We start from the raw sequence: 72,089 nt of genomic DNA, 5'->3' as shown, positions 1-72,089 counted from the left end.
TTGCTAGCGGCTAAGACCAGATGCCAATTAGCTTGAAAACCGATTTTATGCCATTTTCAACGGTAGGAAGGCTGTGTGCACCGCAAACAGGCCTCGTTTATTCTTTCAAATTTTCTATAAGAGCTTCAGTGTTTTGATGTGTTAACTATCTATGCTATGTTCAGGTGGCTCTTGAGGATTCTGTCAAAAGACGTGACGCGCGGAAAGATACGCCTGCTCTGGAAATGACCCAGCCATTTTTTCAAAAGGAGTGCCGGCGGCCAGCTCGCGAAGGGTTGCATTCGATGACGTACAGACACCTCGATCACGTATGCTGCCGAAAGCGTAGCCCTCAAGAGCAGCGCATATTGTTGAAAGTTTTGAAAATCTAATTCGATAAAGGACACTGGCCGATAACAAAACTTCCCGGCTTTGACAACGCTTCCCCAAAGGTTCGGGCAAAGACACGAGCGAAACCATTCAAATCGCAAGCTCCGAAATCAGTGCAATCGGCGAGCCCCCCCCCCCCCAAAAAAAAAAAAATATATATATAGGTAAAAAAAAAAATTGCGATAATTTAAGTTGGTGAGGCAAGATGGCTGCACACTGGTTCGCCATACTTGGCCCAGTCGGCCATCCTTCATCCATCCATCCATCCAACACAAGGCAGCGCGCCGCGCAGGCGCAGAGGTCGCGAGGAGGCGCAGCTGGCAGAGAGGAGCTGGCAAAGCGAGCTGTCGACGAAACGTCGCAACATCTGTCGATGAAACGAGCGGGTGCTCCTTTCCACGAAACGATCTGTCGATGAAACATCGCAGTGTCGACGAACTGATTTGTCCATGAAACGTCGTTCGACGAACTGATTGCCACCGCCGGGGCACCGCCATGTTTCCCCGCCGTCCTTACTCTGCCGGTCACGTGACCGAAAATTCCTGGAAATCCGGTTAACCGCGGTTAGTTAACAAGCTTCGAGCAAACGGGCCCAGGTCACTTTATTGAAGGCTAAACATAAAACAGCGCAAAACAACGAGGACTAGTTCCACAGGACTAGTGCAGCGCTCGTCCTGTGGTGTTTGTCCCTTTCCTTAGTCCTCTTCGTTTTGCGCTGTTGTACCTACATGACGTTTAACCAATCATAAACCTGAAATTTTTTTATCTACTGTAGTTGCCCTTACAATTGCTTGAGCTCCTGTACCATCTGCTCAGCCTGTGAGTTGCCGGTGATGAGGTGCGCTGGTGGCTCAGATGATATTCATGCAATAAATCATACCGTTGCCCAAACGAACCTTCATTAGCACTTCAATTGTGTCTGACAAAGACCATAGATACTTGATTACTACGCTCGACGACATGCTGCTAACCACTCACACCTCCAGCCACTTGGTGTAAAACAACCTGAAATGCTTTTCCTTCCACTGAACCAGCAAAGCCTAAGTGAATTTTATTCCAGGCTGTTGGCCATTCTCAATGTGTCAGTGCTTTTAGCTTGGTTTTCTGGTTGTTTGGCATTGAGTACGGGATCCAGACATTATGGTCCCAGACAATATGGTCCCGCGGACAAAATGATCCCGGACAATATGGTCCCGGACAAAATGGTCCCAAGTGCTAGGCTGGACAAAATGGTCCCATGTCATTTTCGCGGCAATTTTTTTTTTTTTTTCTTGCTTTTTTGCTTTTTTTTTGCTAAACATTTGTGACATGAGCCGTTGGTCATTTTGAAGTTACTTTTTTTATTGCTTGGTCTTCACAGGTTTATGTTATTAAGTGTGATTCGCAAAATACTTGTATATCGAGCCGTTTGTCAATCTAGAGTTTATATTTTTCACGCATAATTTTCGCCATTTGTACTACTTTTCGTGTGTTCAACTTGAGTTTCAACCAGTCTACTGAGAATTGCAACAGCAACTTCAAACAATCTGCACACAGTACGTACAAGGGAGCCGTATCATGAATGACCCTCTGAAGGGCGTGGGCCAATTAAGTGCCGTTTCAAGATCGTAGACCTTTTGAATTGGAAATTGTGTTTTTATGGCGTAAGGGCTGCTGAGGCCAAACAGCATCAAACAGGGGTAGACTTTTTGTGGGAACGTAATAAAATGCGTCATGTGTTCAAAAGCATGTTTATTATTTTCCATTCTTATTTTCTAACATTGCATCGAAACATGCGGTATCTGCACAATAAATTGCCTTTATTCCCCCTATGACGAATCGACATGTCACGAATGGACCGTACTTCATATCTATCACTCACCTTAAAAGTAATCGCTGCAGATATCAGCGACATTTCAGACAGTGCGTCAGAAGTGTCGGAAATTTTACTTGGGACCATTTTGTCCAGGTTTGCGCTCGGAACCATATTGTTCGGGATCACATTGTCCGGGATGATACTGTTCGGGAATATTTTGCCCGGAACCATTTTGTCTGGGACCATATTGTCCGGGATCATATTGTCCTACACTCTGCCATATATGCTATTTTCACCAATTCCTGGCCATCACATATATAGCTTCTGGCACAGGCTTTCATGGCAATGATTCTGCAGTATACGGAGCGCACCAGAGTCAGCGACCCAGAGCGTGGATCCATTGGTATCATAACACATGATCCCTGCCTTAAGCAACATCATGTCACCAACACACTGATCTCACCAGCTATTGTGCACATGCTTGGTGACGCCATAACTGCTCACAGGGGACAGACGGCCGTGCACAAGACAGGTGGTGTCGTTTCGTATGCTGCACGCACAGGCCCTCAGCGGGGTTATCGCGCGTGCACGGGACTGCAGTTCCCAGAATAAATAGCGGCAGCAGCAACGTAACAAAACTCTTGAATAGGTAAAAAATATCCTCTCTGGGGCCTCCGACATTTCTACTCCAAACTGCGTCGGAAACGTGCGAAAGAGTGAAATTTTATGTGGTCTTTTCTGCCAGCTTCTGGAACATAATTAGAGTCTGCTGCAGGTTAAGAATAGCTCAGGAGAAGTCTCTGTCCCTCTCTCCCGACATTGGCGGAGCGAGCACTGGAGAGGAGCAAACCACCTTTATCATGACAAGTAGAGGTGGTTTCCTCTTCTCCACTCTCATGCTATTCTTGACCTCCAACAGACTATAGCGCCCTTGTCAACACTTGCAACATGAGCAGAACTGTGGGAGGGTTGGGCTCTTCATTGCCCGCATGAAAGGCAGTCTGCTCAAAATGTCTGCGTTCAGATTCTTCGACGCACAGCTACAGGCAACACTGAATTTGATCAGTAACCTGCTGGCACCAGTCATCATCATGGATCGTCTTGATCAGCTTGAGGCAAGGATGCCGAAAACCTCGTCCTCGGAGTTTTCGTGCAGCGTGGACTCTGACGTACACTGATGCAAGAGCCCGCAAAGAAAAAAAAGTAATTAAAATAAGAACGCCGACTTGACATAACAGAAAAAACAACTTCATTAGACGTTTTTTTTCTGTTATGTCAAGTCGGCGTTCTTATTTTAATTATGACGTCTCCCGGCTCTTGGAGTATTTTTGAAAAAAAAAGTGAAAGCCCTTTACAACTCCCTGAAACGCTGAATTAGAGCGCAGCTCCTGAGGAGGAGGAGGGAAGGGTAGTGGGAGGGGTGAAGCGACCTGGGGGGGTCACGTGACCTTGGGGGTCGTGACCTTGAGGGGTCACGTGACGATGCCGATGATGTCATTAGTGACGTCACTGATGACGTCATCAGTGACGATGATGAGGCGGACTCTGATGACGTCATCAGCGATGATGGCGATGACGATGCGGATGTCGGTGACGTCATCAGTGACGTCACTGATGACGTCATCCGTGATTATGACAATGACGATGCGGATGCCGTTGACGTCATCAGTGACGTCACTGGTGACGTCATCGGTGATGATGACGATGGCGATGCGGATGCCGTGAGGTCATCAGTGACGTCACTGATAACGTCATCAGTGATGATGACGACGATGCGGATGCCGGTGACGACATCTGGGAGGTCACGTGACATCGGCGGGGGGGGGGGGGGGTCACGTGAGCCTGGGGTGGTCACGTGACCTCGGGGTCACGTGACCTCAGGGGGGTCACGTGATTTCAGGGGGTCACGTGACCTCAGGGGGTCACGTGACCCCCCTGAGGTCACGTGACGCCCCTGATGTCACGTGACCCTGGGGAGGGGTCACGTGACCTTGGGGAGGGTCACGTGACCTTGGGGGTCACGTGACCTTAGGATGACCTTGGGGGTCGCATGACCTTGGGGTGACCTTGGGGTGACCCTAATTACGCCGACGTCGACGCCGACGGCGACGCCAACGGCGACGGCGACGGCGACGCCGCTCAAGCCGGGAACGGGCCCCTAAGAGCTGCGCTCTAAAAAGGTCCAAGGCGCCTAGGAAGAAGGTTCCTGCTCAAGCTGAGTCAGCCGAAGACACTGCAGTCGCTGACCAACGTGACTGTCAGCTCGGTTTCTCAGCTGGGCACGGACATCATCGCCTGGTTTCACCAGAAAGATTTCTGGTTCCAGACGTTTGAAGTTGCACCAGGTGAGGCCATCCCATTGATTGTATCCAAGCTACCATCTAATTACATCATGTGGATTAGGTACCACCTCAAGACAGCCGAGCTAACAACGTAGGAGCAAATGAAGAAAGCTTTCCGTCGTCGTTACAACCTGGACAACGAAGCTGGGATGAAACAAAAGATGTTCAGCACAAGTCAGCACTCGGGAGAGTCCTGCACCGACTTCGCCTTCCGTAAACTGGAGCTCATCTACGAGTGCAGCTACCCAGAGACGAAGGCGGAGAAATGCAAGGTTATCCTGGCCACACTCTTTCACAAAGCACGAAAGCATGCTTCGACAGGCGCTTTGCTTCGTTAAATGAGCTGCTAGACTCTTTCCTTGGCTTTGACCAGGTTGTCTTCAGCCAACCACAGACACTGGTTTTGGCTTTCGCTGCAGAGCCAGTGCAAGCTGTGTAGCTAGGGGCAAAGAAAGTGCGCTCCTTGCTGCTCTCGAAGCAGGCCGGTCACCGCCTCATTGGAACGCTGATGACAGCAATCGTCACCAGCACCCTTTTGCAACAAAGACGCAAGAGAAGCAGCATGTGTCACTTCAGCATGCGTCAAAAACTTCGCGGGACTTTCGGTGTTCTTCGTCCCAATACCCTGAAGTTCGTCCGCTCTGTCTCATTTGTAAGACGAGCGGCCACTTTGGGGGGGGGGGGGGGGGGGGGGGGGGAGTCACACGATGCCGGCAAGAGCTGACCCCAAAATTTTTGGAATGGCAACGGCACCTTGAGTCTGTTGAATTAATTGTTGACGAAGGAAAGTGGAAACCTGATGCCCCTACCGCCTGGAAGGATTCATCAGTAGTTTGTCACATCACCTCTGCTGCTCCAGTGGGCATGAAGACAATTAAGCTTAGCAATGCGGACACTGAGCCAATTTTGCATTGATCAAGCCTTCTTTTGCCGGGGGACTTCTGTCTCAGAACCTTGGAAAGTTGTCAACCCTCAGCACCAACATTGGTGTCACATTCAACAGCGGTATGCAGCTCGGAAGTTGACCTCCAGAGAAATCAAGCTTGCTCGAGAAAAGCAAGAAAGCGACTTTGACAGTGGCACATGTATGTTCTTTTTAAGAAGGACTACCTCGTGTTGTGAGAGACCCCACTCATCAGAGTCAAGGCAACACTACGATTTACTGGCCCTCGCCAAATTGTGAGCCGGCTCTCTCCCGTGAACTGCGAGTTTGAACTCGTGGACAGCACTGGCCGCGATGTAGTGCACGTGGAGAAACTGAAGCCGGTCGTCAAATTTGTGCAGCCTCTACCTGGGGACTGAACTTTTGTAATGTGTAGCATGGAAACTTGTTTATACGGTTTCTTCTCATTTATCAAGTCGTATGTATATCATTATTGAATCATGTGTTTATTGCTCAATGCGGTATTTGTTTAGTGTTTGTCGCGTGGGAGAGTGATATATCAGGTTGACACTTAAAAACCTTGGCATGTGACGAGCTGCAAAAGAGACATTGCTCTGAAGCGGCTCGTGCGAGCGCTCATGATCGAAACAAAAGTAGTTTTGGCATGGCAGCTGATGACGTTGACATGTCTTTCCTGAGCACGGTGCCCATTTATCTTGATGACCGATCCAGATCATCACAATAACATTACGCAGGTAAATTTCCACGATTGGTTTTCCTGCTAGGACTGTCTCCTTGTAGAGCTGGAAAGTTGCCGCGGCAGCCGAAATTTTCAAGAACATCCTTTTCACTCTGTGTAGTCCTTTGATGGTGTTTATGGTGAGCACATCTGCTGTATCCACCGTCACACACAGCTAGTGGAATGCCTTGTGGCTGGGGCCTCTGCTGTGGTCTGCATGGGGGTGGGTTGGGGCACAGCGATTTTTCTTACCTTCCCCTCTGGGTTATGATTATTCGTTGTTTCCATGCGTGTATATGCATTATCTTGTATTTACGACTACTGTTTGTTTATGTTTACACCTACTCAGCAGCGGGCTAGCAGGTGAACATGCGTAAGGGTACTAACCTTTCTGTCTAGCCTTGCAAGCCGCTGAGTGGGCAAACTTTCTGGTGCAAATAAAATTATTATTATTATTATTACTAGTAAGGTGCCTCCAAGTGCCTCCAAGCACGCTCGCCACAAAATCAGTTACAGCCCGCATCCAATTTACCGCCAGTTGTTCAACCGCGTTCAGTGTTGCGTGTGCCTTGGCTTTGGAGCATCCGGAGTTCTGCCTCCACTGCGGTACACATTGCAAACGGAACAGGGCTAGCCTTCAAAACGCGCAGTGCTGCATCTTCTTTCAGATCCAGGTTCACCGAGGGTTCTTTGTGCCTGCTCATCCCTGGGTCAAGAACTACCTCATGTGTCAGCAACACGTCATCTAGGGTCTTGCCCTGGTCAAGGTGGAAAGCTACTGTGTCTACCTCAAACTCCATTGGTCTCCCTTCGACTTTGAGTACGACCAGATAATTCTTGACCAGTACATTATTCAGTGAAGAAAGGGAGAAAACACAGGCAAGCTGGTGAATGACAAACATAGTAAACCCGAGACTTAGGAAAATAAAAAAAAATGAAATGAACATTGAAGTATCGGACACAGGTTGAAGTTTATTCAACAAACACCGCCTTATATACACGTCCATACCTCCTTCACAATTCACCTTTTGGCGAATACGTGCTGCCACCTAGACACACGAATGGGTTTGAGAATAAATGGCTCGAAAACAACGCGCACGCAAGGCCTCTCTAACCTGTTCGACGCGTAAAACGTGAGCCACATCCTGTTTGCCCATTGAGCTGCTGTGACCTAGACACGGTTCCCCCAAACTTGCCTTTGTTCCCATTGTGGGTTATCTTCTGCCCCGAAGTCGACACGAAGAAACCATCTTCCCTCTCTGCTCGGCCAGCAGGAAAAGAAAGAAGGTACTAGAACCATTTACTCTCAAACCGATGTTTCTACAAAAGGTTCATTGCTCGGCCAGAAGAAAAAGAAAGAAGGTACTAGAACCATTTACTCTCAAACCAATGTTTCTACAAAAGATCCTACTACTAGGGGTAACATAACTTCCAACCATATCCAGCACACAAAACAAGAAACAAAAAAGAACATGAAACCCAGACACAAAAGAACAGGCCAAAACAAAGGACCTCGAAACCTCGAACTGCAAAGGCTGCGCAAGCACAAGATGGTATAGCCTCGACTGCCTTCACAGCGCTTGCAGTGAATGAGTACTCGTGCAACCGCCATGGTGTGATCTAAAGCAATTAGCTCAAACTTGTAGAATCTGGCTAACAACAGTCCATGCTAAGGGGAGATGAAGTGTAGAAAACTGCAGCTTTAGGCACAATTAAAAAAAGAAAAAAGAACCTGCCAGTAACATTAGAAGAATATAGGAACAGGGATGGGGGCAAGGAATTTGAATTATGTGGGGGATGGAGAGTATAGCACCCCTGCCCACCTGTTCCGACGCAACTTCGCATATAACCCGAGCCTATTTAAAGATCTTTATCACATTCCCACCCGATCTGATCAGCATTCCTAATCAGTTTTATTTTCATATGTTCAGCGACAACGCAAGCCAGTTTCAAATACTCTACTTTTATATTATTACTTTTCCGTACTTCTCACTGCAACATTTTCATGGCGAGCATACTGTTCCCCAGATCACGAGAGCCGCAAACACGTAGCGAGCCTCAGTTTGGGCATCTAGGACGTAGTACGTAGTTGTGAGTCTCGTACGCACTGCAAAATCTGCGTAAAACGATCCAAACTTCTTTCAGCAAGCGCTGTGACCCAAGGGGGTATCGGAGGTCGAGTGTGTTAGCGCACCGCAGCTCGTACGGCGAAAGGTCCCGCTGCCAGGGATCCCCACCCCTACCCGTTTCGATCTGTTGTGAGGCACAGACCCCAGGCTAGCAGTCGTACTGTAGTGGCTAAATTTTCTCATCTACAGCCTGAAACGGTATCGCCAGAACCTAGACAGGCCGATCGCACGCTATTTAAAATAGTGAACGTCTTATTTTCTTCCGCTGTGCCCAAAATGACGACAGTGGATGCGATTGAAAGACCAGCGGATAGGCGGGCTACCACTCTTGCCTTCGAATCGTTCGGGAGTCGGGCACCTGCATTTGCACCATGATTGAAGAAACAAAAAGAAGCGACGTCAAATCACATCGACACAGAATCACTCCAAGCTTCCTTGCTTGTGCCCTTCAGCTTTGTGCGCCGTCAGCCGTATCAACGCTAATCAAAATTAACAACGCCTGCCGCGCGCGAGTTGGTCGTGGCTCATACAAACAACAAACAATCAGAGTACTTTGCCGCAGAAAGTTACTTCCGCCAGTTTTAGCGGAATGCGGAGCTCAACCCCTGCTGAACCGACGTTATTCAAGGTATTGAATTTGGCGTAAGGGCAGTGTGTTTGGGGTATGCGAAAAAGACTACGGTATTGACTATGGCGTACGCCGAAATGACTACGGTATTGATTTTGGCGTACGCCATAACCACTACCGTAGTCGAAGCGGAGGGGTAGTGAGATCGGCGTCCTACACCGGGCGAGTCCCGCAATCCGGAGACAGCCATGGACAGCCATCCCCCAGTGTACGTGGCGCTGCTGGCACTGCTCCGGAACTTCGCTGTTTCTAGCGGCTTCGTTTGCTCGTTTGATAAAATTAGTGATAAAAATGTCAATGCAACCGAAATGTTCTGCACGTTAAGACTAGAAGACGGAATTACAGGCGGCCCTCGCTGCCGCTGAAGCTCAATCAACTCAACGGCTCTTTATTAAACAACGTGCGCGGCCTGCTCGAAAAACGAAACCGAAAGAAGATGAGTCGGGAGGGCGAAAGCTTTCTCCCGTCTGCCTGGAGAAGGAGAAAAACGCTTCGTTCCTCTCTTTCTCGTGTCCGCTTGGGGGCGCGTCACTAGAAGGGAGGAAGACGCTCCGTTGCTACTTTTTTCCTCCTTTTTTTCTTAGAGTGTATAGACCTATTGCACTGACAAGCTGAATAGGAAAGTGCATGGAGCGAATAATCTTAGCACGGTTGGAATGGTTTCTAGAATCAAATTCAATATACCCAGATACAATGACCGGCTTTAGACAGGGCCGAGGTTCCATTGACAATGTTATGAATCTAACTAGCCACGTTGAGGATCACAAACTACGTGGCAAACTGACCACAACCGTTTTTCTTGATGTAAGGGGAGCCTTCGATAACGTGAGTCATTCAGCAGTTTTGCAAGGTCTTCGATCAATTGGCGTAAAAGGACGTCTCTATAACTGGATTGCTAATTACCTACATAACAGAACGATTTTCATGCACACGAACGAAGGAGATACAAGCCAACGTTTTATAAAGAAGGGAGCACCGCAAGGTGGGGTCTTGAGTCCCGTTTTATTTAACATTTCCCTCATTGGTATTACTGAGGTTGTATCAATATCTATCCACATTACTTTATACGCCGATGATATATGCCTATGGACATCCGCAATTTCCCTTAAGTGTATACCGACTCGTCTGCTTCGTGCGCTCACAAGCGTGTCTGAGTTTCTAACAAAGAGTGGGCTTGAGCTGTCACCTGAAAAATCTGCCGCTCTTGCCTTTACGCGGATGAAGACAGACCGATACCCGTTAAAAATTAACGGTACTGCAATTCCCTATGTATCCTCCCACAAATTTCTTGGGATTTTTATCGATCGTGGGCTGACTTGGAACGCCCAGTTGGCTCATATTCACGTCAAATTGTCATCATTTGTTAACCTTGGACGGTTTTAAGAGGCACGACCTGGGAAGCTACAACAAGTGCACTTCTCTGCCTCTTTAGCAGCTTGTTTGTTGGCATTCTTCGTTACTGCCTTCCCGTACTACATGGCCTCAGTCCGACTAACATAAAAAAGCTCCAGTCACTTCAAGCACAGGCACTTAGAGTATGTATCGGCGTTCCAAAATGCACATCCATCAAAAAAAAAATAGCAGAATCCCACAGTTTTTCCATAATATCTCTTCGCACCCAGGAGACGCTCCGGAATCATATGCGACATCTGGCACGGCATAAGACCCACCATCTAGCGAACATCTCCGAAAGATGCGTCTACAACCGTATTGCCCAAGTGATCGTTGATCACAAGCACGTTCTCCCAACATCTTTTCAATGTCATAAGTTACTCGACATTCCCCCATGGACACTACCTCAAATCAAAATCTACGGTACTATTCCGGGAATCGACAAGAAATCTGTGCTCCCCGCTGTCGTCCTGCGGCAACTGTCCTTATCATACATACATTATGAGCACCGCTCTACGTGTCACATATACACCGACGCGTCCACAACATTTAACCAGTCCTCCATTGGTATTGTAATCCCCGCATTTTCACTTAAAATTGGTCGTAAACTTTCTCATAGGATGCCCTCGACAGCTGCTGAGCTAGTAGCTATTCGCGAGGCGTTAAGATACATTCAGGAAATTCCCCCTCGTTCCTCGACAATAGTCACTGACTCTAGATCATCCCTTCAATCCCTCCAGTTCCAAGGCGTGAAGAGCCCAAATAGGCAACTCTTATTGGACATCCTCAAATTGCACTGGGACGCAATACGCAACGGTCATTCAGTATGCCTCCAGTGCCAGATGTTGCATATGCCTTGGAGGCATTCAGTATGCCTCCAAGTCATTGCGGCGTCCCAGTAAAGAATCAGCCGACGCTGTAGCAGCAGATGCCCGTAACTCCGTCAATGAAGTACAAGCCCGATATACAAGATCAGATATAAAAGCAACAGTGAACATACTGGTGAAGAGCATAAACAAACGTCTGTGGGACGATCCCACCGATCAAGGAACACGGCTACGCACTATCGACCCGCGCCTAATGTTTGATGTACCTCGAGGTCTCACCCGACGGCGTCTAGCTGTGATACATCGAATACGCCTAAACGTTGCATACACAAATAAGTACTTGTTTATCACAGGACGACTTAATTCGCCAAACTGCGCGAACTGCAAAACTCCGGAAGATTTGATACACATTATGCTGGATTGTCCCGACTATGAAACTGAACGGACACAACTAAGAACATATATTAAGTTATCTCCTCAAGAAGACCTTACCCTCGACAAGATACTGGGACCGTGGAGAAACGAAGCCACCGCCACACTTGCGAGAAAGTCCCTTTTGCGATTCCTGAACACGACTGGCCTCATCAAGAAACTTTAATGTAAAATAAGTTTATGCTGCTTTTTTTTTTTTGCTTTTTGTGTGTATGTGTGCTTTTAGCTTTCTTCACATCTTTTTACCTCTCATCCCCACCCTTACCAGAGCCAGTCAGGAGATACCTCCCGGCTAATTTCTTTGGCTTCCTTTTACCCCATCAATGAAAAACCTACTGGCATGAATGAAAACTGCACCACCAGCACTACCTATGACCAAAATCAGTATCATCAGCACCACCCGAGCTTCGCCCCAAACCCCAATCAACATCATTCACCACGTGGAGATGCGCTAATTTCTTTTATTTCGTGTGTTTCTTCGCCCCGCTGAACTTTGTTTCTCGGGTGCGGTTTCGCTGAAAGTCTTCTTTTTTTTTAATGTTTCTTACTAACTGTTTGTTAGCATTGTTTACTTGTTGGGTTTACTTCGTCATGGCGTAGAGCCCGGACGGTGCTGTAGGGAGCGTGTTCGCACGCCTTTGGTTGTGTCCCGTTTAGGGAATGCCCAGAGGAGTTGTTCTTTGTTCTTGCCATGTGCGGCTGAGTTTTTGCGTCTTGATTTTTTTTTTTTTTACCTTTACGTGTCGTTGACTTCTTTGTCTGACTCTCCACCAGGCGTTGACCATAGGCGTGGACCTACCGCCTTGCCACCGCTGGAACCTAAATCTTTTATATTTTTTTAACGCAATTTTCGTTAAAATCGGAGTTGGGCAATTTTATTCTTATTTATTTATTCTTATTTCCTACCCCTCTCCGTTACAATCTCTCCGTGTGTTCCGGACCGTTTCTGTGTCTTCACTTTTGTGTATTACGCAGGTGAAAGGTCTGGTGATCGATCTCATAGAGTTATTACAATAAATGCTAAAGGCTCAGCTGGCGCTAGTGTGCTGTTGCATTTTAAAGCAGACAGCAAGCAGTCAGAAATTGGCTTCCGGTAATGCATTTCTATGGGAAAAAGCGAGTGCATTTTCTCTCTGCGCTCGATTATGAGAGCAAATATCACGAATAATTTGTACGAGCTAGGCACGTGCACATTGTAACATTTCTCAGTCACGCAGACGAAATAATCGGTCAGTTACAGCATTTGTATTTGAAATTCGTGGCATGAAAAACGGTGTTAAAACCGCTTCGTACGTGTATTTATGTGCACTGTCGGACACTCTTAGCGCGAACATTTGGAAAACAAAGGGAGACGGCAAGAACTACGCAGTAACACTGGATAAGTAACTCCTTGTGCACGCAGACGATGAAAATAAATTTAAAGCCACATAATATAGTCAGATTTGCAATAAATAAGTCCTGCTTTATTCTTTCTGCGAAGATGCTTGCTCTGGGTTCAAATCATCACCCGCACGCTCCAAATCTTTGCAAATAGGGGGAGCCAGACAGCAGGTGCCCGATAAAAACTGCCCGACATAGGAAATAATAAAAAGACACACCTTTCGTAACTCACATGTTTTATTTATTTTTTTTTTTTTTGCGTTGGAATGTTTTTTTATTTTATCGTAATAGTGCACGACGGAGTCACTTTCATGCAATGACAGGACGGGCATATTAGCAATCTATAAGCACCACCGAAATGCTAGCAAACCTTGTACACACACTACATTCCTTTCGATCGTTAGTTTGCTTAGAATCGTCGCTCGTTTTCACATACCTTCCTTGAAACAGAGGTTTGGGCCTGAAATAGAGCGAAGTTTAACATCGTTCAGTGGTAAAGAAAAATGCGGTAACTAAAACAATTACACTTTCACAATACCAATAAAGGTACATACTATCCGGTACAACCGAAATGACAAAAGTCATTCATGTTATTTTCCGCCGAAGAGAGAAAATTCACGCCCGTTTTCCCATAGGAATACACAGGGAGGCTGGAAATGTCGACTGCATGCTGTTTGCTTCAAGTCCCGTAGACACTAGCGCCAGCTGAGCCTCTAGCGTTTCTATGATCGATCTGTGCGGTGAACGAACCCTAGCGTTTGGCTTCGAAAAGAATTGTATACAATAGATCAATGATGTGGTGACTTTGTATGTCTTGGTAATAGGACAGCTAATAGCTAGTCATGATAGTTTACAGTGAAAGTTTTATAAATGACTTGTTCCAAAACCGACGCGCCCCATCGCGGCGAAATAGCACGCAGTGCACTCTGGGAACTAGTTGGCCACTCAGTTTCGGTTTCGAGTGAGCAGCAGTTTCATCTCATGCTATCACGCCGCGAACGAACGCGCTGATTGCGTTTTCGATTATCTGACTTTTTACGAATGTACAATACACTCATTCTCGAGCGATATAAAACGAAGACCAGGGGCACTTTCCTTGGTTCCCGAAACACCCGATAATGTGCGTGCGTATGCAAACGTAGTATAACGTGCTTAGTCACTTCACCCCACGAGTGCATCTCTGAGCTCAATGTCAGTAATCTCGTCTACTACCAGTGAACTACAACTGAAATTTGGTCACTTGAGCCCTACACGTATTTTGTTTGCCAAACTTCCGCTTCTTGTTACTTCATTGGGCGAAAAGCAAGCCGCATCTTCACAGTATTACCAAAGTTGAGCCCAGCGTTGGCGCATGAACTTTTAATAAATTCGACCTCACTACTGCACAAAAGTTACTATGATGTCTTCCTCGTGTCATCACATATCTCACACTCAAATTTGATGCTGATAGAAGATTGACTTTTCGCAAACACTGAGATCGGCTTGCTACGACGGAGGCCCTAACAAGCGTCCCCCACTCCTCGGTAAGCCTTTTTCGACGAGCTTTTCCTGACGCCCAAGATCTGTGCCTGAACGGTGTGTCTGAAATTATCTCGGCATACTCAGTCAGAAAGAAAGCAAACACATAACAAATATTATAGCCATTAGCAACCGTCAAATGCGCTTTGAATAATTTCGTTCGTTTGGCGCACCACATAGGGGTTCATGCCCGTCCGGCGCACTTCCGGCGAACGGTGCGAGCGACATCCTTTTCACAAGTGCTCGACTTTTGCTTTCTTAAAGGGCAACTCCGCTTCACTTTTGATATTTAGGAAACTATGTAGCCCTCTTCAGTATCATATAGGAAGACCCCATGTCAAACATTACGATCTAATTCCGTTTATATATTTAATAAACTGGCCAACAAACCCTCAAGCGAGCCAAGTCGCCGAAATCTAATGAGGAAATTAGCGCAAATACAAGGAAGGAAGAACGTTGGGACAGGAAAGAGCGCTACTTACAACTGGCTTTAATTGTGAAAAAAGAAAAAGAAAAAGAAAACAAACCCGGAGAGGGGAACAAAGTACTGACAAAAAAGAAGTGATACAGAGAGCGAAAATAATTAAGGTGAAAATACAAATTAAAATAATAAAATAATAAAATAGAATAAAATAGAATAAAGGCAGATCTGCAGAATCGCATCGGCAAATGCGCAGGCAGCAGCACTAGCAGCACACACACGAGACACCGGCAAACCCTTTGCGAGCATGAAGAGGCGAACTGTTGCCGGTGACCATCCCGCAGATCTATTGGTCACACATGAGTCACTTGCAGTAGCCGCACACACACACACACGCGGGACACCGGCAAATTCTTCCAGCATGAAGTGGCGACACTGTTGCCGGTACCCAAGCAGCAGGACGCAATTATCAGGGGCACGTGTCGAGGTATCTCAGCTCTTTCTCTGAAAGGAAGACTGACGGGGCACTAACACATTTGCTTTCTTCTTTCTTGATCTTGTACGCTTCATAGATTTCTCTAGCTCTTTTGTCATTGAGATGTTTTAACACCTTCGTCTGATTAAACAAAGGGGTACAATGACAGTCACGAACATGCACCGTAAGATGTCCAGATGGAGAGGCTTTCAGTGAGAGGTCATGCTCTCTCAATCTAACATTGATGCGGCGACCCGACTGCCCCACATAGGCCTTTCCACAGGAAAAAGGTACTTCATAAACGACATGACTCTTACAGTCCACGTACTTATGTTGGTGTCTTGTTTGGCATTGAACATTTTCTTCTTTTTTGTTGTTTATTCTTGGGCAAAGTTTTTTGAGCTTGTCCGGTGCTGAAAGTGCTACCTGTACATCATACTTGGAGGCTACTCTCTTGAGATTGTGTGCCAAGCAATGGATATAGGGAACAATAGCAGGACGCCGTGTCTTTTCTGATTTTCGTTGTCTTTTCTGTGACGTGAGCAGACGTTCTGCAACATCAAATAAGATTGAGTCAGGAAAACCTGAACACCTCAGTCGGTGAAGTTGAGCGTCAAAGCTCTCCCCCGCTGAATGCGGGGGAGAGCTTTGACGCTATTATATTTGCGCTAATTTCCTCATTATGTTTAGCCAACTAGCCCACCAGATGATTTTAATCGCCGAAATCTGCCGACTCTAGCGTGCGGCGCGAGGCGCAATCATCAGCGCAGTCAATAGGGAGTTTTCGTAGATCGTTTTCGCCGTCCCGCAAGGCCCTCCGCAACCCGCTACGATAGCGGGAACTCCACAGTCAAGGCTATCGGCGCGCAGGCGCAGTAGCAACTTCTTCGCTGCGTAACGCTTAGCGGAGGGGGCAACGCGGTCTACGAAAACTCCCTAATGCCACGGAGTTGGAGCGGCCAACGTTGAACCACTACGACAGAGGCATGTCTACGTCATTCTCACGTTTTGTTTGTTTTTAGTTCTCAGAGCGAAAATGAATGATGACGTCATGAGTTTCTCTTCCCGGTGTTGGCTTACCGGGCGTTCACGTGATCACCGTAACACGGATGCGCTAGTTTGCGCTGCCCTGCGCGCTTATCGGTCTGTTTCTCCGCTCCCCTTCTCCTCTTTCGTCTTCTGCGTTGCTTCTGCCCTTCCTCCTCTCCCCCGGGCCATCACCGTCCACGCCATGCAAAGCGACCTGCCCGCGTCAAAAGAAAAAAGAAGACCTGCCCGCGTCGCGTGTTCTGTTTCTCGCTCCCACCCGAACGTCACAAGACCACGTGGTTCGACGTGACGTGGCCATGACCAGGGTTGCCAGGTGTTTGAACTCCAACCCGCCAAACGTCTACGAGATATAGCCCAAAAATAGCCAAATGTCGATCCAGAAAAATAGCCCAAAAATAGCCAAAAAAAATCTTATCATTTAAAACGTTTATTTTGAGCAGAAAAGACACATAATACATTTTTATCCATCAAATGCCCCAGAAATGGCGTCCCTTGCACGTTCGGCGAACTTCCCGAAACGCTTGTACAAGAGCATGACAACATACCTTCCACTGTATTGGGACGACGTCACGGACGACGTCAGAAAGACAACCTAAAGAATGCGCAGAACAGGTGCTGTCACTTGTTGAGATGGAGGAATAACAGCACATGCTTCCATTCGGAGGTAAACAATTGCACAAGGCGCGCAAAAAGAAGACGAATTTGTTTGCTGTCGCAAACTTATCAGGGTTAAGGGTCTGAAGCGCCAAATGTTCACGTAAATTACTGTAAAAACACATTCGAACCTATAAACCCAAGTGCTTTCAGACATTTTGGTTCCAGCACAGGTCAGAAATTGCCCAATGCACAGCTCAGAAATAGCCCAATGCACAGGTAAGAAATAGCCCAATACTAGCCAAATCGCCAACTACCATTTTTTCCCGCCAACTGCAAATGAAACTAGCCCAATTTGGCTATTTATAGCCCAACCTGGCAACACTGGCCAATACTCTGACGACCCGAGACCAATGTTGCCTGACGCAACTGAAGTTTCGGTTTCGGTATCTGCTGATGTTTTAATTAGGATTATACAAATAATATTCCACATTTCGCAAATCCGAAGACGTAGAGTTATTTAGTAGTGCCTTGTGAATGTGAATCACATGGAAGCCTAAAATTTTCGGAATTGAGCGGAGTTGCCCTTTAAAACGGCTTGTATGTGCGAATATGCGCATACGCGATGTTGAGTGGACTTCCTGCAGTGTTGAGCACTGCAGGAAGTTGAACTTCAACTTCCTGCAGTGCTGCGGGGTTCGAGTAATAACGGTGACAGTGTGCAGCTCTGGAGGTCATGGGTGGCTCGCCGTCGACTAGTGCACTGTCACACAAGGGCAACGTGTGGAAATGTCAGCACGAATCGCTAGAAAACGTGCATGTCTGTGAAAGAAAGACACCTCGATATCCTACAGCGCTTTGTCTTGTGCTCTTTTTGTCTCTTTGTGTCCTCGTCTTAGTCGCGCTGTTTTTCAACATGAACTCTCACCAACTCGCCCAGTTATCTATCCTTATCCTACTGACTTTTTATCCTGTTTTCAAAGGTTAGCAAATGCTTCAAAGGCGATTTCAGGCACCGCGTTGTTGCGCATGCACTTTTAGGCAGACATTATCAAGTTTTGCTAACTTTTTCCTCTTCGCGCAAGTTCATACAGTTTTCAGTTAAGGCCCGTTCACACTCTTGCAACCGAGTGCGACCGAGAGAGACCAAACCGGTTTTTAAGCCTTTTGCGATCTCTTAGGACCAGCTCCGCTCAGTGCATCCGGTCCCAAGAAGTCTTTCTCGGTCGTACTCGGTTGCAAGAGTGTGAACGCGCCTTTAGGCTTTCGTTGCCTAGAGAGTAAACCACTCTCCCCCTCCCCCTCATACAGCATTTTGTCATGCCCCCCCCCCCCCCCTCCGAAACAAAATCCTGGCTACGTGCCTGGCCTTTACTACTGGCACTTCTATGTTTTCGAAAACAAACGGACGTTCCAAACTTCGTAAATGATATGAAGTGAAACTGTCACCTGCGCGTGATTTCACTTTTATGCAATGTTCGCGTCTTGCTTAAGAAGGAGCGCTCCTCGATTTTCATCTCCGATAGGAACTTTTCAAGAATCCAGATGGCGCGCGCGTCGAAGGCGTGAAAAGGCGCTCTCCCTCCGAGGCGAATGAGTGCGTAACGTATCTGGGTCTAGCAGCGAAATGAGAGCTCATGTCCCTTAAGACTCCTCGGGAAAGAACGTAAACCACATTTTTGTTCGTTACAGTTGCATTTCCTTCAGTGTAGTCGAAACGCAACCAAAACGCCGCTAGTGACAGCCTTCACAGTGCTTCCGTGCCCCGAGAAACTTGCGGACGGCGCTTCACGTCTCCTTCGGTAGGGTGACGTAAATGACACGTGATGACGTCGCATTCGATGCTCGCAGCGGATTCGCGGGTTTGTGAGGCTCGTGCCGAGTCGCCCACGGCAGCGGCGGCGGCGGGCCGTGGCCGGCAGTTGCCCCGAGGGGCTAGAGGGGTGCGGAGTGGCGCGTGCGGTAGGTAAATGTTCGCGGGGAGTGACTTCTCCGGAGGATTCGGAGAACTCTGAACGCCGATATGTTGTCCGTCCGGCGGTGACGGCTGTTCGCGCACGACCGCTCTGTTGTGGTCGTTATTGGTTTAGAAGGCCTAGACTTTTCAGTCGCGATATGTCAGTCGGCTGGCCTTCCCTAAGAAAACCGAAATCAAGAGGTCAGAACTTTTTTTATGACGTCCCCATTCAGTTATGATTTCTGTCGCAAGTGATGTACATTTTCCCTTTATCAGAATGGTGCGATTGCCACGATCGATTGAGAATCACTTTGTGTACTTCAGGCTGGTGCGAACCACACACTGAATAAACGTATAGCTTCTATTGTAAACAGATTGCTTCCAGATTCGGATGTGTTCGAGGGACGAAGTACGTCGCTATCATTACCTAGTTTGAAATTTTCATGAAAGCTCGCAATTGTTACTTGGTGTCCTGCATTGAACATAATTATTGACTCTGCTTTTAACCAATCTGCTATTTATACGTTCTAGCGCAAGACTTGGTCGGCTCGGCAAACAGTCTTATCGACTCCAGTTTGTGACCGCCTCCAGTCCTTCAACTTGGGCGGACCCGTGCCTGAAGACTGCGCTAATCTGCAATCAAGGGACATGATGTTATCATTCTATGAGCAGGCCTTTGAAACATTAACTCGTCATCGTCTTCACTGTATTGGGGTTGTGGAGGGAGAGCGAAGTCCCGCTACAGTATTCTGAGTGAGGAAAGGAACAACATGCGTTCTTTCAATTGAGAACGTTTCCACTTGCGTCTATTTTCCAAATTTAGACAAATTTCATAATTGCAATATTAAAATGCGACCACGCAATGTGAATAAAATCTCCTGGGTGCTTGTTTTGCACTTGACTGACCACCAGTTTTCGTTTCTACATTTCTTGTCGTGTCTCTATAGTCGTTCCTAAGTTTGGTTACTTCTCCTCCACTACTACCTCTTTTGTACTCGAAAAAGTAAATCTACAAAAATATGTTACGTGAAGGGTCCGATTTTCCTCTACCCACTAAAAGAAAGCATTAAAATGTGATGCTGCAAGCGTATTCTACATAAATAAAACGTAAAGAGGCCACCTAGCTTACTGATATTTGTGCGTCAAATATACATGCAGTTCTGTTATGTTATGCCGCGGCAGTTTTCTCTTGGACGACTCTGTCTTCAGATAAGAACGGCCGACCGTGTCCGGTGACAGTTTTTAATTTTGACCAGAAAAATGCATCTTGCTGCCTCAATGCCCAGAAAAACGGAACCGGTCTTTGTTTTAGGAAAAAAAAAAAAAAACAAAGTTACCTTCAAGAAAACAAGTCAGAAACACCGGCTCAATCTGAAGCGTTATCTGTGGATTTAGCAAAATTGGCATTTCAGGCAGCTCTCCCCGAAAATGTGTTGTGGCTGCTGGCCCGTATCGGAATGGTTGACCCAAATTATTTATCACTACGTATCGACGTCGTTATTTTGAAATAAAAAAATCGCACAGACGACGGCACATTGAGCAAAACTGCCAAAGTTTTAACTTCTTTTTTTGTCCGCATTTATTCAAGCCCGTTTTCAACTTTGCCAGCGTGTTGTCCTCTATTTTGCTATAAATATTGTCGTCCTGATTAGCAGGAAAAGTTGACGAGAAACGCTCAAATCGAGGCATTTTACTAAATATGCATACTTTTGCAAATCAATTAAAAAAAATGCTATCTTCGATATTTTAACTCTTCCAAAATAACGCCAATAGTATCTATGAGCATGATGTGCAAATATATTATTGCATTGTTTCTGTGTCTTATACATACCCGTAGTTGACAAGTTCATAATTTTTACAGCCCGTAAGAGTGCTCCGGGGTGGTCAGATTGGCAGCGCAGGGGTGGGCAATAGTTTCTTAGTGATAATGTTTAGCAAGTTATTTTTTCTTCGTACGAGATTTAAAAAAAAAAGTACGCATGAGCCGGAGCAATCGAGAGACGCTAGCCTGTCGCACGCTTCGCAGGGTACGTTTTCGGTAGTCGGCGTGTAGCGTCTCTGTGTACGCCAAGCAAAGGATTCAACAGAAGTGGTTCCGATAGCAGATGTTTATTTCAGCGTGTAAGAGAATGGGGGCTGCCGAGAACAATGATCTTCGGCACGTAATCACAAAAGAAATATTATTGTGCTACAATAAATAGGACGTGAACGGGAAGGAATACACGAAGTTTCGGGCGGACGCCCATCTTCGTGTAAGAAACAAAAAATCGGTGAGTATAGCCCCCTTTTCTTGTGACGTATACGACCCTTTCTTTGTTTCTCGCCGTGTTTCGTATCTATCACTTGAAGAAGGACGTTCGCCCGAAACGTCGTATTTTCCTTCCCGTTCACGTTTTAGGCAGTGTAGCTGCATCTTTCGTGTTTTTTGATTAATTGGTCACCCGGAGGATTACGTCACAAGAAAGGGTGCGTTGATTGAAGGAAAAGGAGGGGAGGCGAAACCATTAGAGGGCACAACCTCTTCGGTTGCCATATATTATTAGAGAAGATATTCACATGCGACGTCATGCATAGTGACAACCAAAAAAAGGGACTTGTAGCTGCGCTCCAATCAGTGATGACACCAGCCACGATTCCGCCCGCGCATACTATGGCCTTGGGAACATTCACGAGTGGCTTGGGGAGGTTGCTCCTTTCTACGCACATTTTATGTGGGTCAGTGACGGCGGAGCAAGCTACTTCAGGAATAGGCACCAACTTCATGAGCTCGCTAAGACCGAGTACCTGTCGGCCAAGTGGCTAGTTTCCGCTACTGGGCATACCAAGAGCGCCTGCGATGGGATTGGAGGCCTCGTCAAGCACCATGATGCAACTGTTTACAACCTTCGAGGGCCGGCTACATCAGATATGAAATGTGCGTCAGATATGGTGGACGTCCTCAGCACCAAATTACCCAACGTGGCATTGATTAGCAAGGGCTGACTTTTAGGAGTTCAGTTGAAATGAAAACAACAGCCTGGGATTCCCTCCATCCCGTGCATGGAATTCAATCCTGGCACTGCTGACAGTGTATAGATGCGTCAACTCACTGCGACACGAATTGCTCGTAGCACGAACGATAGCGTCTACAAGCAAGCCACTCGGACAATAAAGGCTCGATTCCACCCAGGCCTGCTGGCAGGCTAGTGCGAAGCGGCTACAATGCGTCTAAGACAAAAATGTGATGAAAAGGGAGCATAAAAAGTCTCAAACAAACGAACTGTCCAGCTCGCTTGCACCTTTGCATTTAATTGCAATATAAACAAACAAAAATCTTTCTTCCTCTTTTTTTTTTTTTTTTTTTTTTTGCGGTGTGCGGTTCACCACGGCCGAGGCTCTATTGCCGCGCGAAGGTGCCCCCGTTGTACGGCGCCCTATCCTCAATATCGTGTTAGAGCCCTATATCCTGTTACCTAAACGCCTGTTATCGGAGCCGCACCGATCGTTTCCCCTACGTGGCGTGCGCAGAGACGCTACACGCCCGCCATAGAAAGCGGGCCCTGCGAAGCGTGCGACAGGCTAGCGTCTCGCGATTGCTCGAGCTTCTGCGCATTTTTTTGACTCTTGTACTAATAGTAAGGACAAAAAAAGACGTATCAAGAATCATCACTTCAAAAGTACCCTCCACCTCTGTGCTGTCAATCTGACCACCCGGGAGAAGTTTTACGCTGTGTAAAAATAATGAAATTGTCAAATAGGCGTACGCACAGGCCTCATTCATGGCAACCGCGGTAGCCTCCATTTGGCCAGATTTTCTTGCTTTGTAACTTTAAAGACACAAATAATGCAACATATTTTTGCACATCCTGTTAGTACATATCACTGGCGCTAACTTGAAAGAGTTTGAAATAATCGAAGATGGCCTTTCTTTTTAAATTGATTTTCAAAATTATGCACATTTACGGAAATGCCTTTATTTGAGCGTTTTTCGTGAACTTTTCCCGCTAACAAGGACAACAATACTTGTCACGAAGATTAGCCAAATAGAGGATAACACGCTGACAAAGTTTGAAAATCCTGGCTGGAATAAATGCGGAGAAAAAAAGATAAAACTTGAGCTGTACGGCTTATTGTGCAGTCGTCTGTGCGATTTTTTATTTCAAAATAACGACGTCGATACTTCGTGATAAATAATTTGGGTCAATCATTCCCATACTTACTTTGTCGGTAAATATTTCTGGACCAGTAGTCACAACACATTTTGGGGGAAAGTTGCTTGAAATGCCAATGTTGCGAAATCCGCAAACAACGCTTCAGATTGACCAGGTGTTTCTGACTTATTTTTCTTGGAGGCAACCCCGCCCCCCCCCCCCCCCCCCCCCCTAAAGAAAAAAAAAAGAAAACAACAACAACAACGACCGGTTCCGTTTTCCTGGGCATTGTGGCAGCAAGATGCATTTTTCTAGTCAGAATTAAAAATGGTCACCGGATATTGTCGACCGTTCTTATCTGAAACACCAGATGCACCTTCCGAATTGTGCAAAGTATATCAAAGCGCGTAGATTAAACAAAATAAATAATGTCTTCGTTGTTTGCTATAATTGTTCACGAGGCCTATTATTGCACTTTTTTTTTTTTAATGTGTAGCAATGCGTTCGAAGAAAGTGTGATTTTGTTTTTGTTGGTGAATGTGATTTGTGCTGACATACATGATGATAAGCTACGATATTGAACTGCGGAAATGAAAAAATAATTCTTCTTATTGCACAAAAACTCCCTTCGCGAGATTATGAATTTCCCGAACAAATTACACATGGGGAATTAAATCCCCATGTATCGATTTAAGTTACCTGTGGACAAACGAGTTTTTTTGTTTTTTGTTTTATTTAGCACGACATACTTCTATCTAATTTTCCGGCATTTATACGTTCGGCATTAGTCATTTGATTACTTGGTGTTTTGAAGTTCACGCCTCTGTATTGTTCCAAACTAACATCCGCAAGGTAGCTCGTAAAGTACAAAAAAAAATAGCAAAACACACCTAAAATGCCTTCCGAAGTCATTATCTTGTGTAAGTACAAGGACGTTTTGTAAATTTTGGGGGTAAACCTAGGGAGATACAGGTTATCAGTTTGACATAATGTCAGTGTTAGTGTTATCCGATTACCTCATGTTGCGAGACGTTTACTTTTAGAATCTCAATAATTGGCATACTTTTCTAGCAACACACGCAGGACACGCACACCTCAAAAGAGCGAAAGCAAATGTAAAAAAAAAAAAAAAAAAAAAAAACGCGGCACGGGTTATCTGCACTGTGTCGCCCGTTGGCGAAGACAAAACGCCAACAGTCCAAATGGACTCAGATGTGCGTATTTCGATGCCGCTCTTACCTCCGCGGATTCCCGTTTTGTCCCGGAGGCATGCGGTTTAGAAAAGCTCCTTTTAGGGAACGCCGTTTTATCGATATCAGTTTATCCAATCGCAGTTTAGAGAAAATGACGGCAGCCGGGGTGCCGTTTCCGATACCCCCCTGGTTCATTAGCCTAGATTGCCGAACCCTTGGCGGTGAACTATTGGTAGTGCACGCTCAAGCTTGAGGTTATAATAAATTTTCCCCCAGCGACAGTGAGGGGCGACCGCGCCAAGCGCGGTCTGATTGGAACCCTAGCTTGTAGTGGTCCAAAAATATCGATAGTACTATCGATAGTATCGATAGTCGCCAGAAATTTGACCATCGATAGTAAAAGAAACTATCGATAGTACTATCGATAGTCGTCTATCGAAAAACTATCGATAGTCGACTATCGAAAATCTATGGATAGTACTATCGATACTCGACGATCGGAAAATTGTTGTTAAGCGACTATCAGAAAACTATCGATAGTCGACTATCGTAAACCTATCGATAGTACTGTCGACAGTTTACTATCGATAGCTATGCGACCTTAGTAGTGTGCGTCGCTCCCTCGTCTCTTTTTCTCGCTTTATTTTTTATTTTATTTTTTTTTTTTCAAATGGGACACCAACTAGCCCAAGCAATTACCGTCTCAACTTCGGTTCAGCTTTCAGTGATGACGAAGACGGGAGTTTGGCCGAAGAGAGGAGGAAGGGGAAGCGAGCGGCGGTGCGGCAACTGTGTTCGCTCTAGTAGTGCAAAACAATTGATAGTACTATCGATAGTCACCAGAAAACTGAGTATCGATAGTAAAAAAGGAATCGATAGTACTATCGAAAAACTCTCGATAGTTGACTGTCGAAAAACTATCGAGAGTACTATCGACAGTCGACTATCGAAAAACTGTCGATAGTACTACCGATAGTCTACTATCGATAGTTCTGCGACACTATCGATAGTTTTGGAAAAACTATCGATAGTATCGATAGTCAATTTATCGATAGTTTTGCATTACTACTAGCTTGCCGCCGCCTAGAAACAGCAGTTCTCATACGGAGGCCTCGATAAAACGTGCACCTCTCGCTAAACCGTGCTTCGATAAACCGTACCCCTTTCGCTAAGATGAGCCTCGATATAACGGCGTTCGATCCGCCGTAGCAAAGACGCTTTGTCGCTGTTAGTACAAAACCTACCGCTTTCGCGTAGCAGAATATTTTATTTCACTTTTTTTTTCTGTCAACTGGTTTACTTGATCGGTTCATTGAGTGTGAAGTCTTGCGAGTCTGTAAGTTGCCAAGCCCATTCATTTGCGGGTGCAAATGCCGCCGCCGCGATCGGCAGGTTACGCGAATTTGGTTTCGCCTGCCTCCCCTCCAACTTGGGGTGAACTCGTCCGTCCGGGGCCCGCTCTTCGACAGAGACGTCTGCGCTCAAGTTCAACCAGTTCAACTTCAAAGCCTGCTGCCTCCTTTTTCTCGGTTGGAGACGCGCGCGTCTGTCTCCTTTTCTTTCCCTTCACTTTCAGTGCCCGCAAAGTCCGTCTGGACGAAGCTGGCGGCACCGGGCAGCGTTGGGCCGCGTGCACAAAGTAAAAACGAAAGGAAAGACCTCGCTCGCAGTTTGCACGGGTTCTGGCTCTTTCGTTTGTTTTGGGTTAGTTTTCGTTTGGTGTTAGTTTTCACGGTGGCACTCTGCAGCATTGTTGAATGCTAGATATCAAAACAAGTAAAACACGTACAAATAAGCGCTCCGCCACAATTTTCTTCTCCGGTGAAGACCATCTGCACGTTCCGTAAAAATGACTTTAGGAGCTACTTTTCGGTAGTCTAGTTTCGGTAGCCTGCACTTCAAACACGGACTGCATGTTTGAGGCAAAAATAAGTCTAGCTAGCTGTTTCTCACTCAGCCGATCCTGGGTCTTTATTCAGTTCCTTGTGTGCGCTTGTGGTGTATTGCTTTCAAAAAACGTGCTCTAGCGTTCGACCTTGGTATACAAAGAAGTGAGATTTAGAAGATTTCACTGAGGTCCGGACGAAGATGAAAGGCGCAATCTTCGGGAGCAGCCCAGTGAAATGGCTTTGCCGCGCTTTTTAGATGAGTGCATACAAGTGTGCAGCTTTAGCTTCTCGGGAGCGACGGTGCAGGCTCTCAAGGAGAACATTGACGGGTTGCCTCTCAAGAAGTTCAATTTTGCGGTAGTCTACGCAGGCGGAAACAACCTGCAAAATGGCGACAGGGGGCCAGCCTCGGTCAAAGAAGAAGAGCTTACAACACCCCAGCATGGTTGTAAGCTATGGAGAAAAATGTGCTGATTTTCGGAGAAGTGGGGTTTAGGGAAGCTCGTTTTAGCGAACACCGTTTTCGCGACAACAGCAGATCGGATCGCCGTTTAGAGAAAATGGCGACCGCCCGCATGCTAACCAACCTTTGGCGATCCACGCTCGAACTTATATTAAACTTTTCCCGAGCGACAGCGAGGGGTGCCCGCACAAAGCGCGGTCTGTTTGGAAGCCTAGCTTGCCGCCGCCTACAAACAGCATTTCTCAAACGGAGGCCTCGATAAAATGTATCCATTTTCGCTAAACCGTGCTTCGATATACCGCACCCCTTTCGTTGAAACGAACCTGGATAAAACCGCGTTCGATAACCGTAATAAACCCGTCTTTTTTTTCTTTTTGACACCTTCAATAGTCGTTTGAAGCAAACATCAAAGTTTGTTGTGCAACACGAAAATCATGCAACTATCTCAAGGTCTTGTTATTTTAGTTTTATACTAGATCCCAAAGAAAAACATGACGTATCTACATCTTTTGGCTAAATTTTATATTTTCGTTTTCTTTCTACCGAGAAATGCTATCACATATTTTCCGATGATTCAATAAGTGTGCGCGTTTTTGCAAAGCACAGCTAGCATCTGGACTTTGCTTTTCGGGACCTGCTCCTATGGCTCAGGCAAAGAGTACATTTTGTGTTCTGTTACAAGCTCATACCGCAACTCCGAAAGAAGGCAGTTGAGCCCGAAGTACGGTTATTCAACAAGGCACTGCCACGTGCAATAGAGTGCACAAAGGAGCGGATCTTGGTCGTCTTGAATGTGGACGTAAGTTTGTATCTTTCTGAGTTGCCCTTTCCCATAAAATCGCTCGTCTCTTGCAAACGCAAGGTCCTTAGATGTTCTAAGAAGCTAATTAGAAGAGGACAACTATCATATGGCATACTAACTCTATCATATGACCTAGCATAACACTATTGAGAGGAGTTTACGCGTAATTTTGTTCAGTCTAACGAAATTACTCCTACTTTTTGACGCATTACATTCTAGAGCATAGCGGCATTGATTTTCGCAAATGGGAAAGTACATTTGCACGAGCCAGGAGAAGCAGGAAAAATATTTTGATAATCTTAGTGACTTATTTGGGTCCTCAACATTCGTATTATTACAGCGCTGAAAATAAAAGCCACGAACACAAGAACTTTCGTTCTGCCTCGGACAGCGCGCACCTCGATAGAAATTTAATGGGACCCGGAATAGGGGTAGTCACACATCGTTCTCCCTTTCTATTTTTCCTTTATTAGACCTAATACAGATGTTTTTTAACAACAGCAACAAACAAGTATGTTATGCCGGTCTACCTGCCGGCTACCATGAAAGTGTCCTCTCCTCACTCGCTTATCCCCCAATGTACTGCCTTTTATTTCGCCTATTGTAGGGACAAAGGCTGGCGCGTGCGCTAAAACCGGAAGCCGTGACTAATTTGCTTCCACGCGGTTTAAAGTTCCGTTGCAGCAATTTTAAGTTCGAATTTCGGGCACTTTGCACAACCATACTGACACAAGTGTCACGCAAGTATCTCATGCGCAACGCCATGAGCTACAAGTTTAATTGTCGCTGCGTAATTACGTGACCCCACGCAACAAGGTCACGTGATCATGCGACCACCATAGGCGTGCTATTCGCAGTTTGGTCACGTGGTGGGCGGGATCCAACTGACCATGTTCACATGACCCCCACGGGACATGGTCACGTGGTCATGTGACCACCAGAGGTGCGTTTTTTCCAGCGTGGTCACGTGGTGCACAGGATCCCACGGACAATGGCCCACCGATCACTTATTAGAGCACGACGAGCACGAATACGCAAGGTCTGTGGAGGGTTGCCACACGCTTTCCGCCCATAATGAACTTCAAGTATTCATTCAGAAAGTATTCGGTGAAAGTAGCAAAATCGTTGCATGGCCCCTCTAATGAAACAGCATTAACCATGATCATAATAAGCCGTTCAATCTTGCGGTACTCTGAGTTGAATAGGCCTGCTCTGTCCAAATACATCCACTACGTGTCTCTTCGTTTTCAGCACAAATTTCTCGACCCAGGGCCGGCCTTAGAGCAGCAAGCGCCCTGGGCAAACTGCAGGCGTGGCGCCCCCCCCCCCCCCTTACACACACGTATACTATTCTCGCACCAAACATCATGTTGTAAGCAAACATGCCAAAGTGACCCAGCGCGAATGGTCGCGATTTTGTCGTTGTCAGTCGAAAACCGCGTCCTAAAAACAAACGACGTCCTCGAGCATTGTGAGCTTTGTCGGCACCGTGTTCAAAGTTCAAGAATCATTTATTTCTTAGATTAACCAAACTTCAGCTGTGGGTCTCCCATAGCAAGCTAACGTCTAAGGGACAGAGAAAACAAAAGCACAAGTTAACCATGTCAAATGCCGTAGAAGGCAACCTTCCGAACCTTCAACAACGCAAATTGGGCTACGTCTTGCGACATATCCAGGCTAGACGCTATCTTGTTTTCAATGGACGAAATTGCCAATGACGATATCCTGTCATCCGCCATGGTTGATCTTAGGTATGTCTTAATAAGCTTTAATTTTAGAAACTCCTCTCAGCGGTGGCCATTGACATTGGCAAAGGGAGGAGGATTCTCAATGACACCCACGTATGAGGGAATTTGTCACATAGATGGTTGTCCAGAATGAACTGGAGGACGTCCTGGCGAGCACTGCATCCAGTGGGCAGCAGGCTGCATAGTTAGATCAGCTCCTCGCAGAGATCTGTACCGTCGATGTCTGCACTTTCTAGGTGTCTCAGACTCTGAGTGCATGCATGGTCAAGGCATTGGCAAAGTTTAAGACATTCCGCTTTGACGGGAAGTCGGGTGAGGCCGTAAAGGAACCCCCAGAAGCTCACGTGCTGCTCCATCCGCGTGAAGCGTTCTTCAATCGACATCTCACGGTGTGAATCATCTCGTAGAAGAACTCTCGCTTGAATTTTGTCTCGACATCATCAACCTCGTCCTGGCACTCATAACAGAACTGGCGCTTTTTCCGCCGCAGTCGAGGGGCCGGTTTCGTCGCACTGTCAATACCCATGCTCTCGGGAAGACCGTTCGCAGTTGCCAGTTGCAGTACCCGACATCGCGATAATTGTCGATGCAATCGCTGCATGCTTTCATCAGCTGGGTGGTTGCTACGATGTCCTTCGTTTTGCATTGCATGTTCTCGCTTACAACATTAATTTGTAAAAAGAATGTCGTACCACACAACAATGTAAACGAGAAACTGAACTGCAAGAGTTTGAGCTTCATGTCGGACACCAGGTTTGCCTGCAGTGATGCGGCCATTCTTGCGCAACATTATAAACTTATATGTTTTTCGCGGTTTTCGGGATTTTTGTGGCGAGTTTCTGAATTTTGAAATGGCAACACTAATCGGCATTGGAAGTCCGTAGTCGTCGCTGGTCGCTTACACACAAAAAAAGAAAGAGCTGCGGATCCAAAGTTCTTTACACATATTATTTTCAGTTAGGTTGAAGCCTCTGGGCACAGAGACTCACCGGAGGCTGAGGGGGCATTGGTTCGTTCAGCTTACTGCAAGAGACTCCACAGCAAGCATTGCCCAAAGCGCAGCTCGAATGTCGGGAGGAATCGGGTTCATTTTACCCCCGGTCAGACCTACTGAGCGAAGTCATTCTTCGGCTCAGAATAACTTGGCAAAGGGTGAAGCCTACGTTTTCTGCGAGCCAATCAGAGACTCTGAGCGAAGCACGTGATAACTAAGAGCAAAACTCCGTGACTCGCTCCGACACACTGATTTGCTCGCCGATGGGTTTGGCGCCACCGTTTAGTAAGTTGCGCTAAGAGTGCGGCATGCTGGCTCCATCGCTTTTTGCCAGTCAGGTTTTGCTCCGCTCGTAATTTGAGAGCTGTGCGGAGGTGACCGCTTGCCCAGTCGTTCATGACTTATTCAATGACGCTTTGATTCTCACCGGGGGGAGAGGTTCTCTATAGTAAAACAACATTCACAGGTGGCTGCGGGTTGATGGACGCCAATTATAACAAGAACTTAGTCGTTGGTTTTGCGGCCGAAATTCCAAACGGCGATGCGGTCGTTTTTTTGTTTTTGATTTTATCCCCTCGAGGTTTGAGCCCTGCATGACCTGGCGGCCCTTTCGGCGCCCCTCTATGAATGGCGCCCGGTGCAACTGCATAGGTCGCCCACTCCAAATGCCGGCCCTGCCTCGACCGAGAGAAAAAAGACGAAAAAAGGCCTGCTGGCGGCGGACAAGTATCACGTATCGGGCGGCCCCGGTACAGCGACCTTGGCTGGTATCCCCTGGTGGGCGCCGTGAACGTCGCTTTTGGGCTATGGATGACGAAGCGGCCTGGCGTTGATTGACGCCCACGGATTCACAGTTGCAAAAGTTATGGGGCTAAAGCCACACGACTGGAGTTTGCCGAAATTTCCGAAAATGAAAATGCAGGCCTCAGTGAAGTCTGCTGGCTGGTCGAGATTTTTAATTTTTAAGTATTGTTCAGGTTCTTTTTATATTTTTCCGGCACACGCAATCACAAATATTCGCCACTCGCTACCTTTTTTCTTTCCTCGCACAACTTCCTGCGCGTCTACTTTTCCTAGAGTAGAGGATCAATCTCTGTAATCTGCGGGGGAAGCTCGGCGAATGGCGAATCCGAATTATTGTTTCGCTCTAAAAACGATGTCTTTATGACGGACAGACAACAGTCGTGTCATGCCTCTGAGTGTCCTCTCGGCGACTATTTTTCAGTCTAGACACATCAATGACTTCGCCATTCGCCGAGCATCCTCCGTAGCTTACAGAACTGGCTCTCGAATTGCTTTGGGGAAACACAGACACACGGGAACTTTTTTTACCGAGGTATACATTTTGGACTGGTGTCGCCCACTGTTTATTTGTTTTACCTTTATCTTTAAAATATTGAAAAGTGTCGACAGTGCGTTTCCTCAACAGTTGTGCACCAGCTTTCTGTATATGTACATACGCATGTCAGTAAAGATTTATGTAAATATTTCGTAATTATACTGCGTATTTTATGGTATGTTGAACAAGAGGGCCTAAACCACTTTTCTCCTGTGTCACCAGCAATATGACGGCAGGAGGCTCGCTTGAAACAAGCAAATAGCAAGGCTTCTACGTATCTCAAATACTCTACTCAAGATACTGTAATTAAGATACTTTTGTCGGTATTTTGGTATCTTGAAGATACATTCGATTGAGAGTAAATAGCACTCTATCTTAACTACATTTCTTAGTATCTTCTACTCAGTATCTCAAATACCTTTTCCGGCGTACGAAGAAGTTTGTCCCCAAAGGGGAAGTACTAAGACTAAATGTTCTTTCTTTCTCCTTTGCACGTGTCTAGGGGAACAAATGAGGTGTACACTAGGAGGTCATCGAACGATATGCGTTTCAGCTAAGTTAATATAATCAAGATGCCCCCATTTTTTTATTTAGTTGTAATAACTTCAGCTCGTCGCGCGCTTATAAAGTATCTTCAAAAGTAATTCAATTATTTTTCAAAGTATTTGCACTTTACTCAAAATAGTTTGGCGCAAAAGTAACTTGAATACTACTCTAAAGACTGTCTCACTTGGGTATTTAGTATCTTGTCTTAAATACTTTTGTCGAGTATCTTGACCAACACTGCAAATCGTTGACACCTGCACCATTTGAAGTATAGATAAAATAATCGGTTCAGATCGCCTAGACGCTGCAAACGAAAACCGCCTTGGTGTCGAAGCGCGAGGCAGTTGATCGGATTTGGTCGGACACAGTGGGTCTAACGAATACTGGCAAGTGGGTTCCTAGCGGGTTCCGGGAGGGTTGATGAGGTGATGATTTCAGCAATCCACCAGCCGGAGTTCGGTGCCACACGAATCATGACATGATAGTCAGCTCTATGTACGCGAAATCATTAAAACATCCACCAAGCAAAACGTACAGTACATTTCATTCACATCCTTCAGTCTTATCAACGAGAAGAATTTAGCACTATGATTGCGTCTCGTCCTGCGATGGTCGTCAGCCGACGCCACGGCCCGTTAGGTTCAATCGGGAGCCAGTCACGTAATGCATTACTTCGACGCGCGTATAAGAAAAGCACGCTAATGCACACGTGCCTATAACTGGTCTGTGATTGGACCTGGTGGGCCCTAACCTAGGTTGTAGATAGGGACTTTAACTTTCGGACAAATGCTATAAACTCCGTGAAACACTCGTCGGTGAAACTATCGCGAATTCGGATTTATCCGAACAACTCCGAATTCGACGGCTGTCAGTTGTAAAATCTTGAGCGGTCTTGACCTTTTCCAGGGATCCGAGGACAAGTTTTGCAACCGTTTTTCGTTTTTTTTTTCTTTTTTGTTTTTGTCAGCGTCAAAAGAAGCGTCTTTCTCTGCACATATTCCTTTGTTATCCTCGTGGGCAACAGGAATTCAATAATCAGTCAGACTTTCGAAGTATCCGCACGGAAAAGGCAGGACTCTGTCAAGGAATACAGATATTTTGAAGTAACTGACAGAGACACTGTATTGCCTTTGAGGCTTTATCATACAACTTGAAAGTTTAATGAAAGAAAGAAAAGAAAAAGAACAAAAAAGAACACCCGGTTTATAAATTAACTTCTGGAGGGAATTTGGTATCAAAAGGCTAGTTCGTTTCACCTTATGGGCGAGCGAAGCCAACGCTACAAGCGCGAGCATGCTGCTTGTAACAGCGCCTGTGGTGCACGTACGCACGTGCGAAGCCGGCACGCTCGGAGCCTTGGGCTCGCGCTTCTAGCTTTGACTTCGCTCGCACATGACGTGAAACGAAGTATATACACCGACACGCGGCTCCGACGCCGTCCCTCTGCGGTGGCGCTGCCTTGAGTACGGCGCACCACGCAGAGGCGGCTTCTCTTCAAAAACGAGACGCTGCGATTCCGCAGTGCCCACACCCGGTGTGGGCAAAGCAAAAACCGTGTTTGTAAACAGGGCGGTCTTCGCGCGCTCGTCTATAGACCTTTTCTGCAAGTGCGCCGCCATCTTGAATTGACATCACTTCCAATATGGGCGAAAACATTGTTTTGCCGTCGCCACGCCAATAGAAGGCATTTAGGATATAAGCGTAACCGTCACCCATTCTCGTTTAGCCTCCCCTTTATTTTTTTACTATTTGCAGGTTGAAACGTTGGATTATTTTTTCGTCGCCCATACCGGATACGCCTATTAGGTGGCTGGAGACGAGAGTACACAGAAAAAGTCTATAGCCAAAATTGCGGGCTCGCACCGAGAGATGCCAAAGCACGTATACTCTGCATAAACAAAAAAATAAAATAAATAAATAAAAAAAAAAAGGTCGGGCAGTGAAATCGCCGAGATGTCGCCACTCCGCACAAGCGAATGTGTACGAAGGCACCCTAGTCACGGTGGCGAGACAAAAAAGAAAAAGAAAAAACGCCTGCTCCCCGCAAAAGCCTGCCGGGTAAACTCGGGCGCAGACACCTGCAGGTCTTCCACGCGCGCAAACGGGTCTCCCCCTCTTTTAAAAGAAAAACACGTTCCAGTTAAGGAAAAACAACACTGTATATTAGGTACTTTAAAAATAAACACATAATCGAATACATATATGACAAACTACCGGCATATACCTTCGTTACTTCATCACAACTAGCCACCAGCACTGCACAACAAAGTATTTTTATACAATTTTTCACGACACTGATTGTTTCTTATAGTATTTCATAGACAATTTGTAATGATTGGCGACCGGGCAGTTTTTCATGACTTGAGAACATATCTTCCAATAGTCCTGATCCCCACACGTTCTGCTCCTCGGAAGACTTCGTAGAAGGTTGAGCACTTTCGTGTAGTTCGTTCCACACTGCAGCAGAATCGTTTAATCTAAAAAATAAAAACAGAGAAAAACACCATGAACGGTTATAGGGTCTAGTCACGTGCTGAGTCATCGCCCACAAACATGACCACCAAACGATAAAGCAAAACTGATTCGGGAGAGTTGTGAAAATTGAAAGACAAAGCAAACTCGCCAATGGGATAACTGCTTTTGCCTTCGGTGGCCATACTTCTGTGTTGTGACTCGGCATCAAAAGGCAGTCTGACGTCATATAAATACTTGTAACCTCCTTGCCTACTAGCCCCGAGAACGAACGCAAGCGTCGCTGTTGTTCGAGGCGTTCGAGATCGTTTCATAGGTCACAAGGAAAGGGTACAGAGAGTTTAATCGCAAAAGATTACAATAGCACGAATAGAAATATAAAAAAATGGCGCTAAACATAAAGCAAAAAGTTACGGTGAAGTTATCAGCGGCCAATCACCAACCGTCCGCAACGTGAGTACTAAAGGTGTCGCGAACCAGCCGACGTTCGAGTTCGACCAGGTTCGAGCTTCTCGAACCTTTCCCGCAAAGTCCGACAACGTGCGTACTTGGGCACACGTACGCCCAAGTATGCATGCGCCCACTCAAACACGCACGAATTAGGCACTCATACGCATGCGCGAACACAGATACGCGGATGCACGCGGAGGCACGGATGCAAATTCACGTACACACGCACAAGCACACCCGCGCACACGTACGCACGAATTACACACGCACGTGCACGCGCGCACTTGCACAGGCACGCGCACTTATGAGCAGGCAAACGCCCACGCGTGCAAACACGCACGCAGATGCACGTATAAAGGCTAGCCCACATGGCGCGTTTTTCAGTGCGTCTAGACGCGCGTCTCGGCTTGGCGCGCGCGCTAAGCAGGACGCGTGCGCCCAGTCAAACCACACGCAGCGCTACCGTGCAGCGCTTCGCGTCTGGTGTACTAGAACTGGGCAGTGTGTCGTCCGCGCCGAGAAGCAACGGAGGGAGGAGGTCGGCGCAGCGATGACAGCGAGCAAGGACGCCAGGGGGCGCTGCGGGTAACAGGCGTGCTCCTCCCCGCTCGGATTGCCGTGTGGTCGTACTGCATGTGATCGCCTGGTTCGCGTCGTCGCCCTGTTTTGCTGCAGTTCCTTTTTTTTTTTTTTTTTTTTTTTTATGGTTGAGTGAAATGGATTGTGATCGGTGCCGTTCAGTGGGATGTAGACAACGCGTACAATGACGGAAAAACGGCGGGACAAGAGAGACGGGCCGTGTTTTGTGTCGAGGCAGTGATTTCCCTACACCCCTCTACGGGGGTGCACTCCCCCCTTGTCTTTCGAAAAGCACCCGTATAATTCGTAACGACTCTTATATTCTCAATGCCCCCCGAAACCCCCCCTTTCTAACCTCAATTCCTGGGGCCCGTGCCGGGTTGCAACAGTGGCTACCGGTCCTCCAAAAAAGCCCGTTCCCTTTTTCGTGCCCCTCTCGAGTTCGAACGGCGTGAGTCGTGATCCCGCAACAATAAAAGGAGTGACAGGGAGACTCTGCTTCATGTGATGCACGCAGTCATGACAGTCTTCCTCTACATTTTTTTTTCGGACTTTTTGCACTTTAAAGTATCTGCTAAATCGGTCTAATAGACACTGGTTTCGACACACCGAAGGGTCCTGTGCACGCTGACTGCTTTAGAAAGGCTTGGAGAAGTGACTGTGAAAATGTGACGTTAACGGTTATGGCCTCACATGAGCAAATTATTATTATTTTTTTTTCTTAACGGCTTTAAAAAGATGAGGGTTGGCCCAGCACTCCGTCTCTTCAATGAAAAGGTGCTAAGAGGCCTCTTTTTACCGCAAGAAAATTGAAGGGTCTAATGGCCCAGCGGAAGATACTGAGTCATTTATCCTGAAGATGTCGAAGCTCATCAAGATCATGACCTCACGTCGGAGAATGCAGAGGTACAAAACGCCATAGGCGCCGACTACGGGGGAGCTCGGGAGCCTCCCTCTCCCGAGCTCTTGGGAAAAGCAAGTACCATCGCCTCCGGAATCCTTGGGTGCACCTCATTAATCTCATCTGTGCGCTGGCGCCCAGTGTATCATTAAAAATTTATCTGTCTGCCCTGGTACCCACATATCAATATAGCTGGTGCTCAGTGGATAAATAAGAATTTATCTACTGTGGTTACTACCAGAGCTGGTGAGTGGATACATTTTTCTAACTATTCGCACAGTCCTGTTTGTTGAGCCTACGAAGTAACAGCAACTACGATAAAGGCTAGTGATGGAAATTCCTTCGAAAGCCCGTGGAAGTAATTGCGAGAGTCGACAGTGGCACCTCCATGCAGCCTACGGAAGTAGACGATATAATCCGTTTTGTAAGCCCCATTTTGTTTTCCCAAACATTGAAACAATTCATTAGGGTAGTGCGCTTCAACCACGGAATTCATTTATCACAACTACAGTGACAGCGAAATTATAGGGGAGGCACTCACTTGATCGAATGACGTTTTAGCGAACGCCCACGTTTCACCGAATGACACTTTAGCGAACAGTCGGACGCCGCGAAGCGGCGTTTTCGGGTGGGCCAAATGGGTTCACATTTTTGTAATGAGCCGCCGCAGACTGTCGCCGCGAAGCCGCGTAAAGCGCAGCGCGGCGGATGGGTTAACGCGCGCCCCCGTTATTCGCTAAAACGTCCATTCGCTCAAATGTCGCTGTTCGCTAAAATGTCATTCGCTCATGTGATATGGACCAAATTATAGAGTCACAATTAAAAGCAGACATTTGTTTAGGTATCATGCCATCAGCATGCTTATCCTACGTTATTCAGGGGATGACACACGTTTGCGACGTCTGTTTCAAGATACTTCCCGAACGTTTTTCTGGGGGATGGATTTCCCGCCTATTCAGAACGCAACATTGTTAGCGCGAAAGAGCGATCGCCGTTTTTTTTTGTTGTTTTTTTTGTGAGAAACCAAAGAAACTCAGCAAAGTTCTACTTGCTGGGGAAAAAGCTCATTCGGGTCTATAACACAGGTGATAAAAGTTCGCCCTCACTAATACTCTTTCGAAATAAATGCGAGAAAGCGCCAATGTCTTGTTCGCGCTAGCAGTGCCGCGATGTGTACTGTGGCGTCCTGTCCGAAGATGCACGTCTCGGGTAAAGCATTTGGCAACGAATTAGTGCGATAAATATTATGTGAAACAGCAGAAATAAAGAATACCGTAAAGAGTTAGCCAAACAATACGAAACAATCGAACCCGTGCGGAACGCCAAGCCAGCCAAGCGCTACCGCTGCCTGCGCTCCGCACTCCGGCAGCACGCCTACTACACGTTGCGCCCTCTCGCGGCCACCGATCCGGTCATCGCTGAAAGAGCCCCCCCTCCGCCGGCGCTCGCTACACTGCCCAGTCTTCTAGTACACCATATCTGCGTTTCCGAAGCGTCTGCCCAACGTAGCCAGACGCGCTTAAGAAACAAAAGCAAACATTAAATAGAAATCGCGCGGTAAATGATGGCTACATGCCGTAATATTCAATTTTAGTAATAGTAATCACTCATTTTTAATTACAACAATCGCAATGAAGCTCAATTTCACTAATTTTCATTCTTTTTAGTGCGTACGCCTCATCCACGTTTCGATACGCCATTGGCATCCCCATCGCCCGCGCCAAAACATTTACAGCTGGCCGCTGGCCGCTACAGTGGTTACGTTGTAGCGGTTGTTGCCGGTAGTATTAGTTTTGTACCTTTGTCTCTCGGTGTCCTTGTATTCTTTACATTTGGCCTGCCAGAGTGCAGGACGCTTTTGTACTTCGCTAGGTCCTCTCTGTTCCGCTGAAGCAGCGTCAGCCTCTCCCGCGGAGCAGAGAGGATTCCCTGGACTTGTGTAAAAGGTATGATAAACTGATATCCGCGGGGGGAAGGACGTAACTACCCATGTTCGCCCTGCTGCTAGCGTTGGCAGGGCCTAAAAGCCGTTTTTATTGAAGGCCGCGAGCGTGCAAATTTTGTAAACTCCGCGCGCGCGGGTATGTGTGTGTGCGTGCGCGCGTGCGCTTTGATGGCACAGGGCTGCTACCCGTATTTGTGTGTATCTTTCTGTTTTGAGTGTTTTTATTTATTTTCCTTTCCCGTATCCCTTTCCCTACTTGGCGGCGGGCTAGCAGGCCCACCTGCGTAAGGGTCTCGACCTTTTTGCCTAGCCTCGCACGCTGCCGAGTGGGTATCGCAATATGTGCAAATAAAAAGTATTATTATTATAATTATTATCGCCTTCGTCGCGAGGTCTGTGGCGAAAACTACAATCCTACAGTGGAGAAAATTCAAACGCTCCTTGCAACTAGTGAACACGGCGGTTCATTGGTTGTTGCCTTCTGGACGCAGCGCGAGACGCGACGCGTGGACGCAAAATATCTGGCTCTTCCAGATACGCCGGGATGCGCCAAAAAACGCTGCGTTTCGTCCCGGCGCCGGAAGTGACGTCAAAGCGCAGGCGCAGACGCGACGCAGACGCGGAGAAAAGCGCACCATGTGGGCTAGCCTTAACACGCACACAGATACGCGGGTATATATACTCACGCGTAGGCATGAAAACACGCATGTGCACGGGGGGCACGCACATAAGCATCCTCGCTCATGCAGGCGCACACGCAAGCAGACACGGACGCGCAATTACGTTCGCAAGCGCGAGCACGCACATAATAGAAAAACTAGACGAAACGTCACAAGGTGCATCGATGAAACGAACGCCGGCTATTTCCGATGGAACGATTTATCCTTGAAAAGGTGCAGCTTCGAAGAAACGAGCTGTCTAAAACGTCGTCTGACGAACTGACTGCATGGCACCGCGTATATTCGGAATGTATAGTACATAAAACAGCGGTCACTAAAACAGGCACACAAAAAGCATAACTGTTTCCAGTGCTTCGTGAGAAATCGTCACCCCAGTTGCCGAAACAAATTTTGCATTCACAGAGATACACATACAACAGAGAGGGATTCTAACCACGGTCATCTCACCATAAAAATAAACTACGCATTGCCAAATGCTCAGCGTCCGCCCAAATGTAGCCTAGCGACAGAGACTAATGTATTTTCGTGGCGAGAAAAACATGCTTCGGATTTCTTTCGAACGCACTCTAAAGAAATGTATATTATATCTACGATCAAAATTGGCGCCCCTTTTAGAGGAAGAAATGTAGTACTTACCGTACCAGAAGGAGCGTCGTTCTACGATCGCTTTGATCACGCACAGTCTGCAACGACGGTAACAAGCGGATAGCCTTCGGCATCGATCTCGCCAGATTCCTTCGTGCGCCTCGCTTCTTCCACTCCGGCCTGTTGCATGGCTTCCCAAGCGGCATCTTCAACACCCCGAGTCAATTCGTTCTCGCAGCACTACGACACGATGACTCAACCTCACCATCCGTAGTTTCAGCAGAGGGTCGCTTACGTGCAAACTCTATTTGCGACTTCGAGACCTTTCGCTTGCCATATTTATACCTCTTTGGACCCATAGCTGCGAGGACGGCCTTTCTAGTTATGAAAACACGCACAGCTATCCACCCGACACCCCGCCCCGAGAAACAAAACCACTCTGTCTGGACGGGTCTTGCCGCCTCTGGACCACCACAAGCGCGTTACTGAAGAGCGCATGCGCGCGGAGTAATACAAAATCAGAGCAGCGTGCGTGGCGAAATGGTGGCGCCCTCACGCGGCGCTCGTCGAACTAGTCTTGACCGTCCAAACGAGGAAAACAAGCCACAACACCTTGGTTCAGTTTTTTCGATGTAGTTAAAGAACGGATGTACTTACAGCTATAATTTTATTATAATTGAATTCCGTGTTAAATTCCGCAGATATCCCACAAGACACATTTGTAGTTAAAAATTCACAGGTTTTTAAACACGCGTTCTAACGTAAACATGTCAAAACAGCCAATTCCGACCGATTTCACGATTTAATATAAAATATAATAAATTTTTTTATGAAAAATATGCTCTGTGGGATAGTTGGACGAAGAATCAATCTTTTTATAGCAAAAAAGTGTGAAAAAATCGGTGTAACGGTTATTAAATGAGAATTTTCGTAAAATGGCAGAAAATCGCGTGTATTCTCTATGGGGCTTGGAGGAGCGCTCCCTCTTAATTTCTAATTTCTTCTTAATATTTTCCTTTTCTAGTTGAGATATAAGTACCATCACGCTCCGTCCCAGGTTCTATTGAACATACCGGGCAAGAACATGCTGTTGTACGTTGCAGTGTCATGCCAATATGTTGATCTGCGCCTGCTCAGTTTGCTGTACGCTATTCGCCTCGAGATCGACCTAGAGGTGGCGCTACGGTCGCGCTATCATCATCATCAAAGCGGGGATAGGAGAACGGCCGCCCCATAGGCTCTCCACGTCGGCGCGCGAGACGGCGTAGATTCTTTCGTTTATTTTGTCGCATACTATCGGTGGGAAAACAATTCTAGCGGAAAAAGATGCAGTACTGTTCGGTGCTTCAGTGAAGATCGAATCGTGTTACCAGCGTGCGGCCCAAATTTATATAATCGCTTCTGTGGGTGCGTCGTCTGCTCTAGGCAGACTTTGGAGAGCATGGATCACCACGACTGATGCCTGTCTCCGGCTGAACTGGAATATTTATGTTAAATATTTGTTTCTTTTAAAATGGATGTATCGGTTCATCAACGTGGAAATAAAAAAAAATAAAAATAAAGTCCGACCCAGTTAACATAATACTGGTACTGTGGGCTGTGAAATCGCAGCTTCTATGCTTTTTTTAACGTCAAGCTTTTGCAGTAATATAAATATTCAGAATGAAGATAAGCTAGCGTTGTATTAGAAATTACCATGCTATTGAGTTCCTCTGCCCTTTTACTGTGCCATAGTGTGGGTAAATTTTTTGGAGTCTGAACAAATCTACTGCGTTGCGATGAGGAGTGAGTGTCTCTTCTAGTTAAAATCTGCAAACTGCACGGTTGGAGTCTGAACAAATCTACTGCGTTGCGATGAGGAGTGAGTGTCTCTTCTAGTTAAAATCTGCAAACTGCACGGTTGGCAGGACAACTGAAACAAGTGAAACAAACTGTTCTAATATATCTGCCGTGACTGTAATAAACGAGTGTAACCGAGCAACGCAATAATGTTCCTGCTATTAAATGCTTTTCTCGGTAGTGTGGGTTCACCCCCTTCAATTTTCTTGGTGAGGGCCGCGGATGTCAAGAGGCTAATACTATACATTTCTGGCTAAATAATCTTGTATTCAAACACAGTAGACTCTGCAACCCCAACAAACGACGCGCACCACGACACAGACAGCATCGGCCGCAGTGATACTCTTTTACTGATGAGGGCTAGCGACCTTCACGAGATTTTCCGATCTCCCTCCGCCCTCACCTAACCTATATCGGGACTGGGCAGTTCATCGATTAACTTTTAGATTATTCAAGTAATGCTTTAATTTTTTTTTTCCATTCAATTGGAGTCTAGTACTGGAGAAAGTCAGCAAGCAGTAAAATATGCCGGCTTCAATATTTTTGACGTCTTTATTTCTTTTGTGACACTAGCTTGCACGGTAAACCACTTCAGCGTGCTTGTCATTTCGCCGAGGGTGATTATACTGTTTAAATAATAACTTAAGAAATACTTTATTTTAAAAGGCTTCCCGTGATCATATTTATGTAGGACTCACAGCGTGAAGTCTAGAATGGGAATGCAATATGCCATTTGTGACATAGTAAAACCAGTACTAAATATGTAGTTTTAACGTCTTTCACGCAATATGACCTGGAAAAAATCAACGTACGGATTAATTGATTAGTCTATTTTAAGGATAGCGATTAGTCGGGTTAATTTTCTAATCAAACCACAAACCTACTCAACATTCAATGCTTTATGAAAGCCACGGTTTGTGCGAGATAACAAAAATACGTGGGACCAGCGATTGTGTAAAAAACAACACACTAAGATTATGGAAGCTTAATAATAATAATAATAATCGCTTTGCTGAATTTCTACGCATGGCAAACGATACAACACAACCTTTAGTAAGAAGAAACGGCAACAAAAACATAAAGAATTTAATAAGGAATATCAAGCTCAGCCGGAAACGGGCTTGCGTCGTCGAGGTCCATGCTTCTGAGCGTGCGCCCGTAGCAGACGACGCACGGCGGTATCCCCGCTTTCGCGCGTTTCCAATTTCGGCCGCACAGTGGCGGCACGGTTCGATCGCGAGGCGAATAGCTCAACATCACAATTTGCATTTTCATTCCAACCATTAAGAACTCAAGAAACAAAATGAAAGTTTTGCACATGGTTCATGCAAGACATTTGTGCATGGCATTAGGAGATAGATATTTGAATACTCACAGCTCTCCTAGGTTTCTCATATGTTGGGTCAAGCACGCACGTAACATTTGTTTATTTTAATAATTGCAGGAACGCTGTTTTGTGAAACTCTCGCAGCTCCTGTCAGGATGCCAGCCAGCCCCTTGGTTGGGGCACCTGACCCGCTGCCAAGTCACAAGAGTCATGGTGATGTAGACGGCCTGCTCTGCGTATGAACTCTTGTCAACCTGTCAATCGAAACCGAAACCATGCCACAATCTTCCCTGGCTAACTAGTTCCATGGGTGCGAAATGCGGACTGCTGCATGCTGGAATTTTATAAAAGTAGTGTATTTTTTTTTAGACGTTTATGTTCTACGTCGAATTTTTTAACGATGGTGTATTCGCCCTTAGCAACACCCCTAGCAACGGTTTGTTGTGAAACACCAGACTTGCGGCTTTCAATCCAATCCAGTGTCGTAGCTGTCTGGCTGTCTTTCGCCGTGCCCGCGGCAATCGACGCTTCGCACCATGCTTCGCATTTCGCGGTCGCAGTTATTTTGTATTGTTCCTGCGTAGTCGTGCGACGTTGTACTCGCACAGTTCATAGGCCTTCTAGTTCCACGTCGTAGACACCAGCTTTACGACACACCCCGACTCCGAGACAAGACTGGCCGAAGGGTGACACTTTCACATCACAAGGTAGGCACCGAAAAACTGGCTCCCCCAGCCATTGGGCCGAAATTCTTTGTCGTGACATCCTGACAGCGTGTGCTGTATGCCGTAAATAGCCGCTGTATTTCGTTTCATCTTGCACAAGGGCGACTTCCACTATTGTGCTCCCATAGGTTTTAAACACGGCGTCAGCTGTTTTGTGGCACAGCCTCCAGATTTTCCAACGATATCGCGCGAACGTCGATTGTCCCGTGGATCAGCGCTTTATCGCGGCGTGAAACAGCAGGTCAGTGGGTCTACTCACGTGTGGCAGAAGGCACATGCTAGCCTCGCTGACCTGCTGTTTCACGCCGTGATAAGGCGCTGATCTACCGGACAATCGACGTTAGCGTGGCTTCCGCAGCACTCAAACCACGCACTTGCCGCGAGAAGAATGTCTTGCGTTTCATTCGCACTCGGTTTCGTGCGAAGCCAAACGAAGCCACGAGCAGCCGCGCTTCGGAGAGCCGGCCTCTTCCGTTCGTGCGACCTTGGTAGCGCTGTCGTCGAGACTTTGGTCAATAGGAGAAGCGGGCAGAGCCAGGGCGTGTACGAGACGCAGATAGAAGGCTTGACACGCCAACCAGAAGCCGCAAATAATCGCCTAGCAGTGTTAGCGCGAAAAATTTTAACCTGTGCCAAAGAGTTTAATAGAGTAACTGTTTATGGCTGAAAATATAGTCTACGTGATGCTTCGATTATGATCGTGCAAAAAGGTGTAAGAATCGAATGTCCCGCTCGAACTCCGTTTTGCTCGGACAGAGTCTGACCGCTCGGACGTGGCTCAGACGCCTGGCATACAGATCATGTCGACCGTTCTCCTAGATATTGATTTTGTACGACCGTGATAGTACAATCACATGCATCATGTTTTCATTCGCCAAGGGTTAGTCCGACGCACTTATTAATTTTGTTTCTCGCGACCACTGCCAGGGTATTATTTGCGGCTTCTGGCTGGCCACATTCAAATCTGTGAAGACGCCCTGGGACACGCCCAGCCCGCTTTCGGCCAATGGCGCCTCTTCATTTGCTTCCTATACTTTCCAATGAATGGCCAAACTCTTTCTATGTATACACCTTTCCAAAAAACGCTCCTAGGCCACTGCCATGTTGCTGATGCTGATGCGGCTGGTGCGACTCTCGCGCCCTCTATCAGCTAGAAATTTTCTGCCACCCTCTGGGACTGTGAAGACCCGCTCGGCGTGGTTCTCTACCTATGTTTTTGCGGTTTTGCATTTAATGTTTTCTCGCCCCTCTTGAAAGTTTCCACTTAATTTTTTTTATGCGTGCTGCGTACCCTTTTTGTGTTATCTTCCACTGTGATAAATAAGGCTGGTAAGTACCTGCCATTCAAGCTTTTCTGCTCGACATTCACGGGAAAGGAAGGAGGTGAAGGACGTCGAACGACCCTCGACGCGATTTTGCAAACATTGTTCTTCCCCCTCCCAGAGATAATCCGCGTAGAATCCTCAGTCGTCTCCAAATATAGCTGTCCGGGTTGGGGTGAGAAACGGGTCAGTCGCGTCTGTTTCTTTGCTTTGGTGCGGTTATGAGAAAAGGTAGCTCTTCCCAAAACGGGCCCCGAGACGAAGTCATCTCTGATTCCGTCCGATCATCAAGATGTGACTGTCGTCGACTGTGACTGTGTTATTTGAGATCTTTCTCAAATAAATTCTTTTCGGATAACGCTGCATCGTGTGGTACGTACGATATATTGTTTGAATGTTACCACTTCCTCAATTGTATGTCCGTGTCCTGTCCATCGGTAAACACGTTATTTGTGAGCATGAAAAATGCATGCCTTGCGGCCCTCAGGCTTCTGTTGCAATTTATTTTTGACAGCAAAGCGCTTTGTCGTTTCACATGCGGTGAATCCTGCGGCGCCGTCAAAGCTTATCGTAAGAAATAAACACAAACAACTAGAACTATACATTCCAATCGAACTCGTTCTGTCGCGCGCGTACCCAACAAAAATAGTTTAGATTTTTTTTTTTTTTTAAATGTGGGACAATTCTTTCTCAATGTCCTCGGGAAAATACATGTAGCATGAAACACAAAATATAGCGGGAAACGACGATAATTTATACGCCAGCAGTGTTTGAAACTGCGCCTACACAGGCTGCGCCTATTGACATCACAGTCCACTCGGTTAGGGTTAGGAGGGACGCTGGTGAGAGTCTAGCCTCAAACTCAGTGACTGGGCTCGAAAACAGTTTGTTGCCCCTGGGGTTGAGTGTTTTTTGGAAAGGTGTATAAGGATGGCTAGTTGGGCTAGTTGGTTTTGCATCATGATGTAAAACACCAAAACAACAGAGACGAAAAAGAAGGGAGAACTGGACAGGACGTGGCGTATTACACCATGGTTTCTACGTATAGCTCTGCCCGCTTGGTCTGGAGGTCGATGACACGAAAACTTTATCACGGGTGACGTCAGAACTGTGCAGTGTGCAACCACGTCCTTTCTTATCTGCTGGCCTGCTTTCTTCAAAGCGACGTGCTCCTGTCTGATCGTAACGGCTGTACATGCCGCTTCGGCAGCCCTGATTCCACAATCTTCGCTCATCACTCTGGACAGCTGCCGAGCTCACGTGCTCTGCGGCACGAGCAGTTCACGCAACTCGCTCGCGCGACTTGTCGAAGTGTTAAAAACAGTTGTGTGCAATTCCGCAACTCCGCCTCGGAGGTTGCGACGGGGAGGGCTGCACATTTGCCTCTACCGGACTCTGAGCCACGGGCATTTGCTTCTTGCGCATCCAACATTGTCATGTGGCAGGAACCCTAAACGTTTCTTCAACTGCTGCCATAGTTCTACGGAAATTTGTGCAGCTGAGTAAACCTACGCATAGACCAATTTTCTTGAAGCGTGGACCAACCACTGGTCTCTATTGTAGTAGGCTGGATTCAAATCGGAAGTCTGTCGGTGGCGCCACCGGCAGCCATTGCTTGGCACCAAGCAATACGTGCCTTGCACGGGACGTCATATGGCTCCATACCATTCCTGTGCCCGTACCCTCTGGAACATACATTTTGGCAGCATCGAATCTGTTCTTCTACGCAAAGTTCTCCGAGAGGAAGAAATTCATTGGTCCTAAATGTGTGCTCCGGAAGGTACGGGCACTGGAGCATGGTCCGCAGCAATGGTGGCTGATGTGACGTCAATGCAAGTCGTGTATACACGCAAGTCTATGGGAGAAACACACAAAAGAAGGAAATTAAAGCTTCTACACAGTGTTCGAAGGCATGTATTTTTACGATGTGCTGCAATAATTTTATTGTGTGTTTGGAGGTTGAATTGCGATTTCTCAAGCATTCGAATGCCCATTAAAATATTGTGCCATAGCACCCATGGCTGATCTGGCAAGCTTGCTCTCGTGGTGGAGTGAACAAATAAACTTGCTGTCAATAATGCCGTCGTGGGGGAGCCCAGAAGTTGCTGAACGTCAACAAAGTTCCATATTGGCAGCGTCTTTCCGGGAGTGAGCGAAATCATAGCAGAGCCTTCAAGCTTGTCACCTGCTAAACCCGACTCATTGAAACCGCCACCGACTCCGAGGTACCTCTAGGTAACTCTCTTCTCAGTGAGCTGCTCTACATTTTTTGCCCAGTAGAGTCACTCTCGACAACAAAACGTTTCTATATAACAACCGCGAGGGTTGTCAGATTTAATGTTTGTGCACTAGCTATTTGACAGGCTTCCCGACAGCAGCCAAAAGATTCAGTGACGACAACAGTTTACGAGCGGGGGAACGTCACTTTTCTTTGTCTTTCCCATAGAGTTTTATGCATTAGCCAATGTCAAGTGATGGGCGCTGGTGGCACCACTCCTCCCTATTAAGACGAGCCTCGATCCGTGATCCAGCTTACTACAACAGAGATCAGTGGCACCAACTAGCCCAGGTACTGATGTCGCTGGCTTTCTGGCGCAATATAATAAATAACATGCTGAAAAGAGCAGGGCCATGACATGACGTGGTGAGGCTAGCCTCTGTGATGCAGCTTCTTCGGTAGGTGCATCCCCTCTGACCTCATCGCCCGTCTGTCTATGCTGAAAGAAGCAGTGGTGAATCTCCTTCGTGGGATTGCCAATGGGAGCAGCTTCATCTCCATCTTTGGCAAACTCCACCGGCGAACCAACTCCATTGTGACGTCGGTCAACACGCACGACTGAGTTGAAACTCTATCGGGATTTTTCCCTTAAAGTGTCCCCACTAAGAATCTCAAAACACCGCGGTGAGTATAACAGTAGAAATATTATTTTTAAGTTGGCAAAATGAATAGCATGAGACAAAATTAAAAAAATATATTTCTGAAATCTGGTTGCATGAATTAGTACCTAATGTACTGAAATAATGAATACTGTCACGGGTGGTGACCAAAAGAAAACAGAAAATGAACAAGAAGAAATAAACGTTTAATGTGGCGAACTTGGGCCAAAAATAAAAGGGTACAAAAGAAAACAGCAGAGCGTCGCGGGCGTCGATATCGGCGAAACCGCAGGATCGAGCGCAGAGGCGAGACTGACTCGACAAGGTCGCGAGCGGCGTCTTATCTAGAGTGAGTCACTATCTCGAAGATTCGGCGGAGAAGGTTCGAGCGTAGCGCGCTCGCGGCGAGAATGTACACGCACTTTCTAGAACAACATAAGCAGGGATAAACGACAGAAGTTAGGTCCGGAGCAAGAATAAACGAGAAAGTACTAGAAGTCCGTGACCCTGCGCGCGGCATTATGTACACGCACTTTCTAGAACAACATAAGCAGGGATAAACGACAGAAGTTAGGTCCGGAGCAAGAATAAACGAGAAAGTACTAGAAGTCCGTGACCCTGCGCGCGGCATTATCTCCGGGCTGGAAGTGAACGTCCCTACGACGAAGGTTGTAGCGGCCGGCGTCGACGCGTTGCTGGTCTTGAATCATGAGTCGGGCGAGCTGGCGGACTTCTTCGGCGCGTTGAGCAACCGCCTGGGCGTCGTCGCTCTCGTTGTCAGATGGCTCATGGGGCAGCATGGCGTCCAGCATGGTCGTTACCTTCCGACCATGCGTTCTTCTTGTTCATTTTCTGTTTTCTTTTGGTCACCACCCGTGACATTTTGGTGGAGGTGCGGGGTAACCGCATGCCCGTGCAGCGCTCCCCCCCCGAGTTCTCGCAGTGCAAGTCCGAACACAAGCCCCCAAGAACCCAACGAAGACCAGACCGAGATCCGACTATGTCGCCGGAACCTTGGCCTACCCCCGGAATCAGGACCCTTGCTACCCAGCACCTCCACCAAAATGTCACGGGTGGTGACCAAAAGAAAACAGAAAATGAACAAGAAGAAATAAACGTTTAATGTGGCGAACTTGTGCCAAAAATAAAAGGGTACAAAAGAAAACAGCAGAGCGTCGCGGGCGTCGATATCGGCGAAACCGCAGGATCGAGCGCAGAGGCGAGACTGACTCGACAAGGTCGCGAGCGGCGTCTTATCTAGAGTGAGTCACTATCTCGAAGATTCGGCGGAGAAGGTTCGAGCGTAGCGCGCTCGCGGCGAGAATGTACACGCACTTTCTAGAACAACATAAGCAGGGATAAACGACAGAAGTTAGGTCCGGAGCAAGAATAAACGAGAAAGTACTAGAAGTCCGTGACCCTGCGCGCGGCAATACAATCAACGTTAACTACAACCCTTTACGTTGCGAAGACAGTTGTGGCCGACAACGCTAAGAAGCGCAAGCTAGGTCGCTACGTCTCGGCACGACAGTTTGCGCTTCTCCTGGACTTTCTCGGTGAAAGTCGAGTTTTCTCGGGGACTGCTACAGAGAGCTTTGTTACCAAGGAGGAGCGAGATACACTATGGGGCGTAATAGTTTGAGAGTTAAATGCCCTTCGGCCATAAAGAATAACTTTCTGGAACTCACGTGCATGCCAGACGTGGGCTAGCGACCTGAGAGTCTCGTGTCCCTAACAGAAGACCGGTGCAAACCTGCCAACTCTTCCGAATTTTTCGTAAAATGTATGAATTGGGACTAATTCTACGATTTTACGAATCTTGCTTCAAATTTTACGAAAAAAAGATACTTTTTTCATTTCCATTTTTTTTAACATTTTTTTCGTAAAACCGTTGCTGGCGGTACCTCACACTGCCACAAGAGGGCGACAGGTGCCGTCCATGGCAGCGTTGTGGTTTTTACTATCCGTCTATCCGGGGGCCACATATCCAAAATCAATCCAAAGCCCAAAGCCTTTGTTTGTGTGTTTGGCGGCGCATGTTGGTTTGGCGTGTTCAGACGTGGTTGGGCCTCTGTTTCGGCCAGTTTCGAGGCGAGAAGTGCAGCGTCTGTGTTTGTTACACGTGTAATCATAGCATTCCTCTGGTTGCGGTGGCTTCGCGGTGCAATGGCAAATTCCAAACCTAAAAAGAGGTACTTTCAGGTGTTCTTGAAGTCCTACACGTCGGAATTCCAGTGCTTTGTGCCGTCCAAAAAGGAGAGAAGTTTGGATTCTGTAGCACGTGCACGTGTAACGTAAGCGTTTTGCACGGTGACAAGGCTGACATTAAGCCTTGCCACCTTGCGAAACAGCCCCCCCCCCCCCCCCCCCCCCCCCGCAATTGCGTGAGTTTTACGAATTTTAATGTCCACAGGTTGGCAGGTATGCCGGTGGAGGCGCGAGTGATGGGCCGTCCCTAAACGCGGAGCAAGAAAAATTATTATTTTTTGTGGGGACGGATTTCTCTCGAGGGGGCGGGCGTGCGCCCCCGACAGTGGACGCGCCGCTGTGGGACTTCACGGCTGCAGCAGCAGCTTCGATAAGTACCGTGAATCTCTTGGATCATGAGCAGACACCATGTTGCTTTTTACCTTATTGAACACTAATGTACAAAACAATGTGGTGCGAATGTATTGTTTCGTGGTGTTTTCCACGAAAGCTTGGATATCGGGGCTGCAGCACATTTCTAGACCCACTCGGAGACAATAAATCCGTGACATTCGAGAAAAAAAAATAATATTGAGTTTAGGGTGCACACTATTAGACACAGGTATAACTAGAAGGGCTGTATAGCGTTGTGGCGTGTTACATAGTTGAATTATATTATGCAGGGGTCTGTGGCTAAAGGCGACATGGCAAAGGGAGGAGAGGAGGAACGTCCTGCGCAAGTGGCATGCCCCCTACCACCGAATGGTACGAACGGTCTGGAGTTGATACGGCACGGGATCTGCTGTCCATTCGGCAGGACCAGCTGGCTGTCCAGCGAGAACTTCTGGCCACACAGCAGGGTCTGCTGGCCACCCAGCAGCAGCAGCTGGCAGTTCAGCAGGAAATGCTGCTCGTGCAGAGAGAGGCAGTCGATGCACTCCGTCGACTTGCAAGCGTAGGTGTTAAGAGAACTGTAGTGTAGTGCACTCCCAATCATTGTTGTTAGGCTGATTTTGGTCAACCCTACTTTAGCCAGTTAAGTTAGAAGGCAGTGTTCTTAGACTCAAACTGAAACCAGATATGATTTGTATGTGTATTTGAAGTGTCCAACAGCGAAGGCTTTATTTTGTTTATTTCAATGAAACCTTCCAGTGCCATAATGCTAATGAAAATTGGCAAGCCTTGAGACAAAATTTTTTCAACTTATTAAAAATTACCATACTGTGCTCGACAATCCGAACTACTACGTCTAAACCGTGGTTCAATAATCCACTTCATCGTTTATCTCATAAAAAGAAAAGATGTTTCAGGAGCGCTAAAAAAGGAAATACTTGGCCTAAGCTTGCCACTTGCTCTTCCGAATAAAAAACTATGTTAAAGGGGTGTTAGCACACATTCTTTCTGATAACTCTAAGCAGACATTCTTTCTGCAAACTCTACCTAATATGTTAATAAACAACCCTCGCAAATTTTGGAGATTTGTACTCTGAAATTAATCTAGTGAATAGCTCTTGTAATAACATATTGAATAGTGAATGTGTGAATATTTAAATAGTGCGTTTTCTGATGCTTTCACTATTTCTACACCCATTACTGGAATTTCTCCTGTTATAGAGAATGATTTTCCAATGGATTCAATTGTTATAAACATTCAGGGTGTTTTCAGCGGTATAGAAACCCTCAAAATATCTCCATCATGTGGCATAGAGGAAATCATTACGAAGGCTCTCACTAACACTAAATTTTCATCCGGTCTTTACCTCAAAGATATTTGAGCAGTCCGTGGACACAGGGGTGTTGCCCTCTGACCGGAAAATTAGTAAGTAGGCCAATATCACTCACCTGCCTCTACAAGATCCTCGAGCATGTCATTTACAGGCACCTGATTAACTTCCTGGATTCCTGCAATTTCTTCACCAATGTGCAGCATGGCCTCTGGAAACGCCTTTCTATTGGGACCCAACTACTTATTATAACTAACGATTTGTTTAAAAATCTTGACACCGGCTTTCCTACTGACGCTGTTTTGCTTAATTTCGCCAAAGTTTTTGCTAAAGTCCCGGACAATCGCATTCTTCTTAAACTTTCTTTCCTAAAACTAGATCCTCATGTTCCTAAGTGGATTGAATCATTCCTTATTCATCGCTCTCAATTCGTTTTCACTAACAGCACATCCTCCTCTTTCTCTCCCGTTTCTTCCGGTGTTCCACAGGAAATTGTGCTTGGGCCTTTGCTCTTTTTAATCTGCATTAATGATCTCCCTCTTCACATCTCATCCTCTGTTCATCTTTTCACTGATGACCTGTGCTGTTTATAGACTAATAAAAAACCCATATGACCATGTTGCACTCCAGAACGGCATTTAAGGGGAGACACTGCTCTTTGAAGCAAAATTTTACTAAGAAAACACATTTTTAAAAATGTGTTTTTTGAAGTTTGGCAAGCACTTATCATCTTGTCCTGAAGGATTTTCGACATATTGAATGAGGGCTACAAATATATTAAATAGGCTGTCAGGCTTTTTGTGGGTGCCTTTTAGGCATCCGGCAAAAAATGATTTTGAAACTGGAAGGTTCAAAAGTGTCATAAGTAATTTATAAATCATCCTAGAGCTTTCATTTATACCTTATTGGATTGCACATACCTCTCAGTTCACTGATCTATGTTTATTTTCTGAGCTCAGTATTTTAATTTGCGTTAATCCTTTCCATAATCATTGCAAATTAAATTTTTAATATTAATAAATCTAATTAGGTTACCTCAAAACAAAGTACATATTTGTAGTCCGATTGTAATGCCAAATAAGCCATGTAAATTTCATTTTATTTGAATCGCAAGTTATATAAAAAAGCTCTTGAAGCAGTGTGTCACACATGGCAGATGTGTCTCAACATTAGCAAATGCACACACCTTTGCTTTACACATTCTTGCTTCCAGCCCTTAAACTCGTTAACATTCAATGGCACTACCATTCTGACTGCTACACAGTAAAAATATCTAGGCGTTCGTTTAACCACTAATATATCCAGGAATGTTCATGTCGACGAGACAATATCATCCTCAAACCGCTCACTCGGTTTTGTTTGTCGCAATTTCAACTCTGCCTTTTCTATCCTTAAACGTCTCCTTTACGCCATGCTTGTTCGCCCTAAACTAGAGTATGCTTCAGCTATCTGGCACCCACATCAGTCTTTTTTTAACTAACGCAAATCGAATCTGTCCAGAATCGTGCTGCTCGATTTATTTTTTCTAATTAGTCTCGCTTTTCTTGTGTCACTGCAATGAAATGTCAATTAGCTCTTCCTGATCTTTCCGTTCGTCGCAGAATTTCCCGTCTTTGCATTTCCATAAAATGTACTATTCGGAACCATTACGACAGTCTCTCCTCAGCCAGCCCAGCTATATCTCTGCAAGACTCGATCATTCGTGCAAGATTACCCTTCCCAGGACCATTTCAACATTCCCTTCTACCAGAAGCTATTGTAGACTTGAATGGCCTTCCGGATGATATTGTCACCATCACCGATAACGCTAAAATCAGAACTGTACTAACCATGCACTCCCCTCTGTAATGCCCTTCGGGGCCTTGAGGGTAATTCTAAGTAACTAAAGAAACAAATAAATAATATTCCGCCACCAGCGTGTGTTCGTGTAATTATAGGAAACTGGCCTCGTTACTGAAGGACTTGTCACGCGGCAACTCTGCCGTCAGTGTAACTAAAATGCATCATTCGCAAGCGCAGGCAAGGACGCCACCAAGGCAGCTCCAAAGGGGAAAGAGAACAGAGTAAGGGTGGATTTACTCGCCCCACATACGCCTTTGATCAGACTTCTCGACTTCTTTCGTTAACACAGCCATTCTCTTTTCTTCTGTGCTTTAGGAGCACCTAAAATGCCAGTAACTCGTTGTCTACGAGTAATCTAATAAGGTGAATGGTGAAAACTGCTCTGCAACATGACTGCACAGAGCTTACCAAGGTGAAAAGTTGTTTGGCAAAAGTTTCGTATTGTATTGCTTGCAACGCGTCTGAAAACATCTGGCGTGCTTTTAACTTTACTAATGTGTTGCGTAACAGTTTGCATTTTGTGCATAATGCGCTCCCCTTTTCCTGCAGGCTGTAGAGGGACAAGCAGCAGCAAGTGCGCACCAGTCGTCCGCACTGACTTCGCTAGTGCTTCAGCTCGTCGGTGTGCAGAATCTCCATCCGCCAGCCGAATAAAGTGGGTCTCTATGCTCCATTTCATTTTTGGCACGGGTTACACCACCGTTACTTGAACATCTCAGTTGAAAAACTGCCATAGGTGTCCGCTTTGCAGAATTGTTAAAAGCGAGCAGTCGCAGTCCCGCTGTTCTTGCTGCAGCGGCCATTTTGTAAACTGTGGCTAGACCAAACAACATCTGTGCCTCGATGGGCTTCTCAAGCGTGGCACTGCTCCCCATTGTAGCTCGCTGTGGCTCGCGTGTGGTGTCCGCATTTGAAGACCAACTTTCCTTAACTGGTATGTCGTAGTAATCTTAGATTACGCCACAAGCGAACTTGACATGCAGAAAGAAGGAATTTTTATCAATGTAGACTGCTTTGTAACATCTTCCAACTATTCATATTTGTTTATTCAAAGTGTTCAATAATGGCCGAAGTGTCTCACTTGGTGCACTTGTTAGTAACAGGAATACAAAGGATTTCCAGCAAGGAAGCCTAAGGAAGCTCGAGCACTTCTTAAAGGACACATGCAAAGGACTAATAAAGTTTTTTTAAACAGCCTGGTTGGGAAAAGGAAGTCATAAAACGAATTCACAAGGAAAATAAAACTTTTAAGAGCTATATTCACGGCGCTATACGAATTTGTAGTTGGCGCCGGCGGGCGCTGCGGAAAAGTGGCTGCTAGTTGTCACGTGACTGGTCGCTATTTGTCACGTGGTGCTTCCGCTCTATCGGAAGCTTCCTATGGTCTCTAAAAGTTAGTTATTCATCTTTATTTCAAGTGCAACAAAACACAAAGATTAATCGGTAACTTTTCGAACCCAAAGAAAGCTCCTGAAAAAGCGGAAGCAGACGTTATAGACCTGTGTGACGGTCAGATGACGGCGGCAGCGCTGCGGGGTAGACAAACTTGCGCGGCGGTGGCGGTGTGGAGAAATGAGTTGACGGCGGCGCACCACGCTCAGCGTGCAGCGGCGGCGTGACTGTGAGTCGACTTTGAGACGGCGCACAGTCTATCACATGACTTGCGGCGGCTCCCACGGGCGCAACTACAAAATCATTTTGTGCCGTCAATATAGCTCTAAAATTTTTTTTCTTCGTTCTAATTTTATTTTATAACATTCTTTTTCCATCTGGTCTGTTTACAAAAAAAATGTTTTTTTACTTCGCATGTGTCCTCAAACTTTTAGTACTTTATCGTTAGAAGTTGGAACCGCGTTCCCGCAAGATAAATCGTGATTTGATAGAACTGAAACGTGATCCGATCCGAAACCTTGCCGGCCAGCAGCTTTCACGCGATCGGTAGATCTGTTTGGTGTACTTTAACCTTGCACCTGCTTGTCACTTCGAATACGATAACTTCGTTAATCGTAGTCTGCTGCTTCGATATTCAGTTGCACAATAGGATAAACTCGAAATTTGGTGCCCTGTTCCTCCGCGCAACTCCGCGTCCGTTGCTTACGCACGTCACGTGGTTCGCACATATAAGTACTATGTCGAGCACGTGTGGGTTGTGTGATAAGCAGAGCTGGTTTGCATTTTGAGCAGCTGAAAGCCACTAAGAAAATAATCAGACTTGTACCCGTCACTGAAAAAGTAACCGATGACAGTTACAATCACTTTGCTGTATAAAGTACCCGACTACAATTACAATTACAGCCTCAAAGAAGTAATCGAAAAATTACTCTAAAGTAAGCAATTACTTCCCACGTTACTTTTCATTCAAACTTTTTTTATGATAGCATAATCCGTGGAATCTCGCGCTCAGTTGTTAAAGAAAAAAAAAAAAGAAAGCCTCGACTGTTTTTGCTTAAAGCGCGAAACACACGTACAACCAAACCGTCCGATCCGACGTCTGACCGCGCAATACGACGGTCGGAGGCAAGGGTTTTCAACGCTCTCCGATGCTGCGGAACCCCCTCGCCCCCCAAGGTCATTCCGGCAGTCCGCACGTCGGATCGGACGGTTTGGTTGTACGTGTGTTTCGCGCTTAAAGCTGAGTGAGTGATGGCACACACCTAATCCCTCACAAGAGGCTAGATAAAGTCATTTTTCATACCCATAAGTAGTCTCCGGTGTAGAAATAAAAATGTACCCACGAAAAAGAAGCATAGTAAAGTGGCCTACTAATCCTCACAGCCTCGTGCTTAATAATTTCGAAAAAAAAAAAGCCCGTTGCCCGGAGCTGAATAACTCCAACTCCCTCCCCCCCCCCCCCCCCAAAAAAAAAAAAAAAAAAGATATGAGGAAGATTGTAATGGGGGGTAATTTTGTAATCGATTACAGCAAAAAATTAGTTCAACTAAAAAGATCATTACCCCTTAAAGGAAGTAATCGAAGCGTCACAAAATTGCAGTAAAAATAATCAATTACAAGTAATCTTGTAACACGTTACGTACGAGTCTGGAAAGTATAGAGGCTCACAAAGTTTCAAGTTTTCACACCTTTTACACTGTTATTCCATCTACCTAGGTCCCTAACCACTCATGTTCATCTGTGCTGCTAAGCGCTATTGAAATTGCTCCCGTGCGTGTCTAAGACACAAGCTGAAGTGCAATGAAAACTGATCTGAGCTGCTCCTAGCCTGCTCCAGAACATAGTTTTAGCTGCTCCCAACCTGCTCCTAAACAGCTGTTTCAGTTGCTCCCGTGGCTGTTCCCAAGGACATTTCGTGAGTTCCACCCCTGCACTAACTACGTCACCGGACCTTGTCAAGTCCATTCAATACTGCGACGGGCTCCGTGATTATAGGTTACAACATGTCGACTTGCCACTCCGTTCTCGTCAAACATTCTATTTCCAAGATCATTCGCGATTATAATGAGGCTGATTATAGATGAATAGATCATGGGTTGACAATCTTTTTTGACCATTACATTTAAATTGTCCTCTTCCATCAGTAGAGGAATCCGGCATTATTTAAAGCTAAAATGAACAGTCTTATAAATATGTTTGTTCCGACAGCCTGAGTATGCACTGATTCAAATAACCCATGGTTCACCAAAATGCTGCTCTTTTTGCATAACAAGAAAAGGCTATTTGCAAAGGCTAAACGTGTTAACACCTCAAGCTTTGGGTGCATATAACTTTGCCCTTAAAAACTACAATAAAAAGTTGAAATTGGCTAAGTTTTGTTTTTATGACTCGCTGTTTATTTTGAATGGTAACCCAAGGAAGTTTTGGAACATGGTGTCACCAAAATGCAATAACTCTGCCATCAAACCAAGCCGCGACAATGGCGATCCCATACAAGAAAGCGACTGCTCTGCAAATTACGACCCCAGCCAAAATATTACGTCCGTGGGACGCCGCATTCTCAACTAATGCCGATAATAAAAATGCGACCCGCCGCAAGCCGCTGCTCCTTAGCGGGCGGCAAGCGGTTTGTCGATCGCCAAAGCAACATTGGGCCGTGACGTCAGTATCCTTCTCTTTTTTTCCTCTGGTCCAGGAGTTGCGCGTAGTGCGCTTCTTTGAGCCACTACCACAGCTACTTCGGCTTGCGATTGGCGTGTTTAGCCGTTGCTTTTATCTGTAGCCCGTGTAGCTTCGGTATAGATTTTTGTTTATTTGCTTGTGAGGACTTCAAGACTCGTTTTAGCGAGCAACTCGGTGCGCCCAAGACTGCCCAGCTGTTCCTCGAAAGATGCCGAGCGCAACTTGTAGCGCTGTGGGCTGCTCAAACAACCCGCTGTGCAACCCGGAGGTGCTTCTTCACAAGTTTCGAACGGACCGGAAATTGAAGAAAGTGTGGGTGAACGCTGTTCGATGAGTGGACTTTGGACTTCGGCTTTTATGCGCCCGAGGAAAAAAGAACGAAAAAACAGAGGTGTACAGCCCAGCACTCGTGTGTTCGGACGCCGCAGCTCGCGCCGTAGAGCCTCAAAGCTTCGTGTCTGGGACTGACCCGCAGCGCGAAAGTGAGAGGGCCCCCAGTACTGTACGTCACTGGCAGCACAGCGTAGAGCAACGCCGCTCCATCCACAGAGCCCCGATGACAATTTAGGTCTAGCGACGAGTACGGAAGACCACACACACGGCGACAGCCGCAGAATACGGCACCGAACGAGTTCACTTGTTTTCCAGTCGCTAGCTTTTGGGTATACAAGCGACGAGCACGGCATAGCGCACGCATGGCGGCGGCCGCCGAGTACGGAATCGTACGAGTTCACGGGTTTTCCAGTCGCTAGCTTTTGGGTATATGCACTAGCCCTTGCTACATATGCTGGATAACTACCACGTATACAGAATTAAAACAAAATCAGCTTACCTCCTATCTTTAGACGGCTAGCGCAACAGAGGTAGGTGCCGCTCGGCGTGCGTGCTCGTTGAACGAGAACGATCCTGACGTCACGTTCACATAGCAGTTGATTTCGAGCGTTGCCGGAGCCTCGAGCGGCTAGTTTCGGGTTTGTTGGCCGCGCCCCAAAGAAAACTTTGAGGGGTCCATATCTGTAGAACTACGCACAATAACGAGAAAAAAATTGCACCTTGCAGTTCAGGGACGCTGACTGGACTAAAAACAGTCATAATCCCAAAACCGAAAGTATGGACCGGAGTTGCCCTTTAACGTTTGCTCGGCTGAAGTGGAAAAGGGTGGGAGGAGCTTCCACTTCGTTCTTGACCTGTCACCGACTCTAGGTGCATCTTTTTAGCCACACCTGCACTGGTGAAGAAAATTGTAGGGCAATGTATTTACGGTTCTATCTCGATACACATGCCAGAAGTACACCACCTTGCACTTTCTTACACATGCCAGAAGTACACCACATTGCACTTTTTCACACCGGTGCAGGTAGTGCAACTAAAAAAATGCACCCACTCAAAAAAAAAAAATTTGTATCGGCCCACCAAAGCTCTGCCAAAACCTCTTTGAACACAGTGTTTTATCAGCCAAATTTTATGAAAATGTGTACCAAAAGAAACCCTGACAGAGACATTTACGAGAGCAAACAAGTGGACTACATTGACTGCTTAGGCTTATAAAGAGAAACAAAAAAAGTAAAAAAGGAAGAAAAAAATATCTGCATTACGATTTAAGAGCATGTCATTGCAACGAACTGGTGAGCATAGAATGTGTGAAGTTCTGCGTGCACATGATGTATGTGGATGCAAAAACATGCCTTCACCCCAACCCAATAAGTGATTTCCCACATCAGAAGCCGCCTCGGTGGCTCTGAGGCGAGAGCACCGGCCTACAGGTCCTCAGGTGGCGGGTTCGAATCCCGACCGAGGTGCCCGCAATATGACGGAGGCTTATTGCAGAGAAGGCACTGTGTAACCGAGCTCCGCAGGTGGGCCAAATTAATCCTCAGTCCTCCGCTGGGGCGTGCCAGATGCCCGTCATAGGTGCCAGATGCCCGTCATAGGTTTGGCACGTAAAACCCCCAAATTTGACTTTCCCACATCAGAGCTAAAATTTGTGCAGCCACCCACATTACATGGATGTAGAACTGTACACCTTCTGTGCTTCCCAGTCTTTGATGAGATATGATTAAGCTTGCACAGCGCGACTCCAGTGAGCTGAATGATTACGGCAAGCATGCCAACACCGCAGAGCATGACAAGCTCGATGAGAGAGGGCGTCCACCTTCCTGACTTTCCGACGCTGCATTGCTAGTGTTCTTTCTTTGAGGCTCCTAGTGCCAGTGTCGCTGTTGGTGTCGCTACTGTCATCATTGTACCCGCAGTCAGACTCTTCCTACACAAAGGGGTCTGGGGCAGACTCCGGAACGGAGCTGTGTAAGCAAACATTGTGCAGAATAGCACATCCTGTTGCTAAATTACGTGCTCTTTCTGGGTCGTAGTGCAGAGCGTGGTACTTCTGCAGGCACCGGAACTGGTTTTTCAGTTTACCAATGCATTGCTCAACAACAGCGTGTTGAGCGGTGTTGGCCGAGGCCAGACTCGACAAGACGCACCGCTCAACACGCTGTTGTTGAGCGCTGCCTCTTGCTGGGGTTGCCAGAAATAGGGGTGAGTAGCCAGGGCTCCAGAGGTAGCATCTGTCACCTGCAGACAAAAATGGAACCGTATTTGCCATGAATGTTCTCGCATAACATTTCCAGGAGTTGTCTGAAAGTGCACTTGTACTAAAATGGGGCTACTGGTATGGTTTTATGACTTTCGAGAGAACCTGCTGATTGAAAGTCAAACTGGCAGGAAAAAATGTTATGTCGGTAATTTAATTGGCTTGCTCAACCATGTAAATAATGTCTTGCAAACCTGCATCGCCCATTGTTGTTTACCTCAATCTTGGGTAGAGGCTACAAGGAACAGCCACCAGATCTTTTGTTTCGTAAGTATATCTGACCTAGCAATGTCAGTTGTGCTGCTCTGACCATTGGCCACTGAGATTGGTCGTTTAATGTTATCTAGAAGCACCATTTTTTCCTGCTACACAAAGAAATTTGAGCTATCAAACATTTTCATCCCTGAACCAGTGCTGGTAGCTTGTAATCGGAGACTTGGGTGGGCAGATTACGTACTACGAGATGAACACTTGATGGGTCCAGTGACAGCGTTACAAATATTACAGTTATACCCAGGTTCTACATTTAAAATAAAAAATACGTCGAATAAGAGTACATTCATTAGTGGGAAGAATGGTACAGATCTTGGGGCTTTAACGGAGACAGAATAATCTCATTGGCTCGGGCCAGACTCTCTCGGGCCACAATTATTTGGCTCCTGGGTTAGCATGCTATGAATTTTGGTGTAAGTAGGAAATAGCCTAATGCAGGACGCCAACCAACTGCTCTTCGCTGCAAAACCAAACTGTCGGCGCATGTCAATCGAAGCACGTTTTTGGGGCTGAGAAACGTAAGCAGAGATGATCGAGCAAGAAGAAAAGTATGCCAGTCATTCCAGAGTATCATGCCTGGTCTGTGAGCATCATGGGAGAGGTACGATTACAAGAACCAGAGGCACCTTGTCTCCGGCTTAGCGAGAGACCTAACGGCCATCGACTCATCTGTCTCCCGGACCTGGTTTCCTCTGTGAATCTTTACGTTTGGCCCTGCGTTTCGGGGTTAAAGGCCGACGACCAGACTCGAGATTCTGCAAGGCAGAATTTCCTCCTCACCATGGGAGAGGAGGAAGCGAGGGAATAGTGGAAAGCGCAAACTGGTCGTCGGTTTTTAAGGAGCAGACGTATGCAATCCTGGAAGTAACAAACAGCCTGTCGTGGGAAAACCAAGGTTCGGCACGTAGGGGCAAAAAAGCCTGCACACGAAATATAGGCAGCATGCCCGGCTGCCTCCTTGATACCGAAGCAAGCCCTTAAACAATCAGCAAAAGCAGAGCTCTGTGTCATAAGTGTGCCGGGACTCCTCCAACTAGACCCTGAACCCGGAAAACGCGACACTTGGTCTCCAAAAACTGAGAAAAAACAGGGTGACCAGATTCTGACAAAGACTGTATTTCGACTGACTAAAACAGGTTATCTACAATCAAACAGCAAAACGTGTGAAGGGGGAAATGGTGAAAACTAAGAGCTGAAGTGGAGAGGAGCAACGTCCTTTCCACAACGGGTTGTTTCGTGCGTGCCCGTTTTCTCTTCGCTGGGGCCGCGCCACTACGGGAAGAGACTGGGGAATGTCTCCTATATTTCTAAAACTTGTCGCGCAACCCGTTGCAAAATGGCCGAGTGGCTTCCCCGACGGAATGTATCCTGAATGGTCGCATGATCTGACCTAGAGACCCGTTAAAATAATTTTTGATAGGGGCTGTAGTTTCACGAAAAGGATTGGGACAGACCTCACAGGTCTCTCAAAAAGCTATGATGGGTCTCTTACACCCCTCAGGAATTGTTAAAGGGTACTCAGGCCCCTTAGAGAACTTTGACGGTCATCTAAACTATACTCGCCGTCCACGATCAAGCCCTTGCAGCATGCTAGATGAGCGCTTAGTTTCGAGGCCTTCAAAAACAAATCTCCCTTCCACCCCTCCGAGGGAAAGCAAGGTTCAACCTGTCGTGCTTCCTCCAGCAGCTGTCGATGCTCACACATCGTGGACATGGCAGGGTTAGAGATACTGTGCTTACGTTCATACTTCTTAGGCCATGCCCGTTGGCGCTGCTTCGGTTTAAAATGGTCAGTTTGGTCTACAGGGGAGATGCGAGGCACGGCACCACGAACGAGCTCCCATTTTCCTCTCGCTATTGTCGTTGCCTATTTTTTGTTTGTACACTGTCGGAACGTGCGCACTGTTAATGTGGAGACTGCACATGGTAATGTGCCGAGAAAGACTGGCGTGTGAGCAGTATCGCGAGGTCCCAAGGTGGTTTTTTCTGGATGTCTGCTGGTGGCTTAAATAAGTGATGTTTTTCTTTCTTGCTTTTGTAACAGTGTTGTTAGAGAATTTAGTATATTTTACCCCTCCATTCAATCGAAATTGTCACCGATGGTAAGGATGCAGATTTGTGGTAATGAACTGTCCTCTCATGTTAATATCTTTTCAGATATATCAGTGTTTAGAAGGGAGCTAATTTTTTATCTTTTCAATTCCTGATTGCATGTTAGTCTTTTCTTTTTTACAAATGGGGTACATTGTGTTAAGTCATGTACTACCATTTTATGTGCCACCACACATGACCTAGTGCTCGTTCTGGGGCATGATTCAAATAAAGCATTATTATTATTATTGTAAGGTATGCCAAAATGGTGCAACATCCAGAAAATTTACGTACAGTAGGCTGTGTCTTCATTTACATTTTAGCAGCACTTGTCATCTTAAGGTAGGATATTCTGGCATATGAAATGTGATTGTGTTAATGATACAAGCTCACGAGCATATTTTGTCTGGTGCATCCCGCAGAACTTGGCTTGATTCGAGCGGCAGCGTGTTCGCTGAACGGCATCTGCTGTCTCTGCAGTCTAGATCAGGAATGAGGTAAGACTGCAACGGAAGCGGCTACGTAGATGTCTGCAAGGTGAGTGATGCATGCAGCCATTTCTTTGTTTGATATTGCGTTTCAAGAGAAGATGAAGCTGCGGCATTGTCTAAAGGTCCTGGTTTCTGCTTCCGCCTGGTCAACATTGCTGCCCCATGAATTGTATCTCATCGACTCTTATACTTTTTGCGAGCTGACGTTTGGGCTTGTTGCTTTGGATAGAATGCTATGGTGGGCTTGGCCTGGAGCCAGCTGAATGTCTTTGTCCATGAAGCCATAAACGAGGACATAATAATAATTTATTGCATATGAACAAAGCGAGGTTGAAGTCAGACCTGCCTAAGCCACATTGGGCTTGACTGGCAGCGTCTTGGATGCTTGACATGGATGCTGCTTTCCCATTTCGGGGTCGTGCTGTTTCGCCTTTTGCTCTAAGGGCTTGTTTGTACGTCTGCTTACCTGGTGTGCCCCGTGTGATAATTGCTTAGCGGAGGGAAATCTTTAACGCGGTGAGAATCTGTTTTATTTGTTTCGGCCTCCTCACGCTTCGTTGTTGTGCGGTTGTGTTGCAACCTTCCTTGCATCGTCGGATCCTTTGGTCTCTTCTGGAGACACGCATTTGCATTCTTCTTGGCTAGAAAGGTGTCACCCTGTGTCAATTTGCCTGATATGGCAGTTTGCGCAGTATGTCTCTCCTGAGTGCTTCTCTTCCGGGTGTGCTTTGCTGCACTCCTTGCGTCTTTCAGGTAAAGTTCATCTTGGTCTATATTTTTCATGATTTCTTGAATCGAAAACTGGGCTTGGACTTCTTGTAAAACTCCTTACTGCATCGTTTGGCGCAAGTCCGCAGACCTCCACTGTGTGCTCTGCTTTGCCAATCTTGGTTTGGGTTATGTGAAGTAATAGTTTCGCAACTTTAGATGGGATGCTCACTATTGCAGTGTTTTGGCTCTGGTTGATCTGCAGGCACCTGTTGGCTTGTTGCCCCATTGTGCTGGTGCCCTGAAGCTGGGCTAGAGCAGTGAGGACGCTTGAAGCCGGCCTACGTTGAGTCCGTTGCATGGTCGCAAAATTCGCTTAAACTCTTCCAGGGGAAAGGGTGTGGGCGTGGGAGCAGGTCTGCGGGTCGTAGCTCTTCTCAGCTGCCTCGGCGACGAAAGCGAAGGTGGCAGCGTGACTTGCTTTTGAGTTAGGTTTAGCTGTTGCCGAGCTCGTCGACGCTGTGCCTTCAAGACTACGTTGATCCAGAGTTGCCTTGTTTTTTTCGTTCCCGACGATGGGTAATCCTGGTTATCTGCTGCACTTGCATCTTTTCGGTAGATGAAATTATTTTTATTTATATCCAAGCTGATTTCCGAGGCATACGTGACAGCCGTGCAGCCCGCATCGGTTCCACCGGGCGGGGCCTGATTCATCGCCGTATTATTAGCTAGGCCTACAACGCTAACAGAAGGCTTAGCCTTCCCGCTCGGGAAAGTCTTCCTAATTTCACCACAATTGCACTCACCGGCGAAAAACTGGTGTCTTCATGTGCCTTTTGCTTAATAGAATATGGTGGTAATCACTAATTTGTGCAGAATATGATTTTTCTGAACTTTTGGGTGTGCAACACAGAGCTCATCAGAAACACACTTTGCCTCTACGGCGGCCGTCGGTGTTCCCCCCCCTGTAACGGGATGAATTGATTCATTCGTTCTTGAACGATGCGAGCGAAATCGTGAACCTTTTGGGCAACGTCGGGAGCACGGAGTGATTGAGGACCAGTCGTAATTGGAGAAATGATTGTACAAACTAACGTAATCTCCAGCGGAAAGATTGTGTCTATTCACTTCAGGATGTCTCCGTGAATAACATCTCATGCCATGTCAGATAGGTATACTGATCTCCAGTGGGGCATGATGTCCGTCCGGGGGGGGGGGAGGGAGGGAGGGAGGGAGGGAGGGAGGGAGGGAGGGAGGGAGGGAGGGAGGAGGAGGAGGAGGAGGAGGAGGAGGAGGAGGAGGAGGAGGAGGAGGAGGAGGAGGGGGGAGGGGAGGAAAGGGAGGGAGGGAGGGAGGGGGGGGGGGAGAGAGAGAGGAGAGGAGCAAGGAAACCAAGCTTGACATACCCTCTGTTATATCTGTACAGTCTAGATTTGCGAAACATAGATCAAGCATGTTGCCCTGGGTGTTTGAGATACAGTTGTATTGTTTTAAATTTGTAAATGATGAAAAATTCAGCAAGAAATTAGATTTCTGAATAATATAGTAACTTCTAGAGGACACTGAGGCTGCTTTCCAGCATATGTTACAGACATTAAAATCTCCAAGAACTATAAATTTGAATTTATTCAGGGCCTTGGTTGTACACTCAATGCCCAGTAGACATTGGCGAAAACCATCTGGAGACGTGTCAGAGGGCAAGTAATAAGCGCCCAGGAGGATATGCTCGCCATTCGCACATGGCAGCTCTATCCACACTGACTCAAACAATGTCTCAAGATCCGGACGCCTAACACGTTGTAAGGACGCATCAATTTCTCTCAGCACTCCACCCAACGTCTTTTTCCTAGTAGAGAATACACGATCACGTCTAAGTACTGCAAAATTAGGTGGGAAGACATTGGATAAATAAATGCTAGAACAAGGCCAGGTCTCGTTTAGCGCAATAATAGACACATCAGTTAGGGTTACATTAGAAAAAAAGTTAGCTTTTGTGGGAAGACCTTGGACATTCTGATAGTAAATGTCTAGGTTACGTATCTGTTCCGGCATTATGGAAGAGAGGCGCTTCGAATACCGCTTGCTATGTGTGGCTCTCATTCAGCTGACCTGTCAACTCGTTGAAAAGGCTTCCCTCTGGCCAGAGAAGGGGATCAAAAAGTTTCTCTATTTCTTCATTTGCAGCCATCACTCGTAAGGACGAGTAGCTTTCATGCCGTGTCTTCAGTCGGGTGCACGCAAGCTCGCGAAGAGGGCCCTGCTTCCTAATGTGGGTTTAAAGGCTCGGAGGATCGCAAGATGGGCCGAAATGCGTCATGTGCACAGCGTGTTGGCGACGTGGTGGAGAGGGTGGCAGTGCCACAGGTGTACAGCTGGCTGACACACTTGCCCTCAACAACGGCCGTCTTGCCCTGGGGACCTTCGGCCCCTCCTTGCGGAACCCAGCCCCATTGAAGTTTGATGGAGCTTGATGGCATGGATGCCCTGAAGGTTGGACAGGGTCACCAAAGGAAGGGGATGGTGGCGGCTCATCGCCGCAGTTTAGGAAAAAGGCAGCTGTTTCCTGCCGGCCGGTTCCATTGGTTCCGAGTGTTACGCACAGCTCCGAGCTCAGTCCGCTAAGACAGTATGGCACTTGCGTGCAGCTGGGAGGTATACCTATACCCTTGGCAGAGCTGCGCGTTCTCGTCATGAAAGAGCAGCGACCTCGTGTGTGAGGAACGAGATCCCCTCGAGGGAGTTGAGGAGGAGGGCTTGTAAGGATTTCATGTCTGCATGAGGACCGCCTGGGGAAGAGGAAGGTTTCTCCGAACGAGTGGAAGCAGTGGGGGAGGGCGGTGCGGAGTGGTGGCTGAACGACGCTTCCGTCAAATCCGGCCTGGCTTCTGCTGTTAGGACTAGCAGCCCCGCTGATGTTTTGCAACTCTTGCAGATTAAGGAGCTTACCCCAGATTGCAGAAAGGTGGTCTTATTTTCCGTCCAGCAGGTATACTTGGTGTGGGCACATAGCTGGCACCCTGAACAGTGTAGAAACAGCAGTATTCCATAGAAGCAGCGGGAGCAGATTCAGCATGCGTCCTTTGCTGTGCGCAATAATAATAATAATAATAATAATCTTTTTATTCACACAACGCTTTCGGTATGTCAAATGACGGGTCCGTCTAAGCCGACAATTATTAATAATAATAATAATAAAAATAATAATAATAATAATAATAATAATAATAATAATAATAATAACAGCATCTGTCCTTGCTGGGAGCAATAATACTACTACTATTACTGATAATAAGATTACTACTACTGTTAGCGCGTCAGGAAATACAGCGCTTTGTAACTCGGGTTTTTTATAAGAGACGAAAAACGTGAATACATTGTTAGGGTACAGGTTACAGACGTCCGACCCTAGTCGGCGTGATGGCGTCGCGCTCGACAACAGTTTTTGCTTTGCCGGAAGAAGGCTGGCGGCTCTGGCCAGTGTTGCCGCTTCCGGCCGCAACACTTCCCCCACACTTGGTGGAATGGTGGAACTACAAGTCCAGCCGCTCGGGCGGTCGGTGTTGTTGCACTGGACGCTGCTCCTTGCTTGGCTCCACGGTGGCCCTTGAAGTCTCTGGAGCCACTGAGGATTGGCCCCATTCTAACGTTAAATCCTCATTGCGCTCACTGGGTTGGTGCAGAGGGTCAGGTGTGTTGACCTCAAGCCTCAGGCGTAGCTGGTCATGATGTCTGCGGATCATCCCACCAGGTGTTTGCACCAGCGCCATGCGGTTTCCAAGTTCTTACGTGATGGTTCCACTCAGCCAGCGGGGTTCATTACCAAAGTCCCTTGCACAAACAGCCTGACCTCGGCTGTTTAGTTGCTGGCCATGCCAGTGGCTCCCTACTCGGTGGCATGGGAGCCGCCCGTTGGCACACTGTGCACCGGTGAAGCAACTCTTCCACCTCACGGTCAATGCCTGGCCACCACACCAGCGTGCGTGCCAGTGCCTTAGTTGCATTGACTCCCTTGTGAGTATCATGAAGCTCCAATAGAAATGCCCTCCGTGCACATTCTGGAATCACCACTCTTCCAGCCATGCAGATGAGGGCCCCTTCCAGCGTGAGTGCATTACGATGATGCCAGTATGGCTGAAGGCAACTGTCCAAAAGTCTTTTTGGTCAACCTCTGCTGATCGTGTCTTGTAGGCTTTGCATAATTGGGTCCTTCCCCGTCAGGTCTTCTAGCTGTCGTCTGGACACTGGGCTGGCGTCCAACATGTCCGCTGTGAAGACCCCCATATCTTGGGCTTCTTCGGTTTCTGCTCCATCTGGGGCAGTTGCCATCGGCAGACGACCGAGTGTCTGCGTTCAGGTTTTGTGACCCAGGCTTGTACTTGATCACATACTTACACGCTCCAAGCGTTAGTGCCCACCTCTAGATGCGTGCCGCAGCCATGCTTGGAATCGATTTGCTTTCTTTGAACAATCCCACCAAAGGTTGGTGGTCTGTCGTCTGTCTTTAGGGTGAAGCTCCTGGAGAGAAGGTAATCCCTAAACTTCGTTACCCCAAAAATGAGCGCAAGCGCTTCCTTCTCCAGCTGCTAATAGTTCTTCTCAGCCTTGGTAAGGGATCCTGACTGGAAGGCGATAGGCCTGTCGATGCCATTCACGCAGTGAGACAGCACTGCTCCTAGGCCTTCTGGTGACTCATCACACTCCAAAATGAGTTCCCTACTTGGGTCATAGTGCACAAGAAGGTTGGACTTCTGCAAGGTTGTTTTCGCCCCGTCGAATGCAGCCTGTTCTTCTGTTCCCCATTTCCATTTCACCTCACTCCTCAGCAGGTTGTGGAGCGGAGCCAGAAGTGTAGACATCCTAGGCAGGAAACCCCTTTAGTATGTGATGAGTCCTAAAAAGGACCGAATTTCTTGGAGGTTGCGAGGTGCAGGAGCCTTCACGATGGCGTCCACTTTCTTTTTTGATGGATGCAGCCCACGTCGGTCGATCCAATGTCCGAGGTAGGTAACCTTCACCAAACACACATTTCTCTTCCCGCAGTCGGATGCCATTTTTCCTGAATCTCTGCAGAACCTTCCGCAGCGTCTGCCCAAATTCGTCTTTGCCCTCTGCCACCAAGACATCATCCAAGAAAACCTGCGTTCCCAGAATGTCCTTCAACAACGCCTCCATTTTCCTTTGGAAGATCGCTGGTGCTGAAGCGATGCCGTATGGCAGCCGGTTGTAGCAGAAGAGACCCTTGTGGGTGTTGAGCACTGCTGCCTGTCTGGATTTTTCATCTAAGGCCACGTGGCAGTAGGCTTCCCGAAGATCCAATTTCGAGAACCAATGGCCATCCTTCAGAGGTGCAAAGATGTCCTCCACTTTGGGAAGTGGGTATTGTTCGATGTCGCATGCCATGTTCAGGGTTACTTTAAAGTCCCCACAGATCCTGAGACCTCCATTGGCCTTGGTCACTGGCACTACTGGCGTTGCCCACTCACTGTGGAATACCAGAGACAATATCTCCTCTTTGCACATTCAGGCCAGTTCTTCTCCTACCCTGTCACGTAGGGCATAGGGAAGAGACCAGGCCTTGCAGAACTTGGGGTTTACCTCTTTCTTTAAGTTGATGTAGGCCACAGGTCCCTTCATCAACCCCGTCCCCGGCTAGAAGAGATCCTTGAAGTCTTCTTTCAGCTTCTTGACCGTGTCCTGCACTTGGTTGTCACTTGTTTGCATGCTCCCAATTAGATGCTCTTCCAGGAGGTTCAATGCTTAGATGACGTCTCGACCACACAAGGATAGACCCGTACAATCCACAATGTACAGTTGTCCTTGCACTTGTTTGTTTCCATACCTTACTGGCATCGCCAGGACTCCCAGCACTGGTAGTTTCCCCAGGTAGCAGTGGAGCTCCTTGGTAGTTTCCTGTAGGGGTGGCCAGACCTTATCATTCTTGGAGTATGTGTCCCTAGAAATCATGCACACGGGGGAGCCAGTGTCAACCTGCATGGTCACTTCTACTGTTCCCCACTGGAGCACTTCGTTGACTGAATCAACCGTAGCTTTTGGAGTGTGCACTGTGAACAAGTGGAAAGCCACCTCTGCCTGTCCTAGCTGTGCTTCTTCCGTGAGCAGGTTGGCCTGCTGCTTCTTTCGGTTGACCGCCGGTGTCGACTGAGTGCGAAAGCACCGGCTCGCCAAATCTCCCTGCTTGTTACACGTGAAGCACGTCGTTTTCTTGTGTGGACAGTTTGGCTGGTCATGAGAGCTGTCTCCGCAACGAATGCAGGGCTGCGCAGTCTTCGTCCGAGACGTTTCCTGCTGACGTCCCTTGTGCTTCTTAAACCGCAAGGCATTCACGTCCCCTGCAGTAGTGCGTAGCGAACTTGAGCCAGGAAGCCGGTCGGCGTTCCGCATTGCTAACTCCGCAGCCAACGCTGTGTCCAGCGCCTCTTTGAGCGTAAGTTTCTTTGGTTTTGCCAGGAGGATCCTCTGCACCGTCTTCTCGCACCGTCCGATGACAAATCGGTCCCTTAGGTTGTTGTCTAGAGCGTCCCCAAAACCGCAGTGGTCTGCGATTCTCCGTAATTCGGCCAGGTAGTCCGCGACGCTTTCCCCCTCATTTTGCTTTAGTGACTGGAACCTGAACGTCTCATAGATCTCGGACGGTTCCGGACTGAGGTGCTGCGTAAGCGCTTTCATGATCGTGTCGAAGGTTTCGTCTCGCGGTTTGTTTGGCGCCACCAAGCTTCGCAGTCATGCATAACTTCCGGGCTAAAAGCGGATATTAGGATCGAACGTTTCCTACCGTTGTCCCTCACCCTGCTGGCGTCGAAGTATGCCTCCAGTCGCTCCACGTAGTTTGTCCGATTCTCCACCGCCGGGTCATACTGGATCGGCGCGGCGTAGAGGGCTTGAGCTTGCGCCATGGCGGCCACCGCTTCTCCTTTGTTCCCGGGCCCCACCGTCACACCGACTAACACCACTTAACGTTCATGTACTGGCGTTCGGTTGTCCTCTCCTTATCCCATCCTCGTCGTCATTGTTAGCGCGTCAGGAAACACAACGTTTTGTAACTCGGGTTCTTTATAGGTGACGAGAAACGTGAATACATTGTTAGAGTACAGGTTACTGACGTCCGACCCTAGTCGGCGTGATGGCGTTGCGCTCGACGATTGTTGTTGCTTTGCCGGAAGAAGGCTGGCGGCTCTGGCCAAGGTTCCCGCTTCCGGCCGCAACAACTACTAATAAATTCATTACCACAGACATCGGCTCTCTTTAAGAAAACGGGCACATCAAAGCAAATAAGGTGCTTGTGTGATGCCACCCTGCAGTTAAAAAGTCAAGCATAGCATAGCATAGCCACTCTAAACCTAAAAATAAACACATGCACATAAGAGTATTGAAAAAATATATGATACTTTTTATTTCCTCTCCAGGGAGCGGAGGGGCAAGGACAAAAAGCTGCATTCAGCTACTTGACGAGGTCCCTGCCCCGATTGAAACGGCAGAGAGAGCAGTGATGACAATGTTTCCTAATCACTCATTTACAAACCAAATGAAATAACAAATACAAAACTACACACATACAATAAAATTGGAGCAGTAGTCAACAAAAGACGTGAGATTTTGTTAGTGAGTGTCAGTGAGCGTCATAAACAGGGATATCACGTGGGGCTTGGTGACAACCTCAAGTATGACGTGATATTGAATCAATTTGTTTAGTAAGTAAGCTAGATTGTGCCTTTTTGATTCATGTCCATATGTTGTTTGAGATGTCGGCACAAACCATGGTTCTGCATGTCGTGTATTATGGCTTGTGAGATGCTTGTTTAGATTAAAAAATTCAATTATGAAGGTGTTATTTGCGAGTAGGGCAGATCTGTAAAGGCACGTGAGTCTTAGTTTGTATAGGAAAGGTATATTTAGGATGTTTAACTGCTGCAAATAATTAGCAGTGCTCTCATTCTATGCGAGATTTGCTATTATTCTAATTGACTTTTTCTGTGCACGAAGGAGGATATGTGTGTTATGTTTATTAGTTGTACCTCATATGGAGATTAGAATATGTTAGGTGAGGAACAAAATGAGCCATTGTATAACATTTTCTTAATATTGCATGGTAGGCTGTATCTATGTTTATTTACCAGCCCATTTTTTACCAGCCATTCGGCTTTGTTCGGCATTCGGCATTATTACCAGCCCATTTATTTACCAGCCATTCGGCTTTGTACGGATGTGATTAATGGTATGATAGTCCCATGCGAGGTGTTCTGTAAAATGAACACCCAAGGATTTCATTTCACTTACAACTTCTATTTTCTGGTTGTCTAAATGAAGATATGTTGGCCTACAAGTTAATTTGTTTCTGGGTCTATAGAAAA

The 72,089-nt window shown here is 46.9% G+C and overlaps 1 protein-coding gene across 1 annotated transcript; it reads left to right on the top strand.

Moving 5' to 3' along the window:
* The first annotated feature begins 43,261 nt into the window (after nt 1-43,261).
* LOC120848043 lies at nt 43,262-63,163 on the top strand. The gene is made up of 5 exons (XM_042287912.1): nt 43,262-43,520; nt 50,608-50,879; nt 51,692-51,743; nt 54,040-54,145; nt 62,944-63,163. Exons 2-5 carry the CDS (start codon nt 50,670-50,672, stop codon nt 63,020-63,022), a joined length of 447 nt encoding a protein of 148 aa, XP_042143846.1. The 5' UTR covers nt 43,262-43,520; nt 50,608-50,669; the 3' UTR covers nt 63,023-63,163.
* Nucleotides 63,164-72,089: the final 8,926 nt, after the last annotated feature.

This window comes from Ixodes scapularis, unplaced genomic scaffold (assembly GCF_016920785.2).
Source record: "Ixodes scapularis isolate PalLabHiFi unplaced genomic scaffold, ASM1692078v2 ptg000597l_1___fragment_1__unscaffolded, whole genome shotgun sequence".
Classification (NCBI taxonomy): domain Eukaryota; kingdom Metazoa; phylum Arthropoda; class Arachnida; order Ixodida; family Ixodidae; genus Ixodes; species Ixodes scapularis.
The sequence above is the reverse complement of the archived record's forward strand: the minus strand, read 5'-3'. Positions and strand labels throughout refer to the sequence as shown.

Excerpts from the sequence above, each read along its gene's own strand:
- LOC120848043 (XM_042287912.1), top strand. The coding sequence starts at position 50,670 with ATGCCCCCTACCACCGAATGGTACGAACGGTCTGGAGTTGATACGGCA. Across the intron at positions 50,880-51,691 it reads CACTCCGTCGACTTGCAAGC|ATATTTGAGCAGTCCGTGGA; the intron begins GTAGGTGTTAAG and ends TTTACCTCAAAG. Across the intron at positions 51,744-54,039 it reads GCCCTCTGACCGGAAAATTA|GCTGTAGAGGGACAAGCAGC; the intron begins GTAAGTAGGCCA and ends CTTTTCCTGCAG.